Source organism: Amborella trichopoda, chromosome 8, assembly GCF_054954075.1.
Source record: "Amborella trichopoda isolate Santa Cruz 75 chromosome 8, AtrichopodaSantaCruz75HAP2 v2.0, whole genome shotgun sequence".
In the NCBI taxonomy this organism is placed as follows: Eukaryota; Viridiplantae; Streptophyta; class Magnoliopsida; order Amborellales; family Amborellaceae; genus Amborella; species Amborella trichopoda.
Genome location: NC_142343.1, coordinates 4,648,660 through 4,712,156, shown reverse-complemented (window position 1 = coordinate 4,712,156; position 63,497 = coordinate 4,648,660). Strand labels below are relative to the sequence as shown.

General features: G+C 35.9%; 4 protein-coding genes across 12 annotated transcripts; 1 reads left to right on the top strand and 3 right to left on the bottom strand.

Moving 5' to 3' along the window:
- Positions 1-4,589: 4,589 nt before the first annotated feature.
- LOC18436321 (protein RETICULATA, chloroplastic) lies at positions 4,590-20,759 on the top strand. 9 transcript variants are annotated; one of them, XM_088873426.1, is made up of 9 exons: positions 4,590-4,845; positions 5,067-5,128; positions 5,318-5,980; positions 6,474-6,572; positions 6,697-6,917; positions 8,028-8,097; positions 8,462-8,541; positions 14,525-14,589; positions 20,308-20,759. In XM_088873426.1, exons 3-9 carry the CDS (start codon positions 5,423-5,425, stop codon positions 20,499-20,501), a joined length of 1,287 nt encoding a protein of 428 aa, XP_088729552.1. In that variant the 5' UTR covers positions 4,590-4,845; positions 5,067-5,128; positions 5,318-5,422; the 3' UTR covers positions 20,502-20,759. The 9 variants fall into 9 exon arrangements, with proteins under 9 accessions (XP_088729552.1, XP_020524122.1, XP_020524124.1 ...); XM_020668463.2 differs by having other exon boundaries at positions 5,279-5,980; XM_020668465.2 differs by having other exon boundaries at positions 4,590-4,855.
- Positions 20,760-30,963: 10,204 nt separating this feature from the next.
- On the bottom strand, positions 30,964-33,080 carry LOC18436322 (uncharacterized). The gene has a single exon (XM_006846343.4). The coding sequence runs from the start codon at positions 33,046-33,048 to the stop codon at positions 31,279-31,281; it is 1,770 nt and encodes a 589-aa protein (XP_006846406.4). The 5' UTR covers positions 33,049-33,080; the 3' UTR covers positions 30,964-31,278.
- Positions 33,081-53,675: 20,595 nt separating this feature from the next.
- LOC148780727 (uncharacterized) lies at positions 53,676-54,110 on the bottom strand. The gene has a single exon (XM_088873836.1). It carries the CDS (start codon positions 54,108-54,110, stop codon positions 53,676-53,678), a length of 435 nt encoding a protein of 144 aa, XP_088729962.1.
- Positions 54,111-61,379: 7,269 nt separating this feature from the next.
- Positions 61,380-63,317, bottom strand: LOC18436323 (uncharacterized). Its single transcript, XM_020668443.2, has one exon. It carries the CDS (start codon positions 63,285-63,287, stop codon positions 61,587-61,589), a length of 1,701 nt encoding a protein of 566 aa, XP_020524102.2. The 5' UTR covers positions 63,288-63,317; the 3' UTR covers positions 61,380-61,586.
- Between the last annotated feature and the right edge of the window lie 180 nt (positions 63,318-63,497).

Here is a 63,497-nt window from a genome sequence, read left to right as displayed (position 1 = left end):
AAGGATCTTGGAGAAGCTTCATATGTGTTGGGCATCAAAATAATAAGAAACAGGAGAGAGAAGACTATCCAACTTTCTCAGGTAACCTATTGTAAGAGGATACTGGAAAAGTTTGATATGAGTATGTGTAAGCCCATGTCAACCCCAATTGACAAAAAGACGAAGCTTAGTAATAAAATGTGTCCTACCGAAGACATGAATATAAGAGCCATAGAGAGAGTGCCATACAGGAGCGCAGTTGGGTCCCTTATGTACGCCATGACGGGAACAAGGTCTGACTTATCCTTCGTCAAGAGTCTGGTGAGCCGTTTCCAAAGCAACCCAAGAGAGGAGCATTGGAAAGCACTAAAAAGAATTCTTAGATATTTAAAGGGGACCATGAACTATGCGCTCACATATAAGGGGGGAACTGAAATAACAATAGAGGGATATTCAGATGCAAGATATCTCGCGGATCCAAATGATGCGTAATCTACATATGGGTATGTGTTTATACTTGGAGGGGGTGCACTTTCTTGGAAGTCAAAGAAACAAGATATTGTAGCTTTATCCACCATGGAATCTGAGTATGTGGCATGCTGTCTAGCAGCCAAGAAGGCTGTGTGGATTAAGAAGTTTATTAATCAACTTAATTTCCATCTTGTATGTTGTGAGGCAGTGCGAATTTTCTGCGACAACACGACGACTATTTATGTCTGTAAGGAACCTCAGTTTCATAAGAATTCCAAACATATCACGCCATACTTCTATCACTTGAGAAATGAGGTGAGATTGAAAGAGATCGAGATCAGATACATATCTAGAGATTTGATGATTGCAGACCCTCTGATTAAAGGAGTTGTCCCTAACGTTTTTGTAAGACATGTGAGAGAGATGAGGATGAGAGAAAGTGAGGAAGAGAGAATGTAAGGCCCTCAAAGGCCAAGTGGGATATGTTGGGTTTATGTGGCCTTTAAACGCCTTATGAGTGTGTGATAAAAAACATTTACTATAGTGGAACATAAACTCAGTGGGAGTGTGGTCCCTCGAAGACTATACTAAGCAAATGATATTTGTGGATAACAGATTGTGCTTGACTATCTAGGCCAGTCGGTTAGAAAAATCAAGGTACTTGGGCATAAAAAATAAACCGAGAAAGGTTTTTGGGTTAGCCCTTGATGAGGTCGGAGCTTATGCTTAAATGAGTGAGCCAAGGGACTGTGTGACCCTTGTGTGTGATGGTAGCCTACCGAGACGGGGGCCAAAATCTCATCTATATTCCATCATACGGCATGCATATAGATGAATCGTTCGAGAAAGCTTGATATCCACCTTTGGGTTAAGCATATGCATGTGCGAGAGATACCCCTATGCGCCATAAAGCTGTGGTCGCATCAGGTCGTGGTGACCTTGACTTGTCGCTAGGGGAGGACCTGTAATCCACAGATTGGGATTGCGACTCCTTGGCTCATCGACCAGACTTTGGTGACTTGCTAATGAGCCCCTGTTTGGACTGTGGGTCATGAAAAATACTGGATCGGTTCGATAAAGCAAGTGTGGTCTGTAGTCCACAGTTGAAGGTGGAGTACCCCGTGATCGTTGATTAAATTCTTGAATTATATGGATCCACTTCCCATCATATTAATTTAATTGTGTTGATTTTATTATTAATTTATTTTAGATTTATTATTTGAATTTTTATAAGTCATTTGATATTTTATTTCTTATTTTTGGACTTATAAAACTGAAGTTATTAATTTACAAAGTTATAATGTTTTAAAATTTATTTTTTAAAATATTTATTAAAAAATTACATGGGGGCCCATAGTGCACATGGGCCCACTGTGACACGCCCCCACCCTTGGATACCTTATCTTGTTTTGTCTTCAAGTTTGTTAAAAATGGTAACTACATCTTATAGCATGTGGTCAAATGTTGATAAGGAAATATTGACTATATCTTATCCTGATTATTAAAAGAATATGTTGACTTGATATTATTGAAATATTCTTATGAAAAATATGAGGTGGAATATGCAATTTATGGTATGCACTATATCTTTAATGGATTTAATTTATTTAAATATATTGATGGGAAAATAGTTTAAGAAAAGGGGGATAATGGTTCATGCACCTTCCATAATGTTGATGGCCCATCTATAGAATGGATGGCTCAGATCTCTCACCCCACAAGTCACATTGATCAACGGTCTATATTCAATCTCAAGAAAGAGGCAAACTATGGAAACCCTAGACCTAAATTTTACTATAAATATGGGTGCTTTCCCCCATCTCAACACACCTCTCTCTCCCACAAACTCTCTTTCTATCTTCCCTAGCGGCCACGCCCCTCTCTCTCCTTACTCTCTCATTTTCTCTCTCTACTCTCTCTCTCTCCTAACAGGGACCCTAGGGGGCACGCACAACATAGAGACTCTCTCTCTCATGATCTAATCTAAGGGTTGTGAAAATGACCCTCTATCTTTCTCATGATCTAATCTAAGGGTTGTGAAAATTAGGGTTTAAGTCTAATTATTTTGGAGTTAGGGTTTTTGGAGAGATTTAAAGGTGGTTATCTAGTTTGGCCGAAATTAGCTTTCTAGGTTTAAGATTGAAGCTAGACCGCTGATCCCGCGCCATTGGATGTGGTGACTCGGTGTAGGGTGTAAAAAGCTCGATTTAGGCTGACATCTTTTCTTTTATTTGTTTTTTATTTTATTTTATATTCTCAAGCACAATATTAGGTTGTATGAATGGCATCAAGTATTTGAGATTTATTTTATTGATGTGTTATTTATTTTTGGAATTTTTATTATTTGTAATAAGACCACGTGTGAGTTATCTTGTTGCCAAAATTATAAAAAGTGATTATTATTAAAAAAAAAAAAAATGTATTTCCCCGGTATAAAATTACATAGGTGTTTGTTTCAGGTTGAGACATATACAAATTGGGTCTCTGAAAATGCCAGCCATTAAGGTGGGCAGCCACCTCAAAAACCCGAATTGTGATCGCCATCACGGGAAAACTTGAGATAAAATGAAAGAAACAACCTTTGTATGGTTTTTGAGGCTCCATGGCTACTCCTTGCCGAAAATTAACCTCTTTTTGACGACCTAAAGAAGAGAAGTGACGAGATTTATTCATGCGGTTTGGATTGCATGTGTATAATATGTGGTCCAAGGTTATAAAGCATGATGGATGCACCAAGACAATTGGAACTTAGGGTCCAAATATTTTTTTAATATAATTATTATTTTTAGTTTTTTAAATCGAAAAAGTTTATATAGAGCCAAAGCTCTAAACAATCAAATTTGAGCCTGTCTCAAAAATTTTATTGGAAGATGTTGTTTTGATATTTAAATATCTTCAAATTGATCATCTCAACATCAAGATGCATGGACATGAGAAAAAATTAGATTTCAAGTTTTGGAAATACTGCAAAAATTGGATGTCAAGTTTTGGAAATAGTGAATTTTATAACTTATTTTTTGACTATCAATTTTCAAGATTTTCAAGTTTTTATAGATATGTCGATCTACACGGTTTGTAAAGGTAATAAATAAGTATGAAGATATGTTTTAAGGCTATCACAAAGATTTTCAGCACTATAACCGCATTTCTCAACACTATTTTGAAACCTAAGTTCTAATTTGTACAAACTGCGCCCTTTTAAAATTTATTTATCTTTTGATATCCATAATCTATGTTAAAAATTATATATTCTCTAAAACTTAAGATCAAATTATATTTTAAAAATAAATTTATTATGGAACCCGCATTCTACCTGTACGGGCTTAGCTGCATGCTACGTACTTAAGATATTAGACAGTTACGAATACAGAAGGATATGATTTGATGCGTTCAAATGTGGTACACTGGGCATCTATTCCCCACTCAGAAAACATATACTTTGGGAGGATTTCTTTAATCGGAAAAATTTGGACTTTTGAGTTTTTTCTATACTTTGATCTTGCCTTTAAAAAATTGGACGATCTTTGTTTAATCTTGACACATTATAGTTCTAGTGCGTCACATTACAGTTCTAGCTAGTAGAAATTTTGATTTTTTAGAATATTTTTGTGAGTTTAGTCTATTGCAGTGATTTGGAAAGCATGGGGTTGGTACGAAATTGTCCATTGCAACTTGAGAATCGGTCACCTCATGCCGATTCAATTAATATATAGAAAATCATCTGGATCTAGAATAGTATTGGTTATTTGCTATAGTAAAACATCATTTTACGATAATAAAAGCATTGTTTTACTATAATAAAAATGTCGATTCATCGATCCAAACCGGTTCAATATTTTTGCATGTGTTTTTTTGTTGTTCACTATTTTTCTCGTATAGTAAATCGGTGGTCCGGACCCGTTTTTATTATGCTCGATCTTAGTTACTGATGTGCTTTTTAAATCACTGGCCTATAGATTGAAGATTTAGAGTCCTTAAATTACTCGCATATGGGGTTTTAATGGATGGAGTAAATAGACAATATACTCCCGCGAAACGTAAAATGTTATGGCCTCCCAAAACACCTTGTGCGAGAGCAAAGGTTTGCTCATGTATTCCCATGCGACTAAATTTAAAGTTTAGAGAGAGAGAGAGAGCCCATCAACGAGTAGACTAAAAGCCAGTCGTTTTTTAGAGTGAGAAACAGCGCGAACTGAGGACAAACATAGCACGTCGGCGAATCCATCGCCGTGCTGATTATTATTAGGAACTCTCGCCGCGCCGCCGCGAAGTGAGAATCTCAGTTACTGATATAAACTTTCCGATAATTTGTATATAAATGGTTCCTCTTCTGAGTTGCCCTAATCGCTCTCACGAAGTCGCCCGCGTTCCTCTAGTTCTCTCTCTCTAATTCAAGTAAGACCAGGTATCCTTGTTTCCATTTGTTCTTCTTTCACTTTTTTAGTGTTTTTTTGCAGAGATTTCAATTTGATTTTGCCATAGGTTTTTCTTGGTGCTTCATTTATCTGTTGCGCTGATTGTAATTTGGTTTTTGCTTTCGGTTTTCGTTGTGTTGCTGAAGCTTGAGTTTCTTTGAGCCCCAAAGTTATTTTTCAAACTGCACTTTTTTGTTGCAGGGGCTCTCGTTTCCTTTTGAACTAACTTCTGAATCCTGATATGTTCACCTACTCTGGAAACGGTGAATTCATTTATGCGATGTTTTTTTTTTTCTATTGATTCAGTCGTTTGTTACTGGAAGTTCAGTTTCGTAAAGTTCCTAGTTCTATGAGACAATAAGTGGTAGCAAATGGCAAGTAATGGATCAATGTGGTTTTTTTCTTATTGGTAGGCTCGTAACTGAGGGTTACTTTATTCGCCGACTTCTCAGTGCTTTTGCAGTGACTGAACTATAAATCCGCGGACTCAGTAGATTGATTTTTTGGGAATCTCCCACCAATACAATACATTTTAACAGTCTAAGATAACAGTTGATATGGCTTTCTGTTCGGTAAGATATGGATCAAGTTTGCAGTGCCATAGATTAAACTCTGAAACCTCAATCGAGAAGCGGGTGTTGCCAAATACGGCTGTTTTATTGAGAGTTGTGAAAAGCCATGATTTTGTTTTAGTCACACAACAATTTCGCTCACAGAAGAGAAGAATAATTAAGATTAGGAGTGAATTGAGGCAACAATCTGACTACATTGATGTGCCAATTCAAAACGTTGATGAGGACATTTCGGATAGTATTGTGGAGAAGAGTTCTGATAACGTAGTTGAGAAGAGCTTTTTGCATGAAACTGATCATGGGTCAGGAGGAGATTCTTTCAATGGAGGGGGTGCTAATGGAAAATATCCACCAGGAGGGGGAGGAGGTGATGATTTCGAAAGTGAGGACAAAGAAGAAGAGGAATTTGGACCAATTTTGAGATTTGATGAAGTAATGAGAGAGACAGAGGCTCGTGGTGTCGTTCTTCCTTCTGATATGTTAGAGGCAGCAAAGACCACAGGCATTCGTAAGATCCTTCTTTCTAGATACCTGGATTTGCAGGTACTTCCACTTCACATTGAATTCTAACTATAAAACAAAAGTAGTATACATATGCATCGTGATTTTGTGTTTTAACAAGAATTTTATCATGAACCCAATTGTACAAAGTTGAGATCTTGACCCCGCATTATATGAGCAAAGAGAAATTCCTGGCATCCTAAACACCCAAAATATCACATGGGTAAAGCTATCATTTTCACCCCATGCACCTAGTAACTCATTAATGTAGTCATCAATGGTTTTCTTTCCCTTGTTTGTTGAAACCTCATTGCTAGAGTCATTGGGGTGAATGACGATTTTAATGTATGGTTTTGGGTGCCAATCATATTACCTTCCTCCTTTTGGTCGCTCCATGTTTTCCACTGGGTCCTTCCTAGCAACATGCTACCAGGTCCCTCATCAATTACATTTTCATTGTCATTGTGTTATGGAAAGCATTACTGCCATAATTACATTAATTTGTCCTATTTTATTCTTTGTTTCCCTATTATAGGATGCGATATGGCCTCTAGGTGTAGCCATGCAGTCTTGTTCTTTGCTCCGCAACCGAATGCTTGCTGATCCATCATTCTTATTTAAAGTGGGGACAGAGGTTTGTTTGTTTGTTCTCTTAGTCTACAATGCCCTATATATATTGATAACTAGAAAGCTCTATATGTTCTGATCCTTTTGGTTGTTATTAAGGATGGTTGTGATTTAGTTTTCACGTGACTCAGATTGTTATAGATACTTGTTGTGCAACTTTTGCCGAGGTCCAAAAGAGAGGAAAGGACTTCTGGGCAGAGTTTGAATTGTATGTTGCGGATATGCTAGTCGGGGTGGTGGTTAATATTGCTTTGGTTGGTATGTTAGCACCTTATGCCCGTTTTGGTCAGCCAACAGCTTCCAAGGGGTTCTTTGGAAGCGTTCGTCATGCTTACAATGCTTTACCTAGCAGGTTAGTGCTACTGTTGATCATGAATGCTGTTTCTTTTCATTTTCTTTTTTCCTTTTAAGAATATAGCAACTCCTTAAATCATAAGAAATTTAAAACTATGGGATTATAGCATCTCAACTACTGGTACTGTTTGTTGCCTGCTGTCTGAAAGTGTGGCATGGATTTCATGGAATTATCAACGTTGAAGTGTATGGACTCCAATATAGACTTAGATCGATGACATTGAATGGAAGAAAAGAAACACTTGAGATATATTTTTTTGGGTGAGTCAGTGGGGAGAGGGCCCCTACCCTTGGTAGGAATTGAGCAGAGGACGTAGCGTTGCAAATCGTCAAGCGCTAACCAACTAAGCCCGGGTTCTTTTCCTACACTTAAGATACATTGATACACAAGGGGATTAATAAAATAACATGTGATTGACAAATTTCCCTATACCGTCTCTTCTGCCAAAAAACATAATGAAACAGAAAAACTTTTTAACCATTCCCTAATCGGTTTTTTATAGGGGCTAGTACTGCTTATGCTGTCTTCTCATGTGAACTGTCTATTTGCAAAGGCTTAAATTTTATTTTATTTTATTTTTTTTTCTATTTTCAATGTAAAGACATTTGTAGTGATCTTTTATGAAAGAATTGCAGCTCCTTTTCGCCCCAGCCTATGCCTTATTTGACTTGTTAAGTATGTCAATTGTTGCTCTTGTAACTCAGTTAGAGGAGCACTTTAAAGGTGTGAAGCTTCCTAAAGGGTTCCTCACCATTAGGAGTTGGACATTTAATTATTGTAGATTCACTTCAAATGATTTACTAAAATGATATCCTCAGAAGGACAAAAATTCCCAAACCATGGTAACGTGACCAGTAGAAGATTACATCAATTATGTGAAGTATGAATATTCTAATCCCATGCCATACAAAGATTTATTGCAAAGTTCCTTTTTAGTTTTGACTTTTGATTTGCATTTTCCCACTGAAGAGATGTGAATATTAGTATTAGTGGGTCTGATTTATTGTATAAATATTTATTCGTCTGCTGCCGCTACTCTCCATGTATACCAAAGGAATGCCCATGTAAACTACTTCTTGAATATCATTGTTCTCTTATATTATGTAGTGTATTTGAAGCTGAGAGACCGGGCTGCAGATTTTCAATCAAGCAGCGTATTGCTACTTACTTCTATAAGGTAGTTAAGTTTCTTCTTCCCTTTGTATGAAATCTGTGGTTTCTATAAAAAGGCAAAGTTTTGAATTTCTGCTTCAAGCATTATCTAGTTTCCTCATATCTCAAGATAATTATTGAATTTCTGCTTCAAGCATTATCTAGTTTTCCTCATCTCTCAAGATAATTATGCTCTGCGTTTTTTTATTTTTTATTTATTTTTTGGGGTTGAATGTGAACCTTGTATATAATATGCCTATCTGCCAAGCAAAGTAGCTGAACCATGTTATCAAAATTTAAACTTCCCAATTGTTTTGCTCTCTTTTTTATTATTCTATTGGCAGTTGTTGGAAAATATGCAGCTTGATTATTTGTTTCTTTTCAATTAGGGTGTGCTCTATGGATCAGTTGGATTCGCATGTGGGCTTATAGGCCAAGGAATTGCAAATTTGATCATGACAGCTAAGAGGTATGATTTTAGCAAAGCACAATATTTGTCTATGTCTTGCTGTTCGGTGGACTTCATCCTGTCCATCAGGTTTACACGTTCATAAACTTCATGACATTCAGTTTCTTATTTCTTATTTTTATGGGATCCTTCTCTTTCTTGACCAGCCATGCATCAATAGGAAAACGTAAGACAGAGAAGTCGTTGTAAATGACATCAATTATAAGCCCTGATATTTATCATAGGCTTGTGTGATTTGTAATCTTCTGATTCTTTATGTAATACGCATCAAATAGCTCTATCGATTTAAAAAAGTCCATGGAATAGTTCTATTGATAAAAGATCTAGCATATTAAATGGATACATAATGTAACTAGCTACCTTTAATAGAGCTGAATAGCGGACTAGGATTCGTGTAGCCAACCTCAATTAATTGGGAAAAGGCTATGATGATGATGATGGCAATGTAACTAGCTAGGTTTCCTCTATAGGAAAGATTATGAATTTACACCAGGCAGTATTCATAGATTCATTTTACCTAATTATAGAAATCCATTACAACTTTTTGAAGGAAAAAAAGATGCCTAGCAGGTCACCCTAGTGTTTGGAAGACTAAAAATATTTGCTCATGATCAACCCAGCTGAGTTGTGTTCGTTCTTGTATGAACAATGAAGACGCTGATGCAAAGTATACTTTTAGATGGCAATATTTCCACGGCTAAAATTGAATCTATTAAGAGATTGATTCATTGTGACATTTCTAGCGCAACACATATCCATGTAGAAAGTATATCTCTCTTCCACGCAGAAACTAAAGTAGTTATTCATTACCATGTCATTTTCATTTTTGATTTTGCATTTCTATAGCTTGATATCGATTCTGCTGCAGAGAGTGTTATCATCCTTGAGTAATGTGGTTCAGATCTTACCTATACTTTTTATTTTTATTTTTAATTTTAGTTTCGTTAATGATAATAAAATTTCATCCTGAATACAAAATGTACAACAAAACATAGCCCAAAGGACTTTTAACCTAGTGATAAACCAGTGGCTCATTCCTTTTCGTAATAGACACGACATGAAACAACTTTCGGCCTTTATTTCTAACTTGGATTCCGTGCTTTGCTGGTCCTGTTGACACTATCTGATTGACCCACTTTAGGAGCCTCTAAAGTTGTTTATTTGTTTCTTCCATCTTTCAATCACCTAGATTTGTGTTTTTTTAAATTAGTTTTTCAAACTTTAAGGTTCACCACTCCCTCGTGTTAATGCTTCTCCTAATCTCTTGGTAATAACATTCCATTTCCAGTTGAACCTCTCCAACTGTCACTGCGCTGGAATCCTTTCATTTCAAATATTATCAAAAAACTTGGCTTCTGCTTGGGAGTCAACCCCTTGCTAAGCTGAGTACCTCAGATGAGTCCAAGTGGACTCGTCTGAGTAGTGTACAAGACCAAAAAGGGCTTTAAATTGCCTTAAAAAAAAGAAAATACAATTTTTTATTTATAGGAAATCAGTCAAAAGCTAAAGAAGTACTAATCCACATTAAAAATATACAAAAAGCAGAAAAATAAATATAGAAGAGGGAATATCAAAACAATTGATTTATAGCTTGAAACAATTTAGAAAATCCATAAAATGGAAAAAGAGATAAATAGAGCCATATCACCTTCATCATCATCATCAGAGCCTTTTCCCAACTATTTGGGTTGGTTGTATGAATCCTTGTCCGCCATTCTACTATATTAAGGGCCATCCCCTCAATGAGGCCATAAGTCCTTATATCTTTTCTCACTACTTCCAACCATGTCCTTTTAGGCTTAACCTTTGTTCTTTTTGGAGCCTTTTACTTGAACTAACTCGTACCTCCTAACATGTGCTGTACTAGGTCTGCGCTGCACATGGCCAGTCCACTTAACTCTACCTTCTCTCATTTTATCGTTTATTGGAGTCACACTTGAGTTATCCAGAATGTATTTATTTCTAATTCTATCCCTTCTTGTCTTGCCACTCATCAATCCAACATCCTCATCTCAGCTACACTCATCCTATGGGTATATTATTTCTTTATCACCCAACGTTCTGCCCCATAAATCAAAGCTGGTCTCATAGTTGTCCTTCAGCTTCATTGGTATGCGACGATCACATAAAACTCTGGTTTCACATCTCCACTTCACCCACCCAACTCTAATTCTATGTGTGACATTTGCCTTAATCTTTCCATTTTCCCATGGGATGAGTGTAGCTGAGATGAAGATGTTGGATTGATGAGTGGCAAGACAAGAAGGGGTAGAATTGGAAATGAATACATTCTGCATTACTCAAGTGTGACTCCAATAAGCGATAAAATAAGAGAAAGTAGATTTAGGTGGACTGGCCATGTGCAACACAGACTTAGTACAACACATGTTAGGAGGTAAGAGTTAGTTCAAGTAGAAGGCTCCAAAAAGAACAACGGTTAAGCCTAAAAGGACATGGTTGGAAGTAGTGAGAAAAGATATGAGGACTTATGGCATCATTGAGGGGATAACCCTTAATATAGTAGAATGGTGGACAAGGATTCATACAACCAAACCAAATAGTTGGGAAAAGGCTCTGATGATGATGATGAAGGTGATATGGCTCTATTTATCTCTTGGCTGTTAGTCTTAACTACTTCCTCGTCTCTATTCTTATTATTATTAAACTTGCATTCCATATACTTTATCTTAGTCCGACTAATTTCAAAACCTTTAGATTCTAAAGCATCCATCCATAGTTCTATCTTTGTGTTGATGTCACTTCGGCTCTCATTGATCAAAATTGTGTCGTCTGCGAACAACATGCACCATGGTACCTCATCTTATCGGTGCCTAGTTAAGTTGTCCATAACTAAGACAAAGAGGTATGGGCTCAATTCTGATCCCTGTTATAGAACTATTGTCACTGAAAACTAATTTGTCTCTCCACTAGTTGTTTGCACACTAGTTAGCGCTCCTTCATACATATCTCTTCCCAAGTCGATGTAGTATTTAGAGACTCCTTTTCTAACACCCCTCAAATTAAATCTCGAGGTACTTTATCATAAACTTTCTCTAGATCAATAAAGACCTTGTGAAGGTCTTTTCCCTTCGCCTTAAACTTTTCAATCACTTGCTTAAGTAAGAAAATAGTATCAATTGTTGACCTCCCTAGTATAAAACTAAATTGATTTTCTATACACTCGTTTCATGCCTTAGTCGTTGCTCAATCACTCTCTCTCACAACTTCATAGTGTGGCTCATAAGTTTGAGCGTTCAATAGTTTGCACAATTCTGTATGTCTCCTTTGTTCTTATAAATAGATACTACAATACTTCTGTTCTATTTATCTAGCATTTTCTTTGTTCTCAACACCTGTTGAATAGCTTGGTCAACCAGTCAATGCTGGTCTCCCCCATACACTTCCAAACCTCTATTGGGATACTATATTGTCTTAAAACCTTTCCTATCTTCATTCTTTTTAAGGCTTACGTCACTTATGATATTCTAATCTTACGGATATATCCATGCCTCCGACGTTCATTTATGCCAATGTTTTCTTCTACTGCTATGTTTCCATTGTGTATGTCATTTAATAATGTTTGAAAATAAAGTTTTCACCTTTTGTTGACCTCTTCAGTCTTCACCAAAACTCACATTTTTAATGTATTTAATATGGTCTAGATTCCTACATTTTTTCTCTCTCTCGCTTTTGCTACTTTGAAAACATCTTTTCCACCTTTTCTTGTTGCCACTTTACTGTATAGATTACCATATGCCTTAAGTTTAGCCTAATTATTTTTTTAGCGTTTTTGTTAGCATTTTTATATTTTTTTAAGTTTTGATCTTATTAAATTGTCAAGTTTTTAATATAATCGTTATTTGCTAATGGCCTTCTGAACCTCATCCCTCCACTGCCAAGTTTCCTTATTGGAATTTCTTTTCCCTCTAGTCTCTCTTAAAACATCTGTTGCTACTTTCTTAATACTGTCAACCATCTTATTTTACATAATATTGACGTCATGTTCATAGTTCCCTTTTCTTTCTTTAATTAATTCATCACTAAATAAGTATATTTTCTCATTTTTTAAATTCCACCACCTAGTTCTAGGACACCTATTAATTTCAACCTCTCTCTTCCATTTCCATGCAGATGTTCATAACCATGAGCCTATGTTCCATACTCAAGCTCTCTCTCGGGGTAGCCTTACAGTCTTGACCTGATGGTCGATCTACCTTCTTAACTAGGAAGAAGACTATCTGGCTTTTATATGATCCACTTTTATAGGTTATTAAATGTTCATCTCGTTTTTTAAAATAAGTGTGTGCTATTGCTAGGTCGTAGGCTATAACAAAATCTAGAATAGCCTCACCATCTCATTTCTTCACAAAACCCATATCCCCATGTGCCCTTTCATATCCATTGCTATCCTTCCTTACATGACCATTTAAGTGCCTTCCTAAAAGGTCCTCTCTCCGTTTGGTATGTCTTAGACTAGCCCATCCAAATCCTTCTAAAATTGTCTCTTAATTCTGTCCTCGAATCTTACTTGTAGGGCTAGTGCATAAGCACTAATTATGTTAATTATCTATTCCCCTAATACAAGTTTAATTAATAGGAGCCTTTCACCTACTCTCTTGACTTTAATTATCTTTTAAATCTTTGTCTACTATTATACCTACATGATTTCTATTATCATATTTTCCCATATACCAAAGTTTATACCCATCTATTTCCTTAATGTTTTTCTCTTTCCACTTAGTTTTTGTGTTTAGTCTCATTGTATCCACTAACTCCATACTTTTACCTGTAATTGTTCCTACTTTCCATGTGGCTAGATGAATCTTATTATCTTGGGATAGCTTCTTTGGGAACCTTTATCTATCTTTCACCACAACAGGGCGGCGCTGCATTGCGGTGCGTCGCTTCTTTGGAACGCCCTAGCTAACCCTTACTCATTTCTCATTGTACCTGGTTCTGGTACAACGTGTCGCTTATGGGGAACGTCCTAGTATAAGCAGATAACGTAAATTCAGGTTTCATAGAAATTTTTGGCAAAGTTTACATTAGCTGCCTACCTAACACAACCCACCTCTTTTACCTGGGCAGGTTAATGGAAAGTTTATGGTCCTCACCCTTCTTAGACCAATAAATAGAGCCATATAGCAAGAATAATTCACAAATTGTCAACATTAAATAGAAACATATTTTTTGCATCATTAATAAGTGACTTAGTAAAAAAGAAAAAATGTATTTTTAAGACCTTTTAAATAACCTATTTTTCTTGAAGAACTCGCCTTGGAGGCCAAGTCCAAGTTGACTCATCGAGTTTTTTAACCCCGGCTTTAAAAGAGTATCTTTTGTTAACAATGACATGTCAAGCGATTTGTCCGAATCCCACCTCAATTCAACTAGGGGAAGTTGGATATGTTAGGCACCCATGCATTTTGTGCAAGTGTTACAATGCCCTTGCTAAATGACCTTTTTACCTTTTTTGTGGCATTGCAATCTCCTGGTCCCAACAATGGACATCCTCATGTTCATGTCTAGTTGCTTTAATATGTTTGGTTTCTTGACTTTCCTCTGAGGCTTAATAACCTCAGCCAAACCCCTCAACCAAAAGGATCCAATATCATGCAGGGGGCTCATTCTTAATATAGGTTTCATTCAGCTTGGCATTGAGATGAACATAATTTTTGGATAATAAAAGTGTGGACAAACCTTGACATGTTGAATGTCAATAATATGCATAATATGTTCAATAATTGAGTGCAGATTTCTTCATATGTTTGAGTTGCAGTTCTTCAGGTTGCTTCATTCATTATAGGAAGTCAATATTACTGTTACCTTCTTCTTTGTAGAGATATCTGTTGGAGTTTTCTAGCCTTTTATATCGTGTTTGCGTTTTAATGTTGATATATTTGATGACACTTAATTCATGCCAGAAAATCTGTTTTTGTTAATCTTTCCTAAACTCTCTCTGTTTTTAATTTTTTTTATTCAGGAATTTGAAGAAATCGGAAGGGGACATACCAGTGCCACCCCTTATAAAAAGTGCAGCACTTTGGGGTATGTATATATATTTGTTTTCTGCCATTCAATTGGTTTCTGAGCTTGCTATCTTATTATATTGCCACAAATATGGTCAAGATCTAATTATTATAGTAACTTGCTTTTTGGGTTACTCAATTATCTTAACATTTGTGATATCTATAAAAGTTGGTCACTGATTTGGGCTCTGCTGGTTAACTTTTCTAAAAAAAAAAAAATTGGGTTCTGCTTGTCCAGGTCTTCTTAATTTATAATTAATATTGAAGTAAAAAGTATTCATCTAGTATTCTGGTTGCGTATGCTGATGCTTAGTAGTTGGTGGTTAAGATGTTGTTGTCATAACTTCTCTACTTCCTAGTAGTAGGACCATGAGTGCCCACTGTTGCAGCCTCTTTCTTTAGTTGTTCTCCTTTTCTTTGTAGGGTTTGTATATGCTTTTTAGCAAAATTTGAAAGAGATAAGGAAATTATGTGGGTCAAAATGCTTGGTTATTTTGTTCAGAAAATGGAAATGTTAAATTGCATATTTGAGAAAGATTGATAAATTACTTCTACAATTACTATTACAAAGCTTGATGACCTATGGACTTTTTGAGGGAAGCGGACCTGTAAACTTTCTTTCCTTCTTGTGCAATGTATTCTTGTATGCCAAAGTTCTATTTAGTCAGTTGCCTCTTTAGTACTAATCTGACTTGGCATGTTTACATATGCGGTGCTCCTTGTACAAACTGAACATAACTTATGCCAAGTTTCCTCAATGATCTTCAGACTCAGCTTAGTCGACTGGGACTTGGTGGAGTTACTTGGACTAAGACACTGCCTACCCGAGTTCTTGGGTCCAAACTCGGAAATCTTAAAAAAATACAAAATATATATATTTTGTTAAATCAGTGTGTAAAATTTATACTATAAATATATTTATATATAATTTTGACTGAAAGCTTGCAACTTGGAAAGGCTATTATCTTTCTTCAGCTAGGAGAGTCACCCTAATTAAGGCTACTCTCTCTAACTTGCCAATCTACCAGATGTCCCTCTTGCTAATGCTGGCATCAGTTAGTTCCCGACTCGAGCAACTTATGAGAAACTTCTTGTGGGCCAGTGATGACTACAATCGCAAAATCCACTTGATGTCTTGGGACAAGATATGTTCACCTCGTAGTTCTGGGGCACTTGGTATCAGAGGACTCAAGAAGGCAAACTCGGCCCTTCTGGGAAGTGGTGGCGGTGATATGCTTCCCAAGAGGACCATCTCTAGTAACAGGTGATTATCCACAAATACCACCTCGACCAATCTTCCTGGTTGCCAAACTGTCGAGCCAATGGGAGGCCCTCTGGTATTTGGAAATCGCTTCTGAGCGTCCTTAACCTTTTCAGAGGCAACATCCACTATCACCCTAGAGCACACGAGTCAGGTTTTGGTTCAATCTTTGCATTGGCCAGACCCCTCTCAAAGATCTCTTCCTGCTCGCACTTGATTGTCAAGCTATGGTTGTAGAGCACTTCTGTTCCCATGGACCAGCAATAACCTGGAGTCCCACTTTTAGACATTCACCTTTTGAGTCCGGATTGCAGGATTTATTAGATCTCTGTTCCCTCCTTCATTCTATCTTCCTTCCACCCTTAGGGGTAGACAAGATCATCTGGTGCCCAGCACCATCAGGGAGCTTTTCAGTCTCCTCCTCCTATAGAAAACTCCTTGAATCCCCCTCCCTCCCTCGTGCTGCTGTTTGAATCGCTGCTAAAGCCTGGTCTTCTCTTGGCCGCCCAGGATAGAGATCTTAATTTGGATAGCTCTTGCTTAGAGAGTTCTCACTGTCAACCAATTGCAAAGAAGGGGTCTGCCTACATTCCCAAGTGTGGTGCAATTTGTCAGGCTCTGGAAGAAACAAATGCTCATTTCTTCCTTCATAGCCCTATTGCACAAGATTTGTGGGATGCCTTACTTCAACTCTTCAAATGGCAATGGGTCACCCCTCGCTCTGTCCCCTGCGTTTTCTCCTCTCTTCATCTCTACCCCTGGGCCAAACCAGGTATCTTCCTATGAGGGCCTCTATGGCAGCCTTGCTTTGGATGCTGGGTCAAATACAATAGTAGGATCTTTCGAGGAGATCTAATCTCCTTGGCGGCCTTATTCGAAAAACTCAAAGCGATGGTAATCTTCTGGGCTTCAAATCATTCCATCTTCAAAGGTTCCCCCCCGGCCTTTCATCATGATTGGCAGGCCTTGCTTCACCTCAACCAGCACCGTATCCCTCGTGCCCCTCTTTGGAGACCACCAGAGCTTGACTTAGTTAAATTCAACTTTGATGGCTGCTCTCTTGGCAATCCCGGACCCACTAGAATTGGAGGCCTCTCCCGGAACCATAAATGTGCTGTTCTGGTCTCCTTTTCAAAACACATTGGCCATGCAGACTCTTAAATAGGAGAGGCCGCCCTTGCTCTCCTTGATGGTCTTAAAACTCGTCGACCCTTTCTGGAGCCTTGGCTTGGTGATCGAAGGTCACTCACACAATGTAATCTCCTGGGTGTTTGGATCTATAGAATGCCCCTGGTACTTGATTCACTTCCTATCTTACCAGGGGTGTCTTACTCTATTGGAATCACGTTTGGCAGGAGAGCAATTCAGATGCGGATACTCTCGTCAATGCTGGGGCAATAACTGCTAGTGACTGAGTGAATTTTTTAAGACTCAGTCCTTTCTTCCCCCAGGACCTCTGCCTTCTCTCCTATTTCTATGGCTACCATTTCTTGTTTTCTCTCCATCTAAGGTGGTTTCGTACAGAGCTCCCAATTAGTGGTGAGCCAATTTTTGTTGTAAACAGGTTTCATTTTAGGAAGCCAATTTTTTTACTCCTAATCTTCATCAATACAAACAGTTAACATTCTAAAAAAAAAAGTCTATATATAATTTTGATTTTTAGATCACGATTTGTGAGTTTTCTTATTGTATGCTCTATTTTCTATTTTCCCCTTTTTTTGGATTTCTCAAAACTATTTCTAGCTATAAATCAATTTTTTCCAAATTCCATCTTTTGTATGGTTTTTTCCACCTTTTATAGACTTTTAATGCTTTTTATAGTTTCTTTTGCTTTTTACCTTTATCTTTTTCTAGCTTTTTTTTTTCCTAATTTGTTTGAGTCAGTAGCCTGAGCCGAATTTTAAACCCCTTGTCCAAAGACTGCAAACTAAGTGCAATTGGGGTCTGGAGGGGGTTTAGTGGGAGGTGGTTAAGGACTTCAGAGGGCTATCCGTTTCATGGTAAGTGATGTAGCTGTATCATATTTTGGGTCAATGTGTGGCGCCATGGTCATTCTCTTTGGGGCCAGTTTCCCTAACTTCTTGTGTACTCTTTGGATCCTGAATCTTTGTATGCCTGATTGTATTTACAAGATTCAAGGAAGTCTTCCTTGGTGTTACTTGGACACTCCAGCATGGGGCTAGTGTTGACGCATGTTGACACCTCCAGACATTAGTTTGAATAAAAAATAATAAAAAAGCTTGGCATGGAGTTTGAATGTAGGTCATTTTATTTGGAAGCCGTGGGGTCTACCAGCTCATCAAATGTTCCATGTGTAAAAGTAGGGAGAACTTTATAATATATATTATAAAAGTGTGTTATGAGAGTAGTTGAATGCACATGCTTTACACGTCTTGAACCGAACTAAGCATTGAGTGAAAAATGTGATATTAATTTAAATTTAAGAATAAAAAATTCAATAAATAAATATATGTGGAGTACATTAACAAATGCAATTCAGGATATATCCCAAATCAATAGTTTAAAGGAAATCTCCCCCTAATAATTCATTGAAGCAAAATAAATAGAAAGCATGAATTTCTGAAGTTCAATGAAAGGAGTACATACCTGAGCAAAGGAAAAAGGATTACTATTCCGATTATCATAAGGCAATGTAATAAAAAAATTTTATTTCGTAGTCTTTTAATCTAGTGTAGACCCTACCACTCTAAATCCTCTCTTCTACATAGGGCATTATATCTTAAAACTATAACAAGAAAACCAAAAAAGTAAAAAACGAAACATTAGAGCATTCCTTTATTGGTAAACACAAACATTACCTAGCTTCATACAATCATGCATGAAAGAATCTCTCTCTCTCTCTCTCTCTCAATTTTAAAGACGACCAAATTATCTTCTCTAGAGTAGGAGTCAAATTCACCTGCATAGAAATTTGGATGCCTAGCTTTTGTGAAGAATCACTAATGCAATTCAACTCTAAAATTTTCCTTATACATGTTCAATAAGATATTATCTTGTATAATGAGAATCTGGGAATCTCATCTTTCTAAATCCTATAGCATAGGTTGGTCAATAAATAGTAATCCTATGTCATCTAAACTAGTGAGAGATATACTACTAAGAAAGTTCCCCTGATGTGTCAACCCCAAATCTCTTAGCTGGTACTTGCCCTAGAATGTCGTTCTCATCGTTTCTCCCATCAGTTTAATGCCACGCGCCACACTCTTAACAGCAGCTTAATTTATACATAATAAACATACTAACGTGTCTTACCGTATTGGCATTTGTAGCCTGAGGTACTTGACAACCTAGGCATCTCTTGGACAACAGATGTTGAAAAGTCAGTGCCGGTGTCCATGTAAACTGGTCTTACTTTGTGTGGATCTCTAGGACTCAGATGTTGGGTTTACTTGATGAGATTTTTGGAGGAGGTTTATTTTACTATGAAGGAGCAATAGAATTGGACTTTGGAAAGCAATTGGGCATTAACAGTGGCATCATCCTTGTGGTTAGTCATCTTGGATGAGACCTTGATAGTAGATCACCTCAGTGATCGGGACTTCAGATCCCTAGTATGTGTGTCATGTCCTGGAAGATGTGGAAACAGCAGATCTTCTTATCCACCATGGAGTAGCTATATGTATGTGCTTGATATGTTTGGCATTGGCTGGGTGTTGTCCAATACTGCTTCATTCTCTTGGCTAGGTGGTTTTTGGTGCAAACATATTTGAGGCTCAACTTTGACTGTAGCTCACAAGGTAAGTTGGGACCAACAGGGATGATAGGTATCCTCAGCGAGGTAGGTAGGGTGCTTCTTATGGACCTCAGTACTGCCCACTTAACCTAGCTGCCCCAATTATCATAATGGATGTGAATTCATCGAACTTGACCAAATGGTTTACAGTTTGAAACACGAGTTCTACCAAGTGGTGAAGATTTTCAAAGAGGTCACAATGCATATGTGCTTGCAGCCATGTCTGGCTAGCTGATACCCTGGCAGAGGTGGTGTCGATGATGTGTGCCTTCATGTATAGGAGGGATTTGTCTCATGTGATTGAGAAGTTTCCTTAACATCTCCTTGATGGGGATTTTTGTATGGCTCTTCTGGCTCACCGTTTTATTGTAACTCATGTTTCATTTACTGGTTTTACATGCGAACTACAGAAGGTAATGCCACATTCTTGTCCTATGATGCTACATCATCCCCCTGCGGGCAGAATTAGATGCCCAAAAATTCCTCATTGATGGTCCTCTCTTGAATTTTCTATATATACGTACATATCATGTAGATGCATATTACATACATTTCCAAACACAACAGAGAGAGAGAGAGATGTGATGACCAGTAGCTATATTTTGTTTTAGAGAGAGAGAGATGTGATGACCAGTAGCTATAATTTGTTTTCTTTGATGGAGCCCTGGCTGGGCCATATGGCCACATATAATACGAGCTTATCTATTTGTGATGCACTACAGGGGTCTTTCTTGCTGTCTCCTCCAACACTCGGTACCAAATCATCAATGGCTTGGAACGTTTAGTTGAAACATCGCCTTTGGCTAAACAGGTTCCACCAGTTGCTTTGGCCTTCACTGTTGGCATACGCTTTGCGAATAACACATATGGGGGTATGCAGTTCGTGGACTGGGCTCGATGGAGTGGCGTGCAATAATTCTTCGTTTCTTTTTTTAATTTCCTTTTGTTGTTGTAATACTATAGAGAAATGTGGGCTTTTCCGCCATGAAAAAAAGTGGAATTCTCTTTGCACCTATGAACTATTGTGTAATTGTTGAACAGGCCTGTAGCATGGCGCTTGTCCATTGCACAGAGGCCATCATTTTTCTTGGCAGTTGAATTCTTACCTGATTGACCGTGTGCTCTGGATTTATATGTCCTAATGGAATGGGAAACCATAGAGGTTAAGAGATAATGAACCACATAAGACGTACAATTCCCATTTTCCAGTGGCCATAGGCTTCCATTGTTACCTTGCCATATGTAGTTCTGGTATATGCTTTGATTGCCAAAATGGAGTAAAATGACTATCAGGAAGATTTCTGGTAGTCTGATTGAAAGTCTAAATTATTGTCCTTTTGAGGCTCCAAATAAAATGCATTCCATGTCTGAATTAGATGAATGTGGCAACTAACCCTGAGCTTAGGAATGCAAGCTTGGTTATACAATAATTTACAAGTGACACAAACAATGTCGGCTGGAGTTCTTGGTGGGGTAAGATATTTTGGGTGTAAATAGCCATAACAAGGGGAGCTAGTGGCACCCGTAGCTTACGGCCAGCTCAGCCCTAAAATGGCTTGTGCCACAAATTGTGGCATGAGGGCCGGGCTCGGGTTGGGGTTAGGGCTAGTGCTGACCCGGTGCAGCGCTCTTCTTTTTCTCCTTGCCTCTTTTTTTGTTTTTGGTTTTTTTTTTGAAAATTTTTCGTTAATTTGTTTTTATCCCAGCCCGATGGAGGCAGGCCAATGCCAAGGCTGGTTTGGCCGTGCCTGTCATGTTGCCACTGTTACGATAGCTTAGCATGCGGATCGTGTATTTAATTTTGGACTTCGACAAGGCAATCTCAATGAGTGGAAGATGCTCTCTGGCTTTTTGAGAAATATGGCATTAAGAGATTTGTATTAGAAGAGTATTTGGTACAAAAATATCACAATCACCGCAACCACAGCAGCCATGGGTGGTTAGCAGTGCGTAATTGAGCCTAGGATGTAGTGTAACAAATCGTCAAGCACTAATCAATTAAGCCTGAGCTTTGCCTAAATAAAAATATGTTTCCCTCATAATTAAACTCTAAGCATATGAATCAAGCCTCGGAGCTTTAATCAAGAAAGCACCAAAGTACTACATAAATTGTGAACAACATGAAAGTGAAGGATATCATGGTTAGTGAGATATCAACGAATATATTGGGACAATATAGTTCAAGGGTAATAACTGTTTAAGCCAAAAGGTGTCCTACTCCCACTGGAGTAGAATTACCAACAACTCACTTGGGTAAAATACCACCTAGAATTAGTTATAGCAGCTGAAATTAATAAAGATTTCCTAACTATACCCCTCTATATAACATAAAAAATGAATGTTTTGAGATAGAATAGAGACATTCCAAGACGGTGAGTGTCAGAAATTTCAAATATTTTTTTTTTTGGAATAATCATCTACCAATTCTTAAGTGAGATTGAAAAAATCCTCTAAAGTAAGTCTTTTTGACCAAGGAAGTAAAAATAAACCATGTTCTCAAAGGAGCATAGTATCCGTGCTCACTGTTTAAATACATGCTCCATTGTGCATTGGATCATGAGACGACGAACCATTATGAAATGATGACATACCCCATTGTGTAATTTTTTTTTGTTTTTTGAGAATTATTCACCATTTATTCAATCATAACGAAGCCACACAGGCTAAACGGTTTTACAAAAGCACACAAGCCCCGAAACAAAACCATAAAGGCCCAAAAAGATTACAACCAAAACAGAAAAAACAAAAAAGATAACAATCAACAAAAATACTGCCAGAAAAATATACTAACAGAATCACACTTAAATTTGCTAAAGATACATCATCTTTAGCCAGTAGATCAGCCTCCATGTTAGCGTCTCTGAATACATGAACAAAATTAACTATCAAACCCCTACATTCCAAACTTACTTCTCTGAATACATGAACAAAATTAACTATCAAACCCCTACATTCCAAACTTACTTCTCTCATGAACAAAATTAACTATCAAACCCATACATTCCAAACTCACTTCTCTCACCAAACCATGTAACATCCAAGGAAATTCAGCTTCTTTACTTCTCTCATGAACAAAATTAACTATCAAACCCCTACATTCCAAACTTACTTCTCTCAACAAACCATGTAACATCCAAGGAAATTCAGCTTCTTTTTTTATCCACTTTATCACATTTAGTGAGTCACCTTCCATCACCATGGGTTTGTTAAATTGCTTAGCCAATTTAATACCTTGTAAACACGATATCATTTCTGCTTCATTCGCAGTGATTAACCCAATAGGTCCTGAATATTTCAACGTAACATTTCCTCCACAATCACGAACAATACCTCCGATCCCTGCAGGACCCAGGTTTCCCATTGAGCTTCCATCAAAATTTACTTTTATCCATCCTGATTCTGGTTTTTTCCAAATCCCAATTCCAACTTCTCTAATACTTCTTTCTTTAACCAAATTATTCAGACTATAGATTAGATCCACTTGAGGAACTCCCCACCACTCTTTTACAACAGATAACCGTTTTGCAGCAGTAACTCTAATACTTTTTTGTATATCATTAACTGATTTACTTTGATTTTTGAAACGCCTTCTATTTCTTTCCTTCCATATCTCCCAAACAGTCACAACTTTTACAACCGACCAAATATCGCCTTCTATTTCTTTCCTACCATATCTCTCAAACAGTCACAACTTTTACAACAGACCAAATATCTTTGGTACAAGGTGGTCACAATTAATCTTGACCATTAGATTGGATGTGAAATTAGGTGGTTGCATTTATTTTATTGACCAAGCTCAAACTTTAAAAGAAATTATCTAGAACTTTGTGACACACCCAAGCTATCAGATTTCACATCGGGTGGTTGTTAATAATTGCGACCTAAGGTAAATAGTCTCATTGTATAAAATCCTTTTTTTTTTTATAGAAAAAGTTTATGAAGAGCCGAGGCTCTAAACAATCAAATTCGAACCTACCTCAAAACTTTCATTAGAAGAGGTTGTGTTGATGCTCAAATATCTTCTAATTGATCATCTCGACATCAAGATACATGGACAATAAAAAAAATGGATTTCAAGTTTTAGAAATAGTGTATTTTGTAACGCATATTTAGACCGTCAAATTTAAAGATTTTTAAGTTTTCATAGATCTCTCGATATACACTATTTTTGAAGATTTAAACTTTATAAAAAAATATAAAAATATATTTGAAGGCTATCAAAAAGGTTTTCACATTAAAACCATATTCTTCGACACTATTTGAAGATAGGCTCTAATTGAATTGTTTAGAGCCTAGGCTCTATACAATCCGCACCCTTTTTTTTCCCTTAGAGATTCTATAGTTGTCTTTTACTCGTCTGAGAACTGAAAATTCCACTCCGTTGGAATCTAAGCAATGGTAACAACAAACAAGACTAATGCTTCACAACAATGCCCAGCACTGCCCTGGTACGCATTTGCATTTGATTGTGAAATAGGGTGATTTTATAGGTTTGGGCATTTCACATCGACGAAAATTCCTTTGGAGGATTATATTGGGGGCGCATCTTCATTGTCAATCTCCTCCATTATGGGGAGATTGATGTTCATATGCACTTTTGCTCTTCCTTGAACATGCCTGCTTAATCCTATGCAGAGTTTTATGACAATATTATTTTGGAACTTATTTATATAAATAAAATATTAGTGAACATGCAGTATATGAAAAATATTGCCAACTCAATTATCCATAGTCCTAGAAAGTCTAGATAATATTCCAAATATCATGTTAATAAGATTATGAAAATTCTTAGAAATATTGCAGCTAGGGTAAAATTGGTGAAGGGTCACAAATTCAGACCGATAAGCAGAGTCAAGAAAGTAGTTAAGACTTATATATTGGTGACAGCGTTTGACTACTCGGTCCGAGACCAAAGTACTTGGGCTCGCCACCTGGTGAACTCGAGTTTCCCCAAAGTTGGGTTCCGACTTGGGGATATTTGAAAACAAATTCAAAACAAGCCGTAAAAAATCCCATAAAATAAGGGATTTATTTGTCATATGTTTTTTTTTATATTTTCTATCATTTTGATAAGAAAAAAGTTTATATAAGGTTGTAACCTTAATATGTAGAACTACGGATGCACCTCAAAAATCCATCGGGAAAAGTAGTTTTAATGTTTAAAAACCCTTTGATTGATCATCTCGACATGTATGGCCATGAAAAATAAAAAGATTTTAAGTCTAAAAAATAGTGCATTTTACAACTATTATCTATACCGTCTATTTTCAAGATTTTCATATGTTTATAGATCTACTTGATTTTAACCATTTTTAAAATTTAAAATTTTATAATTAGATATAAAAATATATTTTGAGATAATCCTCAAAACATTTTACATCAAAATTATATACCATGATAAAATTTGAAGGTGCACCTTATTTCTACAGCTACGGATGCATCTGTATGCCAACTTCACCTTTTCATAAAGATTGGAGAGTTCTTTGGCCATAAATACTTATTTTTGCATATTTCCATCTTTTTTTGGATTATTTCAAATATAGCCCTAAGTTGATTTGTTTAAATCTATTTTTTAACTACTTTTTCAACTTTATTTTGATGTATTTTGCTAAATCTTACTTTTAAATATGTATTTCTTATTTTTTTTATATTTTTATAATTTGTGAGAATAATTTAATGCTTATCACTAAAATAAGGAGGCTTATTAGAGAGAGAAAATGCAGAAAATAACCACCCACTTTCCATGATTACGGGGCCACGTTTCTCAGAGTTTTAAGGAGAAAGTCGAACGTTGGGAACCACCTTTTCCATCGCTTTTCATGACCATGGAGGCACACACTATACATAGCATTCTCATTATCCTGGAAAACCTTTCACTTTGCAATCCTCAGTCTCACAACGCTGTCATAATCCTAGGAGAGGGTTTCGTCTCTTCCCACATATTCCAACAGTACTCGCCCCAGGTAGTGGTTTCAAACACTTATTGATGAAAGGAAAAGTGGAATGGTGCGATGGTCATAGAATGTGGCCGGGGTCGACTTTGAAAATGAGAAAAAAAAAGCCCTCCAACTTGCCTTCCAATGCTAATGATGGTCGCTGGCGACCAAGAGTTTAATCGGGTCTACAGTTGCCTTCTCGCAAATTCATTCGACTAAAAGGTCATGTGTTCCCAGTGGAGCATACAATTTATTCACTCCCTATCCTACATATCAGACAAGCCATTGAGGGTTCATTCCACTGGGGATATAGGGGTAGAGGCTTGAGTTTTGTCCCCCTCCTCCACGTCTCGAAGCATGGCCCGGCTTCAAGGGGGTGCTTTTAAGGTCTTTGTCTATATTGGACCACGATTAGGGGTGCCGTTAAGGTCTTCACCCCAATTTGGATCAAGGATAGGGGTGCTTTTATAGTCTTCACCCATTTCTCTTAGGTTAGGAGCTTTTTAGGTTTTCGAGATCTTAAACTAGGATTAGGAGCATTTAGGTCTTCACCATTTTGGACCAAGATTAGCAGCTTTTTAGATCTTCACCATCTTGGACTATAGGAGCTTTTTAGGTATTCAGCATTTTGGACCAAAGTCAGGATTTCTAAGGTCTTCAATATTTTGAGTCGTCACCATTTTGGACGAAGGAATTTTTTATGAACCCTAAGTCTAGATAGTCAGATCTAAATGTTGAGGCAAAATATTTTTTTACTTTTTTTTTTTTTTTTGGATATTCATCTTGGTGATTCCATAGTGGATCCCAAAACTTTAAATAAAAAGTATCCTCTTAAGTGGACGTTTTGTTAGAAGAAGTTGGTGTACAGTATGTGCTCTATTGAACGAAAAGGACTATCTTCCCTTGAACTAAGACTTTCTTTTTTAATGTTTCCCTTGAAATAAGACTTGCAGAGGCTAACGATAGTGGTGAGAAATAAAAGACGCTTGAATATTTAGTTGACTGAGATTAACGATTCTAATGATAATATTAAGCAACTAATTAGCCTTTCATCCCCGTGAAATACCGTGGTGTTTAAGCCAAAAAGACTTGTTGAGGTCTTAATTCACTTGAGTTATTATGCTTCCCAGCTCCAATTCTCACCATGTTGGATCAACGGAATTCATCTTCCAACGCCAATTACACGCAATTGTATAGTATTTCGGTAAGGAATCTTGGATCAAACAAGCTTTCAAAGTAAATCTTTCTCCATTCTTAGTCGTCGAAAGAATAGCGGTGTTTGAAAAATCGAACCGGCCTTGAAATCTTGCCAAATGGCCGATTCCGAGTTACCGGTAAACTGACAGGTTCAACCGGCTTAACCGGGCAAAGGTCCCAGCCGGTCCAAAAAGTGGTAAAAAAATAAAACAAATACTGTATATCTGCTTCTTTGGGTAGACGACCTACTAAGGAGATTTTTTGATCTCATAATTTAGGAACCACTTAACAATCACTAGATAATTATTTTCAAAAGAGGATTTGAAATTCAAGTTTTCTTACACTTAGATTTGATCCTCACAGTCTCCTATTTTGAGACATCGATTTTTTCAAGAGATTGAAATTTATAAATTTTTTAATTGCTGTTAGTCGATTGTTTGAAGAGATTACATCTATAAAATTTTAAATCCTAAAATTACGTTTAAATAGGATTTTATTTGAGTGAGTAAACAGATAATATGCTCCAAGAGCATAAAATCTTGTGGCTAAGAAGAAAAAGAAAGGCTCTTGTCAAGAAAAAAAAAAAAAAAAAAAAAAAAAAAAAAAAAAAAGGCCCTGATCAAAGGGCCGCAAACGGGCCCAACACGCTGACGTCTTAATTCACATCAGCCCAAAACTTAAGCATCGAGCTTAGAAAGGACCCATGGGTCAACAGATAACCTACTAGTGATGCCAGATATTGTTTATAGTATGTATGTAGGTTTAGTAACGGGTTTGGTGGGGTCCAACTCACTTGGATTTGGACCTGATTCGGGCCCAGGTCTAGAAATTTGAAAAACTAAAAAATATTTTATATATTGTAGTATATATAGTTTATATGTTTTATGCTGGGTTGGGTTGAACCTGGCCCGGATCCGACTTGACCGGTAAGGTCTATGTCGGAGCTAGAACCAATCCCAGACCCAACCAGAGTTGGGTCCAAGTCATTTGGAACCGTACTTGTTCGGTTAGTTCTAAAATGTGGTTGCATAAATGACCTACTGGGTTGGGTTGAGCCGGCCTAATTGCCAGTATATGTTACTAATATGGGTAGGGTATCCTTCCTAGCTGTTATGCCAAAAAGAAGAAAAAAAAAAGAGAAAAAAAATAAAAATATGTATTACTCATTACAGTATATTATTTATACCGGTTAATAAACAACATGCTCATAAAATGAGTATGAGACTATTTGACCTTTTTGAGGCTTATGTATACTAACTTAACCAGCAAAACTTATTCAACCCAAACGCGACTCGATAAGAATTTAGCCGTTAAGTTTGATCCAAGTCATGTCCCATCCGACGACAACCTGACCGGTTAAAATCGTAACCCATTTGCCAGCGGCACTTGCTTGGTTTGTTTTCTTGTTTTAAAAAAACTTATGCAAGGATCGGGAAAAAGATGCGGTATTACTACATGGTTCAAATTTTTACATTGAGGTCCAACTATTTTTTAGAAATTTTCTATTTCCATTTTGTCCTTGGTTTGAAACTGAGACTTTCACATGTAAAATTTGACCTGTTTGGGTGGTCTTTAACAACCTAAAACATATGAAAAAGACTACATAATGAACGGGTCAAAAGTCCAATACATCAAGCTTATGGTATTTTAGGTAGTTTAAAATGAACTTTTAAACCACCCAAATATATCAATTTTTCATGTTTTGGTTGGTTCCAATGTTAAAAATAAAACTCAAAGAAAGAGACGTCAACATAAATTTGGCTTGATCCAGACCAAGCCGTAATATAGCATCTTTTCCTCAATTTTTGTTTGTTTGTTTATGTTTTGGGTGGATCAGTGGGGATATCGAGCCCCTATCTATTTTATTAAGAAACTAAAATATGTTACGTGAACATATTTTGTACAATCTTTGCCAAGGGGACATTAACAACAACAGATAAAATGAAAGGCATTACAAATTCTGGGAGACGAGCACGCCATACTGTTGCTTCATTCATAGAAACCGTTGCTTTGGCCAGAGAGTCTCCCTATAAGCATGTTGAATGTTCTATTGTTGATCCGCAAAAAATGTAAGCTTGGATTTACAATTTCATACATAAAGTTCTCTATATGAAAATGGACCGATCACTCATAAGATCAGCTTGTGCACCAAGAGACAAGCTTCCATCTAGTTTGTACTTTATGTCATTTTTTTTCTTTTAACGGGCATACTGAATTCATTTTGAAAAAGCTTTCTATGTTCTCTCTACAACATAAAAGTTCTATCCTCCCCTTATTATCCAGCTGTCCATTTTTTATCAAGAGAGCCACTCACCTTTTGATTATAGATCCGACATCTTAAAGTACATTATTTTTAGCTTTTTTAATACATTTTTTCTGAATATGAAATTTGGCATGTGCCATCTTCTCATTGGGGCGCACTTATAAAAAATATTAACATAGTTTTTTGATAAAAATAATGATCAGAATACCCCTTGAAATTTTCAGGGGTATTTTGATCATTTTATTTTATTGAAAATATTTTTTTTTATATTTTTCATTACTGCGAGTTTAATGGAGGAATGGACATCTAAAATTTGGTGTAAAAAAAGTTTATAAAAAAAATTAAAAAAAAAATAGTATAGAGATGTGATATTGTAATTGGGGCAATCTTAGCCCTCCATTAAAAAAAAGATAGTTGGATAAGAGGGAGAATAGAACTTTTAATTGAAGTTTTCTTTTTCTTTTTGAGTATGTGGGGAGAGGGCCCTACCTTTGATAGAAATTGAGCCTAGGACGCAGTATTCAAGTGCAAACCAATTATGCCCGAGCTCGTTTCCTAACCTTTTAATTGAAGTTTGTGCTGAATACAAACCAAACTAGCCCATTCCTTTTTCTAAGTGCTACTTTATTTCATTTGACTAAAAGGGGGTAAATTTCAGCTTGATTTGGTGCAATGATAACACCTTTTGAAAATATTTTTCTTTGGTAGGTTAAAAGGTGTAGGCAGCCCTCCAAGTTGAACCCTCTATCAACAATCATGAAAATAAGCACTTTTAGTTATTGGTAGAACCCCCCAATTAGGAACAATCATGAAAATAAGCACTTTTAGTTATTGGTAGAACCCCCCAATTAGCAGTATTTTTTTTCTGGAAAATTTATTAGAATATCCATTTTTCAACAATTTAACAAATTACTTTTTTTTTTAATTGTTCCAAATCATAGTCATGTTTATTTTGATGGATAAATTAAAAATAGTTGAGATCTTATATATATTTTGACAAGTTTCCTTTCTTTTTTTTTTTCTTCTTTTAAAAGTTAACAACAGCTACAAACAAGGAGGCTCCAACCCAATTCATTTATAGAAGGGGTTCATGTAATGGATGAGGTTTGTATAAAGTGCTGGCCTTATGCTGTACTAACCTTATACCATAGAAGTAGGGTGTTGTTTCTATAAGGTTTCAACCTTAAACAATCAATTAAGGTGCACTTCCAAATTTTATCATAATATATAATTTTGGTGTAAAAACTTATTAGAATTATCTGAAAATCTATTTTCATATCTATTTATAAAATTTTAAAGTCCAAAAAATGTCCAAAATCAAGTGGATCTATAAACATATGAAAAGCTTGAAAATAGAGGATCTATATAATGTGGTGCAATATGCACTACTTTTGGAACTTAATATATATATATATATATATATATATATATATATATATATATATATATATATATATATATATATATATATATATATATATATATAGTTTCATATTCATTGATCTCAATATCGAGATGATCGATTAGAGGGTTTTTCAACATTAAAACAATATTTTTCGATAGATTTTGGAGGCGCATATGTAATTCTACATTTTAAGGTTGCAACCTTATATAAACTTTTTCCGTAAAAGTAAGGTGCACCTCTTAATTTTAGCTGAAGACAGTTTCGGTGCTGGAAACCTTATAATGACTTGAAATCTATTTTCATCTCTAGTTATGAAATTTAAAATTCCAGAAATGGTACAGATCAAATTGATAATCATTTGAAAGTCTTGAAAATAGATAGTTAAATGTGACTTTCACGCAGGAAGAACAAATTTCCAGGGATTTTGCTTCTAACTGTCAGTGCACGCATCTACCATATCTCATTCATAAAGTTCGTAGACACAATGAGCACCAAAATGTCTGTATTTACAAGCACAATAATTGAGTACCATGAAAATGCAGCCAAAAAGATAGGACATTACCGTGAGAACCCTCTCAATCTGTAACTGCCGGCCTTTTATTCCTCATCAAATAACAAAAACTCAAGAATAAAAAAAAAAGAAGAAAAACAAATCCACACCAAAAAACAAATCCACACCAATTATCACTAATAAAGTAGTAATTCTTGATAAATTTCTGATACAATAAGAGAGACTAGTCGAAATTCAAAACACTCATTATTTTGAGTTTTTTTTGGGGTAAATATATTATTTTGAGTTGATGGCTTCTACTTCATTTTCAAAGATAAGAATCACTGAATCTAGGGCTGCACCTTAGTGGGAGGTGGCTTTTTGTAAGGTGGTGGCTTATATTTAAGGGAGTGGTTTTCTGACTGGTGGTGGCCTATAAGTTGGGGGTTTATGAATTGGAGGCAGTTTTCTACCTGGGTTTGGGCTATAGGTTGGGGGAGATCTATGACCTGGATGTGGTTTATGCTCCTTTGGTGGCCTGTAAATTGGAGGTGGTCTGTAGGTTACTGGTGGTCTATAAATACGAGGCGGTTTGTGAACCGGATGAGGTTTTCGTATTGGTGGTGGCCTGTGAGTAGGTGTGGGCTTATTAACGGGAGGTGGTTTTCGAAGTGGTGGAGGCCTATAAGTACGAGGAGGTTTTCGCATTGGCGGTGGCCTGTAAGTACGAGGAGGTCGTTGAGGAGGGGTTGGATTTCTCTTCGGTGGTGGTGTGTAAGTAGGTGGCGGTTTTTTCGTAGGTGGGGGCCTATAAGTACGAGGTGGGCTTTGAACTGGAGGTGATTTCTGCCTAGGAGGTGGAGCATTAGTAGGTGGTGGTTTTGGAACTGCGGGCGGTTTTTGCATAGGTGGGGGGCCATAAGTAGGTGGTGGTGTTTGAACTGGAGGTGGTTGTTGCATTGGAGGTGGTGCATAAGTAGGTGGTGGTTTTCCAGCTGGAGGTGGTTGTTGACCAGGTGCGGGACTATGAGCAGGTGGTGGTTTTTGCTTAGGTGGGGGTGCATAATTAGGAGGTGATTTATTAGATGGAGGCTGGTTTTGAACTGGTGGGGGTGCATGAGTAGGTGCTGGTCTTTGCGTCGGTGGGGGTGCATGAGTAGGAGGTGGTTTTGGAGCGGGAGTTGGTCTTTGCATAGGTGAGGGTGCATGAGTAGAGGGCGGTTTTGGAGCGGGAGATGGCCTTTGCATAGGTGGGGGTGCAAAAGTAGGAGGCAGTTTTGCAGGCGGAGATGGTTTTTGCGTAGGTGGGGGGCTACTAATAGGTGGTGGTTTTTGTGCAGGAGCAGGGCTATGTGTGGGTGGTGGTTTTTGAACCGGAGGAGGTTTTGCTGCAGGAGCAGGGCCATGAGTGGGTGGTGGTTTTTGAACTGGAGGTGCATTTTGCATAGGTGGGGGTGCATAAATAGGTGGTGATGCCTGAACAGGAGGCGGTTTTGGCATCGATGGGGGGGTGTAAACAGGTGGCTGGCTTTGCAGTGGTGGGGTTCTGTGCGTAGGTGGCGGTGCTTGAACGGTAGGCGGTTTTTGCAGTAACTGTGGAAGAGGGGCATAACCAGGTGGCTGAACCAAAGGTGGCTTTTGCTCTGGTGCAGGGCTATCAGCAGGCAATGACACCCGAATAGGAAGTGGTTTTTGCACAGGTGGGGGTGCAAAAGTAGGGGTTGGTGCCTTAACTCCAGGTGGTCTTTGCAAAGGCTGGGGCGCATAAGTGGGCGGCGGGTTTTGCAAAGGAGCGAGGGCATGAATAGGGTCTGGTTTTTGAACAGCAGGTGGGTTTTGCACCAGTGGTGGAGGATGAGAGGTAGGTGACAGCATTTGAAAAGGAGGCGGTTTTTGCCGGAGTAATGGAGGTCTATGAGAAAGAGGTGGTTTTTCAGTTGGTGGAAGACTGTAACTTGGTCGTTCCAATGGAGGTGGTTGTTGCATCAATGGAGGAGGGTGAAAAGGGGCCAGGTCTTGAAATGGTGGGACTGTTTGCTCTATGGGAAGGCCATGAGCCGGTGAAAGAGCATAAGAAGAAGGTGGGTTTTGGAGCCATTGTAAGGCATCTGTCAAAGTAGAGGCAACAAAACACAGTGCAATGAGAACAAGAAATCCCATTTGAGAGCCCATTTTTGGCCCTTAGCCTCTTGATGCAAGACCAAAGATGCATGAGGCTTTTTATGGTGAAATTTTGGCAGCCCTCACTTCCCGACTTGTGTTGAGTCTTTCCCCTAGTCTTCCACTACTATGAGGAAATTAAGCACTCACCCTTTCTTTATTTTTCTCTTTTGACCCACTAAAAATTAAGGAATTTTCATTCTTTTTTAGAATGACCTTAGGATGGTGTCATATTTAGGATAAGGATTTAGGCTTAAAGAGGTAAGACACTAATTTAATATATTTTTTAATTTCTAGAGCATGAGCAGGATTTTTAAGCTCTTTTACTGAGGAGGTTGGAGAAATTTTATAAAAGAATAAGAAAATGAATAGTTAAATGGAAGGATGCTTCTTAATTGACTTCAAACCAAAAACATCTCTGACCAATTGGTCCTCCACGATGCTTCTAGTTTAACCATATTGCACAATTTGTTATGGCTTAGTAGCAATTATTTTATTGGGTATTATCCTTAGGGAGTTTAATGTGGATAATATCATTCTCTTTTATTGGGAAATTTTTGGATAATTATTGCGATTCTAATATTCTTTATTGTAGATTGATCTTTTAGTAGAATAAGTTAATACGAATTTAAACTATAAATAGTCTGGGACACAAATACATTTAAAATTTCTGAAAGATAAAGTTGAGCAAAATATATAAAAAATTAAATTATAAAAATTACTACCTATCCTATAAAAAATCAAAATATAAAAATTGCTTTCCTATAAAAGCATGGGAAATCTTTCTATACTTCCCCTAATGTATTGAAGTTATATACTTCTACCTATCCAGCCGTTTGATCTGAATAAATAGCTAAAATGGACTCAATCACAATGTCACATCTCTACACTACTTTATTTTTTATTTTTCTTCTACTAAATATTTTGACACCAAATTTGGGTGTCCACTCCTCTCTTAAACCGCACATGCAAATAATATAAAAAAATATTTCTGATGAAATAAGATAACCAAACTACCCCTAAAAGAAATTATTTAATATATATATATATATATATATATATTTTGGTGAGCAAGATGATGGCACGTATCAAATTTCTTATTCATATAGATTATTGAAAAATTATAAATTAAATACTTTGAGACATCGGATCTCAGATCAAATGGTCAGTGGCTCACTTCACCTAAATTGGAGGGCTCGATGGGAGGGGGGAGTTTATAATTTCTATAAAGGGGAAGTTTATAGGAAGTAGAAAATTGTAGGATGAAATTTGGATTTCCCCAAAGAAATTTAAATATAAAAAATTATTATCTATTTATTATCTTCAATTTACATACCCATTACCAATTTCTTGCAAATGTCTCCCCTTTTGCTTTATCGGTATTTGACAACTGTTTTTTAGTTGAGTAATGTGTTTCTTTTCAAATTCAAATTACTAATGGACAAGCTTTCTATGCTTCCTCTACAACATAAAACTTACATACTTCCCCTTATCTAACCGTCCATTCTGAATGGAGGGCTAAGATTGCCCTAATCACAATGTCACGTCTCCATACTATTTTATTTTTAATTTTTTTTCTATGAACTATTTTGGCACCAAATTTTGGACGTCCATTCCTCTATTGACCTCGCACTAGTGAAAAATATATAAAAAAATATTTTCAATAAAATAAAATGATCAAAATACCCTTGAAATTTTCAATAGGTATTTTGATCATTATATTTTATCGAAAAATTATTTTTAATATTTTTTATAGTTGCGCCTCAATGAGAAGTTGGCATATACCGAATTCCATATTTATATAATTTGTATAAAAAAACTAAAAATAAAATACTTTGAGACGTCGGATCTAAGATCAAATGGTGAGTGGCTCTCTTGATCAAAATTGGATGGCTGGATGGTAGGGAGAGGATAAAACTTCTATACTGTAATGGAAGTATAGAAACATTTTCCATTACTAATTTGGCATTCAAATTCCATATATGCTATTATCATAGAGTATCTTCTCATGATAACGTCATGGAGTACTAAAATATAAGATAAATTGATTATATAATTGATTTTACAGGAATATTATCATAATTATTTTATGGGTGTGGTTTCCATAAGGTTGCAACCTTGAACAATCCAATTAAGGCGCACCTCCAAATTTTTTCATAACATGTAATTTTGTTGTAAAAAATTCTTAGGATTATCTTAAAATCTATTTTCATATCTTATTAGAAAATTTTAAACTCCAAAAATAGTTCAAATCAAGGAGATCTATAACATATGAAAATCTTTAAGATGGACAACCTAGATAATGTGTTGCAAGATGAAGATGGACAACCTAGATAATGTGTTGCAAGATGCACTATTTCTGAAACTTAAGAACACTTTTCTGTTATATTCATACATCTCAATGTTGAAATGATCAAATAGAGGGTTTTTCAACATTAAAACAACCTTTTCGATATATTTTTGAGGTGTATCTGTAATTCTACATTTTAAGGTTGCAACCTTATATAAACTTTTCCCTTATTTTATTATGGGTGCAGTTTGTATAGAGCCTGGACTCTAAACAATTAAATTAGAGCCTACATTCAAATAGTCTCGACAAATGGAGTTTCAATATTGGAAATCTTTGTGATAGCCTTAAAATATATTTTCATATTTATTTATAAAGTTTAAAGCTTAAAAAATAATATAGATTGACTGATCTATAAAAACTTGAAAATCTTGAAAAATAACGGTAAAAAAATGCATTTCAAAATATACTATTTCCAAAACTTGAAATCCATTTTTTTCTTATGTCCATGCATCTTGATGTCGAGATGATCAATTTGAGGATATTTGAGCATCAAAACAACCGCTTCTAGTGAAATTTTGGAGGTAGGCTCTAATTTGATTGTTTAGAGCCTAGGCTCTATTTAAACTTTTCCCTTTTATTATTGCGATCAAATAGAGATAACTGTCAATAAGTAGAAGGCCTGTTTTGTTTTCTTTCTATTATGCTTTGTCTTAGCCAACAATAGAAAGAAATAAAAAGTTGAATCAATATGAGACTAGTGACCATCTTCTTTTGTTGCTCCTATGTTTTCTTTGGTGTGTTTTGGGCTCTTTGGCTTTCTACGCCCTCTTTAATCTTTGTTAGCCGAATTCAAGAGATTATAATAGATATTTTTTTAGGGAAAATATCTTCATACCTTTTATTTTTAGGTTTCATTTCACAACAGACCTAAAGTTTTAAAAGATATATTGGGGTATAAAAATTGTAAATTTTATTTCTTTTAATTTCTTGACTTAATTTAAACCTGTTTTTTTATGTTAAATAAACTAAAAAGACAAACATTTTCTAAAAGTCATCCTCTAAAATTTCTAGAGAGATAGAAGAGCTTCATGAAGGTGAGAGGTTATCGGGAGGAGAGAGAAAGATGTTTGGAAAAATATGGGAGGAGAGAGAGAGAGTGAGAGACACATGAAGAGGGAGAAAGGGAGAAGTTTGGGGTATATAAGTGAAGATAAAGAAATGATTGGGTTTAGAAAGAGTATGTCTTTCTCACATTTGTTTAGGTTAAAAACTAGGTTTATTTGAGACTTTGGGCTCAAGGGTGGGCTACACCATCATCCTTGGTGGAGTTTGAGAATCTCCTTGATGGCTTGTCAAATGGTTTATTTTGAGTAGTGAGGGAGATAATCCCATCATAATTAAAAGCTAGGCATGGTTTCTTTTTTAGAAAATTACTTTAAGAGGGAGCGTTAAAATTGTTAAAATATCTTTTTAAAAAATTATATTAGTTTTTATATTATTTTTTATTTTGAGTGATGTAGTAACACTATATTTGTAATTATGGGTAGTAAGAAGTTATGGAACTACTAGGTGGCTAATAGTTATTGTTGTAAGTGGGTAGTAATTGTAGTAAATATGGTTGTAAGAACCTCTATTTAAGATGGATATGTGATGGGAAAATTGGGTCACACGCATCAAGTTTGTAATACTTTTGTGTACCTCATTTTTCATCTTTGAATGAAAGTTTTTTTCTTTCATCTCATCTTGATTGTTCTTTTTCTATCTCTTTGGTTGTGTCTTGTGCTAGTGTGACATTGTTACACTAATTGAGAAGTGAATTGCTCCGGTAATGTGACATCTGTTTTTCTCTGACATTTTAATGAGGCTGGAACTATAATTTTCAGTGAATTTTGAGGTGAGGCCTTATTTTTTTCCCATAAAGCGTTCGCCTTATTCTAACCTTATAGTAACATAATAAAATAATTTTCAAAAACCATGTTAGCACCATTTGTTTGACCACATTTTTTAATATACTCTCCTTTCGTTGTAATTAACTATCACATAAAGGAAAATTTTGAACACACCTTAGAAAGTGTTTTTTGAGTGCAATTAATATAGGATGTCCATTTTAGTGAGATGCTTAGATCTAAACCTAGGAGGATTGTTTTCTTTTCCAAAAATTTTGAGATAGAGTTATTATCATTAGATTAATAATTTTCGTAAAGGCCTGGATATTGAAATTCATCAAACGGATGGTCTAAATTCATTGTTGGAGGGGATTCATTTTTACCATATTGAGAGTGCAAATTGAATTTGATCTTATTGCGGTTGATTATTGAATTGAATATAAATTGTATGCAAATTATGGGGTTATACAAATGGAAACATGGTTTTCAAAAAATGTGATTTCATTATATTGCCATTATACGGTGACATGAAATCACACAGACATGTATATATATATATATATATATATGTATATATATATAATCCTAGCATTTCTTAATAGCATCTGAAGCTAATAGGACTCCTTTTAGGCAGACCCTCATCTACTCTCTAATAACAATGGAATGCAAATGCTAATAGGAGTCCTAATTATCCCACAATTCTAGTTACCCTGATACTACACCCTTTTCACTTGAAATCCTAACTTGGAAATGCTATTTTTAACACTCCTCTTCATTGCCATGTCGGACATTCTTAGTACTATATTCAAAATCTCAAATTCTTCTTGCTTTAAAATTTTGGCGAGATTATTAGGTAGTTGTTCTTTGCTTGGGATATACTTCGGATCAACTTTCTTGATCAATACTTTCTCATGAATGCATGTAATCTTTGCATATGGGTTAAATGTCTCTTTGTAATCTTCCCCATAAGTTTGAAAAAACCCTTTAGCCTCCAAATGTGCCTTATACACTCAATTTAATCATTGGATTTATGCTTTGTTTTGTAAATCCACTTGCAGGAAATTTCTCTCGTACATTTTAGAAGAGCAACCAAAATCCATATTGGTATATTGGTTAGCATGTAGCCAATTCGAATTACTTGCTGCTTCTAAGTTTTTTCGTTAATGCTTATCTATGACTTGTATCGTGTGTGCATAGTGCTATCATACACATGACAATCAGTTAACCTTTTAACTGGATACTTGTATGGATATCACTTGATTTTGTCCAGAGTCTGGGAGATTGTTGGAGTGATTTCCTTCTCCCTTGATGATGTGGGAGTAGCCCACTTTAAAGCGAACTTTTAATCTGCATTGGATGGTGAAGACTCAACTTCTTATAAAGCTTGATGCCATTATGCGTGTTCATCGAACTTTACATCTCTAGTTTCATAAGTGCGGTAGGTTACTGGATATATGTATTGATATGTTTTTCTTTCTGATGAATACGCCAGGAATATAAACTTTTATAGATTTTTCATTGAGTTTAATGATCCTCAACATTGTACTTCACATAGGCTAAATTGAAAGAAAGATTTATGTGATCTTTTATTGGGGAATACAATTTTTTTTTTTTCTTCATCCTTTTCCTTTGGCAAAAGATCACTTACATGTAGTTTCAACTGGCTTATTACACCTCACACCGAGTCACCACCATCTGATGGCGCGGGATCAACGGTCTAGCTTCAATCTAACCGGGAAAGCAAATTTCGGCCAAACCACACCAATGGAACATGAACCCCTTTGATTACAAATTCAAACTCTAGGTGAATTCTCTTAGCAACCTAGTTTGAGAGAGATGAATTCTCTTTATGCTAAACCCTAAAACCCTTAGCCATAAATCTATATTTGAGATATAGGAGAGAAGAACTTAATAACCTAAACCTTTAGGTTTTTTCACAGTGTGGAAGAGATAGATTAAACTTGAGAGAGATAAAAACTATAATCATTTCAATAATAAAATGAACACAATTAAATTAATATGATGGGAAGAGGATACATATGGTTTTAGGAATCCAATCTGTAATAACGGGGTACTCTACCTTCAACTGTGGATTATGGACCATACTAGCTTTATCGAACTGACCCAGTGTTTCCCATGACCCACAGTCCAAGCAGGGGCTCATTAGCAGGCCACTAAAGTCAGGTCGATGAATCAAGGGGTCACAATCCCAGTCTGTAGATTACAGGTCATCCCCTAGAGACGAGTTAAGGTCACCACGACTTGATGCGACCAGAGCTCTATGGCACATAGGGGTATCTCTCGCACATACATACGCTTCACCCAAAGGTAGATATCTGGCTTTCCCGAATGATCTATCAATATGCATGCTGTGTGATGAAACATAGATGAGGTTTTAGCCCCCATCTCAGTAGGCTACTATCACACACAAGGGTCACACAGTCCCTCAACTCACTCATCCGGGCATGTTCTCTGACCTCATCAAGGGCTAACCCATAAACCTTCATTGGTTTATTCTTCATGCCCAGGTAACATGGGTTTTTCCCAACCGACTAACCTAGATTGTCAAACACCGTCTGGTATTTGTAAACATCGTTTGCTTTGAATGGTCCATGAGGGACCACACTCCCACTGAGTTCATGTTCTACTATATCTTTTCATTTTACAAACACTCATAAGATCTTTAAAGGCCACATAAACCCAACATAAATACCCAAGAACATGTAGATATGTTATTTTTGGTTTCTTGTTATGGAGTAGCTGATATGACACCTCCATTCCATTTCTTAACGGCATAAGATTGATGAAATACACTATAGTGTATATTGCTTTGGCCCAATACATTTTAGGCAGATTTTTTTATTATTCATCATTGCATGAGTAGCTTCCATTACGTTTTCATCTAGCTAGCTTTGTTGAAGTGCCCAAATACATGTCAGCAGCCTCCTAATCCTATTCTTTTTCAAAAAGTCATCAACTTCCTCTTACATGTATTTTCCGTGATTTTTTGTACCAAGTGTTTTGATTCTTGCATTGAACTCATTTTCTACAAGCGTTTTGAATTTTTTGAAGCATTTATATACTTCAGATTTGTTTTATAGAAAACAAATCCATATGTCCCTTCAATAATCATCAATAAAAATGACATAATACCTCATTTGCATGTGGTATTCAGCTAAACTTTGACCACATACCTCACTACGGATGATCCCCAAAGAGTATCTTGCTATGTTAATGATTGAATGAAGGGATGCCTTGTAGCCTTTGCAAATGCACATGCTTTACAAATATGATTCCCATCAAATTTTATCTTAGGCATCCAATAATTAGCTTCTTCCCTAACGTATCTTTTAGCCTACTCAAGATTATAGGTTCCCATTCTCGTGTAAAAAATCTGCAACATCAATATAGGAACTCCTCTTCCTTGATGGAAAATCCAACTTATAGCAAATAAATAACCAACTTTCTTTCCACGGGCAACAATCCTCCCATCTTCTTTAGATATGATTTGACAATATCTTTTGACAAAAATTTACATGAAGGCCTCTGTCTACCAATCGTCCTACAGAAAATGAGATTTTTCTTGAGTTTTATAGCATGCAAGACACTGAAAAGGTGCTTGATATTTCTATTTGGAACTTGTAGTGTAATGTTTCCTTTGCCTTAAACTTCTAGAGTTGTGCCATCCCTCATCAATACTCTTGTCATATTAGGCTCAATGGTGAAGAGATCGCCTCTTGGGGCAATATGGTTTGAATATGCTAAATATAATCATTGACATAAAGTGCCTCTTCAATTTTCTTAACAATATTTGGCATAATATGGTAACATGTAATCTCCTGAGTTATGTAACACTATTTTGCGTGATGTCTAACTTTCCCACAAGTGTAGCAAGAATCTTTTTTTGATCTAGGGGCTTTACAAGACTCACCTTGGCCATTATTATGCAGTTGCAGTTATTACTTTTTATCATTTTGGGGCCTTCTATACCATGATAACTTCCTCTACCATGGGACATCTCATGGGAGTTTAGTAAACAAGGCCTCATTGTGATCTTCTACTTTCTTAGAACTATTATTTAACTCCAATTTCCTTCTCTTAAGGAGTGCCATAGGCGTATAGCCTCTGCCATGAGTGGCTTGGATTTCTGAATCAAGGCGGTTGTGGCATCAAACTGGGTCCCTAGATATTTTGAGATCATTACAACTCGAGTGTCATTCTCCTTCATAATGCCAATTCTTTTTAATTTCACCGCAAAGATCTTTAACTCTTTGAGAAAACTTTGCGATGCAGTCATTGCCTTGTCTACATGTTAGTAGGTCTACTTCCAAGAGTACTTTTCTCGCACCACTCGTCTGTTCATGTATAATGGTTAATTGATCCAAAGCCACTTTCGTTGTTTCTACATTCCTTCCAAGAGTACTTTTCTATTATGCATTGTTTATGCCACAACTCTAGCTGCAGTTGGTCTATGTTCAGTCCCATGCACTACATCCCCATGGACCTTGCCTTTATCAAGTCGCTTTTCAACCAAACGTTCCAACGTCATAATTCTTATCTATTAGAGCATCAAGAACTATGGAATTTGATGTTCATATGGTAGAGTTTCTCTACTCCTTTGAATGAATAAAAAATTTTCTTTTTGAAATAAATAGGTTAGGAAGCAAGAATTTACCTCCAATTGACAAATCTTGATCTCATCAGAATAGCTTGGCAATGATACTGTTGGATTTGGTGTTATCCAAAATCACCCACATATGGAATTCTTATATTTTGTGGGATTGAGATTGATATTGATAAATTTCCTAAAAGAAATAGAAATCCAAAAGGATTAGGACTCTTTGATATATCTCTTTGGTTTGAGATATATGTAATATCTTAAGGAAGTTTCCTATTTGTGTAGATTCTTTATATATATGGGATGAAAGTGCAGATGCTTTGTGTGCCCTATTTGGGTCACCGGATAGAAAGGTGAATTCCTCTAGAGAGAGAGGGGGGCAAGGCCTCATCTACATAAAATGCAAGGTTTTCTCTTAAAGAGAAGAGAGCTTCATGTAGAGAAAATCAATAAGGTTTCCTCTTAGAAAGAAGAGATGTTTCATCTTAGAAAGAAGATAGCTTCCTATAGAGAGAATAAATAAGGTTTCCTCTTAGAAAGAAAATAGCTTCTTATAGAGAGAAACATTGATGGTGCTTCTTATAGATTCTTCAAAATTGAGGGGCTGGTTTCTTATAGAGAAGTGGGCTTGTTTCTTATAGAGAAGTGGGCTTGTTTCTTGTAAAGAAGCGGTTCTCATAAAGATTTTGAGTTGTTTCTCTTTTAGTTAGAGAAAAAATCAGTTTTTCGTTGCTCTTGCGTCTTTATCTGGTGTTGTCGGTGATGGTTGTCAGGTTTCTCTCACATCTCTATTTGGTGTTGTCTGTAATAGTTGCCAGAAATAAAGAGAAGGAAAAGAAAGTTGTTTAAAAGGGTTGCTCGACTATATTTTTGTCGATGTTTGTTCCAAAATCTATAATGTAACTTTAATTGGTATAGTAGATTTCTGTTTGCCATGCACGTAAATGTAGCCCTTTTGAGGTGAATCACATAATCTATATATTTTTATAATGTGTGTTTTATACTTTATTTCTCATATTTTATTTATAAAAAATCAGCTCAGGTTTAAAGCTTTCGCGCATAACAAATACCACATTAAAAGTATATGCAGAAGATTTATTCATTGATTGGCGTAATGTATCACACGCACCAAAATTAAAGTGGAAAGATAACTTTTCATTTCAATAATTGCATCTTTCTTCCTCCATGGCACGTGGGCCTTACTCTATTTCTCACTCTCTCTAAGGCTCGGTCCTTCTCTCTTCTTTTCTAAATCTCTTACTCCCCAATCAAATGACTCGGGTTGCCCTCGTTGCTTTTCCGCTCTTTTTAGGAAAACGCAACTCATACCAACCGGTTCGGTCCAGTACGCGTAAAGTGGCTATTTCTCATTTGTAAAAGGGGAAGTTATTAAAAATACTTATAAGATACAAATTATTTAATATTAAAAAAGGTTTACATAACTCTAAACAACCAAATTCGAACGCCCACCTCAAGAGTTTTACTAAAAGAGGTTGTTTTGATCCTCAAATATCTTCAAATTGATCATCTCCACATCAAGAGGCATGGACATGAGAAAAAAATGGATTTCAAGTTTTGAAAATAGTACATCTTGTAATGTATTTTTGGACCATCAATTTTCAAGATTATCAAGTTTTCATACATCTACTCGATCTACACTATGTTTGAAGCTTTAAGTTTTACAATTACAGATAAAAATATATTTTATGGCTATCACAAAGATTTTCAGTATTGAAACCACATTTCTCGATACTATTTGAAGGTGGGCTCTATTTTCATTGTTTAGAGCTTCGACTCTAAACAAACTGCACCCTTTAATCTATTACCAATTTATAAAATTTCAAAACAAATTTTTTTTATGGGGCATTTTGAAATTAAATTTAAAAATATGGGTAAAGTGTTAATTGTTCATCTCCTACAGATAATTTGATGAATTTCCTTTATAAAATGACCACTCTAAATTTGTGGCTTGCCTATGATACTTTGGATCTATTTTTATTTAGAAAATAATCCTGAAAATGGAAAATAATAGAGCCATTACAATCAAAATATTGTAAATGAATAAAATTATAGTAATAATATAAGGATATTTTTTGAAAGTTTAAAATGTTATATCTTGAAAAGGGTGTGGTTTCTATAAAGTTGCAATCTTAAACAATCCAATTAAGGCGTGCTTCCAAATTTTATCATAACAAGTAATTTTGGTGTAAAAAATTCTTAGGAGTACCTGAAAAATCTATTTTCATATGTAATTATAAAATTTTAAACTAAAAAAATGTTAAAAATCAACTAGATATGTAAACATATAGAAATCTTGAAAATAGACGGTTAAGCTAATGTGCTTCAAGATGCACTATTTCTTAGATGAAAAATATTTTTCTTTTTTTCATATTCATACATCTTAATGTCAAGAAAATCAATTAAAGAGTTTTTCAATTATAAAGCAACTTTTTCCTATTAATTTTTTAGGTATATATGTAATTCTACGTTTTAAGGTTGCAACCGTCTAGAAACTTTTTCTTCTTGCAAAAGGTTGAAACATTCCTAACCTTCGCATGCTTCTCTTTTGCACGAGCCCAAATCATCATTTACCAAAACCGTGTTCTTGTTGACCGTACAAGTGTGTTACTGACTAGAATTGAATGTGATGGAAAGGAAATCAAGCTTTTATTTTGAAAAGTATTTGTACGATACTATACATGCACCTGGAAAGAGAGTATTTCGATAATGGAGGACCCTTTAATTGATCATCAAGACCTCCAAATGTATAAAAATAAAAAAAAATAATTTTAAATCTTAAAAATAATATAACAATAAATTATATGTATAATTTATTTTTCAATATATTTAAGTGTTTGTAGATTTGTTCAATCTATAGAGATAAAAATATTTTTTCAAGCCATTATAAAGTTTTCGACACAAGAGTTATATCTCTAAGCAAATTTCAAATATGCGCCTTACTTCTGTTAGCTTTGATGTTATCTAAAATCACCCGCATAAGGAAATATCATATTATGTGGGATTGATATATTGATATTTCATAAGTTTCCTAAATGATATAAAAATCCAAAAAAGATTAGGATTTTTGGATATAACTTTTGGGCTTAATATATATATATATATATATATATATATATATATATATATATGAGATGAAAGTACAAAAAATTTGTGTCTTATTTGGATCACTATATGAGAATGGTGGTTCCTCTAGATAGAGGAGGTATGGCTCCCAGTGGATAAGATGCGAAGTTTCCTCTTAGAGAGAAGAGAGTTCCTATAGAGAGAAACATTGTGATTGTGTAGAGAAGCGGTTCACATAGAGATTTTTAGTAATTTCTTTTTTTTATTAGAAAGAAAGTCAGTTTCTCGTTGCTCTCATATCTCTATTTGGTGTTCGCGGTAATGGTTGCTAGAAATAAAGAGAAGGAATAGAGAATGATTTAAAAGGGTTTGCTAGACTGGGTTTTGTCGAGGATTAGAGATGTAACTCTATATCCCAAAATCTATGATGTAATTTTCATTGGTATAGTGGATTTCAATTTGCGGTGCTCGTGGATATATCCCTTTGGGGTGAACCACCTAAATCTTTGTGTTATTGTGGTGTGTGTTTCATGTTTTATTTTTTTTACTTTATTTACAAAAATCAACCTGTCGGGTTTAAAGCTTCCCCGCACAACAACTTCTATGGTATAAGAGCCTTATACAAAAGCCCGTTAATTTTAAGAGTATAGATCAGTGTGATCATATTGGGTTAGCCACTAGTGAAGGGTATTATTATTATTATTATTATTATTATTATTATTATTATTATTATTATTATTATTATTATTATTATTATTATTATTATTATTATTATTATTATTATTATTATTATTATTATTATTATTATTATTATTATTATTATTATTATTATTATTATTATTATTATTATTATTATTATTATTATTATTATTATTATTATTATTATTATTATTATTATTATTATTATTATTATTATTATTATTATTATTATTATTATTATTATTATTATTATTATTATTATTATTATTATTATTATTATTATTATTATTATTATTATTATTATTATTATTATTATTATTATTATTATTATTATTATTATTATTATTATTATTATTATTATTATTATTATTATTATTATTATTATTATTATTATTATTATTATTATTATTATTATTATTATTATTATTATTATTATTATTATTATTATTATTATTATTATTATTATTATTATTATTATTATTATTATTATTATTATTATTATTATTATTATTATTATTATTATTATTATTATTATTATTATTATTATTATTATTATTATTATTATTATTATTATTATTATTATTATTATTATTATTATTATTATTATTATTATTATTATTATTATTATTATTATTATTATTATTATTATTTTGAATGTCAACTGAAAACATGATTCGACAATCTTTATTTGTCTCGTCAAAAGCAATGCAAGTATTTAATCTTAAAAAATAGTTAAAAGAAAATAAAATATTTTTGAAAAATTAAAAGAAAATAAAATATTACAATTATATTCACTTTTATTTAACTGATCTAACTGGTAAAAAACAATTGGCCCTACTTTTGCATTAGTTAAATGTGAGTTTTATGAATTCGGTTAAAACGCTTTGGACTATATCCGCCAAGCCACTAATTGGTAGTCAAAAAAATCAAACCAGCCGTTCATTTGGTTTTGACAATTAGGAGTTCAACTAATTTAGTAGCTTATTTACAATACTTTCTAACAAATGGGTTTAAAGGACCACATTGCGGAAAAATTACAAAATTATTTTGTTCAAAAAAATATACTTAAACTCATTGATTGATCTTACTAAACAGGCCCCAGAACTTAATGGCAACGCTTTTGCATTACTTGCATATTAGAGGAGTAGAAGCGGGTAAACAGAGGAGAGTGATTAAAGAGTGCGCACACTATGATCCCCTGTGAGCATGCTGGTCATTTTTTCCCTCAGACAAAAGATGTAATTGGGAAAAGTTTTTGAATCTAAAGTTTTGGGAACTACCTAAGCATCACTAGATGATTATTTTCAAAAGAAAAAATTTAAATTTTAAGTTTCAAACACTTAGATCTCACCCTCAAAAAATTGTATTGTTTATGTTCAGTCTTAAACATTATTCTTTTCAAGTGCCTAGAGTTTTTTTTTTTTTTTTGTGAGGTTAGTTTATGGGTTAAAAGGGTTACGTCCCCAAAATTTGGGATCCTAAAATTACTTCGAATTTTTTTTTAATTTTATCCAAGGGAGTAAAGGGATAGTTTGTTCATGTAGGAGCATGGAATCTTTGTGTGATAAGAAATGCCCTATGATCCTCAGAGATTGAGTCCATATTTATAATGCGGAGAAGTACAATTAGTATGGTCATATGCTCATCAATGTCCTCTCAACGGGTTTAATGGCGATGGATGAGAGTAGTCCGTACTAGTGAGACCCACCCTGTAACTATCACCGTTCAAACCAATGGTGCGACCGCTTATGGACCCTGTAGTCCTATTATTTTCCCTATGTGAAAACTTGACGTTATTAATGATTTCCTTTTATTATATGCCCTTTACTTCGGCCAAATAGAAGTAGTGAAGTGAATGCATTCGTTATGTTTTAAAAAGCCAAAAGATTTCATGCTTGTGGGGGAACATACTGTCTATTTGATCCTTCGGACAAAATTCAATTTAGGAGCATTTTAAGGACCTCTAAAATTTGGGGATATAACCTCTTCAACCAATATACTATATTCAATAAATTTTTTTTTCTTTCCAAATTGCATTCTCTACGGGCTTGAAATTTGGTGGCTAGAAGTCCGGAATTTTTCTATACAATAATTATTTTTTTAAACAATAATTAATTTGTTGAAGATAAGAAGAGATCAAGTCAATTTACTTGGTCAACAAGTTAGTTTGTTGATAAGGCTTTCTACTATTTACCTCTATCTCTAAGAACCATACTATATTTGTCTCATTGTCCTTTATATATAGAGGTACTTATTGATATAAAAATTTATCCAAAGTCAATGAAGATGTAGCCTATTAGAGCTTTGAATCCGTCGACATACGGCTTCGGCCTCAACCACATAAATGTTGTGTTCTCTATTTTCTCTCCCCATTCAATATCTATGCATGTATGCTCTTATGAATCTTAACATGGTATCAGAGCACGATTTCAATCTACTAGTTTGATCTTGCTCGGTTAGACAAAGTAAATAAACATGGTATCAGAGCATTGGTTCGATCTACTAGTTTGATCTTGCTCGATTAGACAAAGTAAATGAACATGGTATAAGAGCATGGTTTCGATCTACTAGTTTGATCTTGCTTGGTTAGACAAAGCAACATTTGCTTTGGAAGGAGTCTTTTGATCCGAGCTTGTTTGTTTTCTGACCGTCTAGTATGAATCCGGCTGGCTGCTGCAAACAATTTTTCGGACAATATATATTTCAGGCTTCTTCCATTGTTTTCAGGACCACTTCAACCATCTCTATCATCTCTGCGGCATCCCAAAACCGCTGCAAAATTCCACTAAGAGCTACGTTGCATCTATTTTTCAGATCTGCACCAAACCAAGTAAGCAAATATCAATCTCTCCCTCTCTACTCTTGCTTCTTGTCCTTTTCAGCCTCCCTAGTCTACTGTATTTTTCTCTCGTACCACTCTCTACTACTATTTATTTAAGTCATTTTCATATCTTATTTTTTGTACCCTCCTTGCTCCACTGTTCTTTTGCACCATCAAGAAGTTAAAAACCGTTAATCATTGCTTCTCCTATCATTTTGGACCTTCTTTAAACCTCTTCATGGAAAATCGAAACCCTCGTCTATCTTCCATTCTTGGCTTCTCTAGTCTGCAATTTAGTCCAAGAGGTACGAGAGATTGGATCTGAGATGCCTCTGATCTGAGAATGTCTTCTGTGAATGTCCCCAAGTTCATACTTTCTCTCACCACTTTATCTTTGGTTTTGATTTTTTTTTTACCCTCCTTCTTTGCTGTTCTCATAATCCCCTTCGACTTTCTTTATCTCTCTCTATGAGGGCAAATGTTACCGTTTCTTCTCTCACTAGAACCAGGCAGGAGGAATCATCCTTTAGACTTTCTCCCTTCTCTCTCTAGAAGCTCTTTTAGCAATAAAGAGTCCAAAAATAAAAAATAAAAAATAAAAAATAAAAAAAATGAAGAAATAGAAAAGAAAAGAAAAATGAGTGGTTTTTTTTAAGATGTAGGATATTGTTTAGAAACCCAATTTCATTAGCATTTTTTTTTTGATATCATTGTACTAAAAAATAAAAAATTGTATTTTGCAAGTTGGATGTTTCTTCGCATCCACAGTAGAGTATAGGGTACCCAACTTGAGGGTAGAGTATAGGGTATATGGAGATGAAATGAGTAGAGATGAAGTCAACATCTCTAATGCAACCGCTATGTAGACAAGATCATTTTTGCTGGTATTCGTGCATTTTTCAGTTATCTCGCGTGTTATTTGGTCCTAGCATCTCGCCATATAGCAGAAGACTTCATCATACCATTGTGGTAGTGAGATGCTACCACAATCTTTAGTATTAGAGGATTTTTCACCAATCTTTAGTATTAGTTGCCACTTTATTTGTCGCAGAGTCATCTTTGTTGTGCCTTTGTAGCACTTTTAGTGGTATTTAGAGCAAGTTTGGTGATTACATGTCCCGGATCACATCTCTTTACTCTTGCAGACTATTCGTGTCTCGAATCACATCTCTTTGCTCTTGCAGACTATTCAAGCACGCCAGTCAGTGAGAGCAGCTCTCACAGATTATTCAAGCGAATGTTTTTTTGGCAACTTTTTGGTTTCAAGACTCCATCCAGTTTCAGTGTCATGGATCACATCTCTTTGCTCTTGCAGACAATTCAAGCACGGCAGCAGCTCTTGCAGACTATTCAAGCATGTCAGTGAGAGCAATGCAAGTTTACGCTAGTGAGAGCAGTGCGAGTAGCTCTTGCAGACTATTCAAGCACGCCAGTGAGAGCAGTGCAAGTTTTTTTGGTAACTTTTTAGTTTCAAGACTCCATTCAGTTCCAGTTTCAGTTGGGCACTTCCGTGCCTGAACTTGAGGGAGAGTCTTGAAGATAAAAAGAGACTAAGTCACTTAAGTGATAAAGCCTCCTACTATTTACCTCTATCTCTAACAATCATGTCATATTTGTCCTGATACTTATTGATGTGAACATTTATCCAAAATCAGTGAAGATGTAACCCGTTGGAGCTTTGGATCCGTGGACGTAACCACGTAAAAGTTTTATTCTTTCTTCTTCTCTCCCCATTCAGCTTGAATACAACATAAATGTTGTGTTCTCTCTACTTCTCTCCCCATTCAATATCTGTGCATGTATGCTCTAATCTTAACATCACCGAAGTAGAATGCTTATTTACTCCCTAGGGTAAAACCCCACCGAGAGTTAATTTTAGTAGCTGAAATTTTGTGGATTTAATGCTTTCAACCCATAGATTAACCTCAACAAAGATTCCCTAACTGTACCGTTTATATACTACAAAAAATTAATGCTTCGAGATAGAATAGAGACAATCCAATTTCAAGAGACCATCCAATTTTAAGATGGAGAGATCTAAATGTTAGAAAACTCAAATTTCGTTTTTTTGTGTGGAATAATTATCTACTAATTCTTAAGTGGTTCCAAAAATCTCATATTGAAAAGATCCTCCAAAGTAGGTATTTTCACCATGGAAGTAAAAAACTATGTTCCCAAAAGGAGTATGCTCAATGTTTAAATACATGCTCCATTGTGCCCTGGACCATGAGATGATGAACCGTTGTGAAATGATGACATGCCCCATTGTATATTTTTTGAGGAATTGTTTAGTGTAAGGCCATTTGTTTTTTATACAAGAAGGTTAAAATCACCTATAGGCTTTTAGATATGCAATCTAACAATTAGTGATAAAATTTGAAAAATTTTCTTTTAAACATTAAACCTAGTCAATAGAACACTCCTTAGACATTTAATGATAAATGTTGATTGTGACATCTTTATACAAAAAGTAAATAGATTTACCGTGTATTTTTGATTACCTCAAAAATTCCATATTTGCCTTTTACTCATTTCATTCGCGAATCGAAAATTCAAGTCCATGGAATCTAGAGCAATGGTAACAACCAACGGGACTAATGCTCTTAACAAAATTCGATTAGAGGAATGAACAATTGGCCCATATACGATGTCAAGGTCAAGGTCAAGGTGAATTTCCTCTATTACAGGGATTGATGCTGATATGCTTTACTCCCTTTTGTATTTATTGACGTTTATATGGGCCTTACTATTTAGTTTTGAGTAATTTATGTAGGAATACAAAATAATTATATAAAATACAAATTGGGTCCATTTTGGGTGAAAATTATATAGAAGGTCGGTCAGCCAGTGTGTTTTTTTTTTTTTTTAAAAAAAATTACCCCTCAGTCTGAGGATGGCATCCTCGGACTGCTTTTAATTTTTTTAAAATGGCGACCTCAAACCACTCTCTAGAATGATCAGAGGACTGCTTTTTAATTTTTTTAAAACATTTTTCAAAATAGGGTGGTCCGAAGATGGGGACCTCGGACCGCTCTCTAGAATGATCAGAGCTCAGTTTTTGAGCAGTCCGAGCTTCCGGTCATCAAACCAACTATGCTCACATTTAGGCCTCAAGAAAAATGGGCCGTCCGAGGATAGACTAAGCAAAGCTCAGTTCTAGGGCTGTCGGAGGTTCCCGACCATATCTTTCAAAAAAAAAAAACTGATAATTCTGCCCTATTTTAATATTTAAAAAAGAAAAAAGCGGTATGGGGATGACATCTTTGGACCGAGAGATAATTTTGAAAAAAATAAGACATGGTTGACTGACCCTCCGGCATAATTTTTTCCCAAAATAGACTCATGTTGTATTTTATGTAATTATTTTGTGTTCAGTATGTAAATTACTCTTTAGTTTTTCTATTCCTTCAATTAGTTTGGAACTTATTTTTATACATAAATATTAGTAAAGATGCAGAATATTAAGAATATTGACAACTAAATTATACATTGTCCTAAAAATTATGGATAATGATCCAAATGTCATGTTAAGAAGATTATGATCCAAATGTCATGTTAAGAAGAATATGAAAATCCTTATAAAGAATGCAGCTAGGGTGCAATTGACACAGGGTCACAAATTCATAGCAATGAGCAAAGAGTCACAAAAGTGGTTGGATATTGGTGAAAGGAAAAGTAGAATAGTGCGATAAGGAATCGATTTTGAAAACAAGAAAACGCAGTCTTTGCAGTGGCTCCTCCTCGCAACGTCATTTCAACCAAAATGTCATGTGCTCCCGCTGGAGCAAATAATTTCTTCACTCCCTCTCGTAAAACTCAATGTAGAGGTATTTTTAGGACGCCAAAGTTTGGGTTATAACCTCCTCAACTTAGCGAGAAATCTCAAAAAAACAAAAGAATAAAAAAGAAAAAATAATTATCTTCACTTGTATAAATTTTGGAAAAAAATTGCCCTAAGATTAGATAGTCATTTTTGAAATGGGGTTGGAGCATCGATGGTTGGGGGGCGGATGCCTCAACATAACGTTCCACCCTCCATTCCCACCGGTAGTATATCATAAAAAAAAATAACAATAATAATAATTAATTTTTAGTAGATCGCAGTGTTTATGCGAAATCTTTTTTGATCGTGTATGCTATGCTCTCTCAGGAGTATACTATATATTTGCACCCTCAGGCAAAACACTTATTTGCGATAATTTTTTAGATTTAAAATTTTAGGATCCATATAATTATAATTAGATGATTATTTTCAAAGAAATGTTTTTTTGAATTTTGAGTTCTTGAACATCTAGATCATTCCCTCCAAAAATTGGATGGTTCCAGTGCAGACTTGGGATGCAAATTTTTTTAGTCACACAGAGAGTAAGAGATTCATTTTTATTTTTCATTGACAATGGTTGTTAGGTTTTAAAGATCAATCCCCAAAAGTTGGGATCCAAAAGATAACTTAAGTTTTGCCCTAGGAAGTAGATGGGATAGAATACTCGCGTGGGAGGAGGAAATCTTTTAGGGTCTCTTTTTTTTATTTTTTTATTTTTTTATTTTAGCTCTTTTTGATATGAATCTTGATGATTATATCATATATCCAAAAGTTCAAATAAAAAAAATCCTCTTAAGTAGACCTTTTGTCTCAAGGAGTAAGTGTTTAGTGTTATAGGCTCGACTTGCTGAGCGAGTTTGACGTTGTTGTTCATTTAAAGTGTTTACGTCAAAATCTCAGGCTAGATATCTCAACTCGTGAGACATCCCTTTGTTATTACTTTTACCTATTTTGGAAGGAATATTTTACCCAAGTTAGAGTATAAGAAGAGATAAACTGGAGAGACAATTAGTAGTTTCTTTGAGGGAAAGTAAACCTCTTGAAGTGCTGGGCACAAGATATTGATAATTAACTACTTTCTCCCCATCACATCGAGATATTTATAGTCTCTTACTAACCCTCTACCAGCTCCTTGATTATTCTACCCACAATCCTTATATAATAGGAATGTGACCCGTTACAACAACTACCCAGACCTGTCACGGAGACCCCATCAGAAACAGTCTACCACAACTCCTAACATTAAGCATCAGACTCTTAAATACAAGCAAACAGTACCACCTAAACAATAACTGCTCGTGCTAAGCACGAGACTTTATTGAAGAATAAACTAAGAAACCTGGGAATGTAACATTTCCTTCCTCTAAAAATCCCCCTTGTCCTCAAGGGTGTTTCAAGAAACCTTAACTTAAGTGCCTTCAGATTCTCCCACGTGGCTTCAGATTCTCCCACGTGGCTTCAGAAGGTGCGAGACCCTTCCAGTGCATCAGGACTTCCTCTTGATGCTTCCGAATGCGACGGTCGAGAATGGCTTGTGGCTGAGGTACCATGCCCTCTCCTCCTTCCTGAACAATTGGCAAATCTTTTTGAACCACTGTTGTTGTTCCAACCTTCTCTTTAAGGCAAGACACATGAAATACACGATGGATTTTTGAACCATTGGGCAACAAGAGTTTGTAGGTCACCTGCCCTATCTTTTGGATCACTTCAAACAGTCCATAGTATCGTGGTGAGAACTTGAGATTTCTCCGAAGGGCGATCAAAACTTGGCGATATGGCTGAAGGCGTAGATTCATTAAATCCCCCACATTGAAGCTCTTCTCAGTTCGGTGAATATTGTAGACTTTCTTCATTCGGTTCTGGGACAGTTGCAACTGTTTGCATAGTTGCTTGAGAACTTGGTCCTAATTTCGGAGTTCCTGATCAATTAACTCCACTCGAGTTGTACCAGAAATGTAAGACAATAACGTGGGTGGAGCACGCCCATTAGACCACCTCGTAGGGAGTATTATTTGTGGTGGTGTGCAGGCTGGTGTTGTAGCAGTACTCAATCCACCAATCCAATGGGCCCACTTCTTGGGTCTGTCACTTAAAAAGCTCGTGAGATACATTTCGATTGTACAATTCACCACCTCCGTCTGACCATCAGTCTGGGGGTGATAGGCTGATGAGTACTTGAAAGCGGTGCCCTGCATGTTAAAAAGTTCTTTTCAAAAAACACTTGTAAACACTGGATCTCTATCACAAACAATGGACTTAAGCATTCCATGCAATTTAAAAACATGATTAAAAAAGATATGAGCCACATATGTTGTTGTATAGGGATGGCAGATTGGAATGAAATGGGAGGGCTTTGGATAGACGGTCTACAACTACGAAAATAGTCGTTTTACCATTTAAGTTAGGAAGGCCATCAATGAAGTCCCTGGACAAATCAGTCCATACCTGTTGGGGAATTGGGAGTGGTTGGAGGAGCCCCACCGGTGACGTGTTTTCCCATTTCTGACGCTGGCATGTATCACATTGCCGAATATGATCACGGATTTCCCTTATTCCACTTCAGTAAAGCATGGATTTTATTCGATATAGAGTTTTGTGGAACCCCTCATGTGTACTGGAATGGAACTCTTCCATAATTGTAGGGATTAAAGGAGATCTGGCCAGTAATAAAATTCTACTTTTAAAGAATAAAACTCCTTCTTTGTGGCTCCATAGACCCAACGCCTCTCCTTGTTGCACCCGTGTCACTATTTCCGACGGCCACGGCTATACTTTTCGTTGCAATTGAAGCAAAGTCCCTTTGCAAGCCGTTCGCTGAGTTCTACTGGAGACAACCTTTTAATTGGCATGAAAGACCCACTCGAGCTGGACTGATTGGTGCCGATTTTCCTTGGTTCGTTAGGCACTACTTCCTTGGTGTTTAGATGGCGATGCTCATAAATGAGGGCGAGTCTTATCGCCGCAGTCAAAGCTACCGATTGATAAGTCTGGACATCCATCTTAATGCTTTCTTTGAGCTCGCTTATAAAACACCCCACTTGTTGTAATGGGGTTAATCGTCCTGCCCATATCAATAGACGCTCAAATTGAGTCTGAGACTCTTGTACAGACCCAGTTTGCTGCAACTTTGTGAGATCACCAAAAAAATCATGGAATTGGGTTGGGCCGTAACGTGTGTGGAGGCTACTTTTGAAGTCATCCCAAGAGGCAATCCCGTCCTCTTCCTTCATCAGCTGGTACAACAGCTGAGCATCACCTTCTAAGTTGACTGAGGCAAGGGGAACTCGGTCCTCTTCCGGTGAATGATGAAATTCAAAGAACTTGTCAACTCTACATTCCCAACTAGTGGGGTCTTTTTCCCCATTGAACTTGGGAAAGTCCAACTTGACCATTCACGGAAGGTAGGTCCCAACGAACCCCGAACTGCCATTCGAAAATGGTCGCATATGCGTCTTTCCTGTGTGGAAAGATTCACCATTTTCGCGGTTGTTCCTCGCTTGATTAAGGCAGGTATTGATTACAGCGAACATCTGCTGCATGGAGTCCATCATGTCCTTGATGCTTCGCTCTTGATCTGCCTTCAAGCTCCTTATCTTGGACTCCAAACGTTCAATGCGTTGATCTGCCATGCCGGGCTCTGATACCAAATTGTTATGGGCTCGACTTATTTAGCGAGTTTGACATTGTTGTTTGTTTCAAGTGTTTACGTCAAAATCCAGGGCTAGATATTTCAACTCACGAGACACCTCTTTGTTCTTACTTTTACCCAAGATAGAGTATAAGAAGAGATAACCGGGAGAGGCAATTAGTAGTTTCTTCGAGGAAAACTAAACCTCCTAAAGTGCTGGACACAAGATATTGATAATTAACTACTTTCTCCCCATTACAATGAGATATTTATAGCCCCTTACTAACCCTCTACCAGCTCCCTGATTATTCTACCCACAATCCCTATATAATAGGAATGTGGCCCGTTACAAGCGAACAATACCACCTAAACAACAAATGCTCATGGTAAGCAAGATACTTTATTGAAAAAAAAACTAAGAAACCTGGGAACGTGACATTTAGTATATGGTCTGTAAGGGAAAAAGACTTTCTTTCCGTGAAGTGAAGACTTGCATAGACTAATGATAACCATAAGAAAGAAAGGGCGCTTGAATACTTAGTTTACTGAAATTAACGATTCTAACAAAGATATTACGCAATTAACAGCCTTAAACCTACGTGAATTACCGTGCCCTTTAAGCCAAAAAGACTTGTTCAGGTCTTAATTGACTTGACCTATTAGTGCCTTACCAACTGCTTGTCTCACAATGTTGGATCATTTCATCATCTTCGGACACCAATTGCACGTAATTGTAAATTATTTGGGTGGGGGCCAAAAAAGCTTTCAAAGTAAAATTTTCAGCATTGTTAATCTTTCAAAGAATTCTATCAGCTTCAAAAGCATTCCGTTGAAAAACATTTGTTTTTTTTATATTATTTCAATCAAATTAAAATAGTGGAATAAGATTCATGTGGCTGACACCAAATATTTGAGATAAGACTCACATGACCATAATGATATTATTTTTTTAAAATCTCTCGATACCATGCAAGCTTACAATTAGAAGCTTTTATTCCAATATTACGCTTGATTGTGAATGAGTAGTAATCATCCCAAATAATCTTTTTTTTTGTTATCTCAGTAAATGAGTGTAAGAAGAAGAACACATATATTGTGCTCACATAGGAGCATACTATGTATCTACTCCCTCAGGCAGATGACCTTGTTAGAGGATTTTTTTTCGATCTTATATTTTAGGAACCACCAAAGAATCACTAGATGATTGTTTTCAAAAGAGAAAAAATTAAAAACCATGTTTTCTGACACTTAGACCTTAAAAAAATTGGACAACCACCATTCAATCTTGAGACATCAATCTTTTTCAAGTGCATAGAAAATGGCATTTATAACCTTTTATTTTTATTTTTATTTTTTATTTTTTTATTTTTATTGATGTTAGACTATGGATTGGAGTTGTTACATCCACAAAATTTTAGGTCCTAAAATTGCTCCTAGATTGGGTTTTACTTGGGTGAGTAAATAAATAATATTCTTCGGCAAGAGCATAAAATCCGGGCTAAAAAGAAAACAAGTCCCACCTCGTAATGTTGCGAGAGATGATATATAGTCTGTATTACAGCATGCATTATATAGTCCATGGTAATCTTCAGCATCTTTCTGTGACTGACTTGGGGGAGTCGAGAGCCATGCGAATCCGGATCAAGAAATCCCCGAATTGCCAAAAGTTTTATGATTTCTTGTAGTGCTGAAATTTTTTTAAGTGTCGTGTATTGTGTTACATAGACATGAACACATGTTTATTTATGATACGGATACTAGTGTCAGAAATCTGCAACCCCAAAAGTAACCTCTATATACGACACATTCATACAATATACAAATATATATATATATATATATATATATATATATATATATATATATATATATATATATATATATATATATATATATATATATATATATATATATATATATATATGTGTGTGTGTGTGTGTGTAGTTATCTATATTTACATATACAACAACTCATACAACAATAGTGAAATATCTAAAACATAAAAAAAATTAAATTAATAATCCAAGATGAGACCAATGTTCATAAAACCAGGCGATCTAACTACTAACTGTCTTGTTAGATCGGAACTGGCCGTTTTCAGTGGTTTTGGTGATCAATGGGTATTTTAAAAAAAAATAAAAAAAATGTATATAAATTCTCAAAAATAAGGAATTTGATTTGTAATGTATTTTTTAATAGTATTTTCATTATGGTAAAGATTAAAATTTTTTTTGGTCATTAATACTCACTTTTATATTTTCCCATAATTTTCAAAATGTTTTAAAAATACGCCTAGGCCCAAATTGATTAGTTAAAATCCATTTTTTCATTATTTTTCAGCTTCATTTGAATGTATTTTGTTTTAATCATTCTTTTTATGATTTTCATATTTTAGTAGAATATTTTTGTATCTTTTTAAACACTTTTTTGACTGCCTAGGACTTGCCCGGTTAGAGTGGTTGAATCGACCGATTTAACGGTTAGGCCAGTTAAACCGCTTCTGAACCCATGTCCAATTAATTGTTCCAGTTCAATTTTGTGAACACTGGTTGAGACAAAGATAAGTTTTACACTTTGTATGACAAAAGTACAACAAGGTTTAAATTCTATCAAATATTAGTACAACACGTTCTATGACAAGAATATTACAAAATTTAAAGAATATCAAATATTAGTACAAGCTTTCAAAATTATGAAAAGTCAATTACTAGGACAAAGCTACGTACAATACAATTCATGCTATTAATAATAAGAAAAATAGAACAATAATGATCATACATAGCACAAGGCACAATGAGAATAGAAGAGAGAAAAATTGAAGAAGAGAGATGAAGATCCAGTGGTCCATAGCTTAGAGAGGGAGAAACCATTGGTCCACATGGCTTAGAGAGGGAGAAACCAATGATCCATAGGCTGCAAAGCGAGAAACTGATTAGGGAGGGAGAAACCCTAGAAAGATCATGGTAGTTGAAATAAATCATATTTTTTATTTCCAATAACAATGCCTATAGAAACCCTAATTTAACAAATATTTTTTTTAAATTTTTTTATTCTAAACTACTTATTTTATTCTAAAATATTAGTTAATTTTAAAATAAAATACTCTTCAATGAAGAATAATGTTTCTCAAAAAGGAGATCTCACTTCAAAAAAATAAACGTGTTTAAAAAAAGGCATGGAAGTGGACACTTAATAGATGTGTCGTATGCGTATCCACGGGTCCACCATGTATCAACACATGGTCAAACCCTAAATCATGCATGTCTATGTTTCATAGGCCCTATGCAACTCAGACTTGCCGAATCAAGTTGCAGCTACTCGGCCCAAGTGAGCTAGAACTCCAACATAACGAGTTATTTTATAAAAAAGCCAAGGATATCCCTTATGGCATGATGTTTATAAATTTAAACGAAAAGTATATAGTGAGTCAGCCAACTCATTAAATAACATGCATCCTCCCTCCAAAATTCTATCTTATGGTGGATTCCGTATTCAGAATTCTCAACAATGATGATGATCATGAATCGTGATTTTTTGCTTGAAACCATCTATCTTTTTTGCTGGAAACCATCCATATTTGGCGTTCATCTTAGAGATGGATGTTTGATGCGTGAGGAGATACATAACCAAAACCGGATCCAAATTTAAAACTATTTTGATGTAATTTCTATTCTTTTGAAAACTATTAACTATTTCTAACTTTTTTTTTAGGTTTTTTTTTTTGGGGGAGGTGGGATTTTGAACATTTCCACACTGGACCTCAGTCGTCAACATTTGAATGATCTCTATACAATCTTGGAATGTTAGTTTCTTTAGGCACATAAAGAATTTTTTTTTTTTAAATTTAGTAGTTAGGTTGAAAATATTACATCTCCAAAATTTGGGGTGCTGAAAAGATCATTGATTAAATTGTACCAGAGGGAATAAATAAGCCATGTGCTCTTGCAATAACAAGAAATTTATTAGCTTAAAGAATTTAGAGACCCTACTTGACCTATTTGGAGCGTATATATATTGACTCGACAAGCGAAGCTTCTCGACCTAAACCCGAGTCAGTAGGAATCTAGTCGAGATAGATCTGATCCAAATCAAATTCCACCTAATGACCTGTTGGGTTAATCTCACTGGTTGATATTCCAGAAAACCAAATGGGAAAGTTTTATTGTGAAAGAGGAATTTACGTAAGGATGGGGAAAAACATGCAGTATTACTTTATGGTTCAATTTTTTTGATATATTACATTAAGGTCCAACTTTTTTTAGAGTTTTTCCATTTTTATTTTTTGTCTGCACTTTCAGACCGTCCAATGCACATAAATTTTAAAAGAACCGGGGCTTAATTGGTTAGCACTTGGCGATTTGCAAAGCCGCGTCCTAGGCTTGATTCCTACCAACCACTAACTCACCCTCACCCACAACACTACGTCCTAGGCTCGATTCCTACTAACTTCTAACTCATCCAAAAAAAAAATTGCCATGAGATGTCCATTCCCAAAATATCTTGTTTCTTGTCTCAAATTGAAGTTCGATTTGTACTACTGAACGGAAAAGAAAAAAAGAAAAAGAAACAAATAGAAAGACATTGAATCGGCTTGGCTAGGTTCGAATCACCAATTCACTGCATCAGCATCGACTAAAAGACTTTGTCTTGGGCCGAGGTGAGTTACTCGGTTGATTCCACATGATTCAGCCAACAAGGCAAAGAAAGCAAATAAAAAATTGAAGAAAAATTTAAATTTTCTTGTAAAACTAAAGTAAAATTCAAATAAACTTTAAAGAGTTAAAATAAAGTTAAAAATATAAAAAATAAATTAAAAAAATGATTTACAATTTAAGGCATTTAAATAATCCAAAAAATAAAAATACAGATTATGGTAGAAAAAATATCACTCATCTTTAACAAAAACATCTAAATTACATAAAAACATTATAAAGCCAGCTCGCTGTATTTTTTCCTTTTTTATATATATTTTTTATTTTTATATCCTGAATTGTATACACAACAAGGGGAAAGTCAGCCCAGGTACTCCGTGAGTCCACACGAGTCCGAGTGGACCAGGGCAAGTTACAACATATTGCACTAGATTCATTTTTTTTTCTCTTTTTTTTTCAAATTATTTGTTATTTGACTCTTGCTGAATTGGCTAAGCCGATTTTGGATTACAGATCCAATACGGTATTGCAAGGATTTTGTCCAAACCGGATTGGAGCCTCGGATCCTATTCGGTAGAGTGGGGAACGAATGTCAGGGCAATTTCTATTTTTGAAACGATAATTATTATCAACCGCTTTCACTAACATTCAATCTTCAAAGTTGATGTACCGTAATATGTATCATCATAACAAATTAAAAAAAAGAACATTTTATCTATTATGACGTAATATCAGTTTTCATGCATAAGTGTCTTGCTTCTCTTATCACTAGCATGCACGTCTCTCTCTCTCTCTCTCTCTCTCTCTCTCTCTCTCTCATCTTCAAGAAGGAGAAAAACATGTACATTGCAAATTAACTTTATTAATAAACAAATATAGACACAAGGAAGGCAGCATGTGCCCCTTTATTCCTCAAACATAGGATAATAAGAGGAAAATACAGTTTATATAAGGTCACAGTATCCCATGCCATGATGAGAGAGAGATAGTTATGTGACACATTCAGTTATGTACCCTGATATCAATTTTATGAAGCCTCAACAACTCAACTAAGGCTCGATATAAGCAGGAGATGGCTTCTTGTAAGGTGGTGGTGGCTTCTTATAAGGCGGTGGCTTTTGCACTGGCGGTGGTTTTTGGATAGGAGGAGGCTTTTGCACTGGTGGTGGTTTTTGGATAGGAGGTGGTTTTTGGATAGGTGGTGGCTTTTGCACTGGTGGCGGCTTTTGGATAGGAGGCGGCTTTTCCACAGGTGGTGGGCGGTAAATTGGTAGTGGCTTTTCCACTGGTGGAGGGCCGTAAATTGGTGGTGGTTTTTGGATAGGAGGAGGCATTTCAACTGGTGGGGGCCCGTAAATTGGTGGTGGTTTTTGAATGGGAGGAGGCTTTTCAACTGGTGGGGGGCCGTAAATTGGTGGTGGTTTTTGGATCGGAGGAGGCTTTTGCACTGGTGGGGGATGGTAAATTGGAGGTGGTTTTTGGATAGGAGGAGGCTTTTGCACTGGCGGGGGCTGGTAAATTGGTGGTGGCTTTTGGATAGGAGGAGGCTTTTCAACTGGTGGGGGCTGGTAAATTGGTGGTGGTTTTTGGATAGGAGGAGGCTTTTCAACTGGTGGGGGCTGGTAAATTGGTGGAGGTTTTTGGATAGGAGGAGGCTTTTCAACTGGTGGGGGATGGTAAATTGGTGGAGGTTTTTGGATCGGAGGAGGCTTTTCAACTGGTGGGGGCTGGTAAATTGGTGGTGGTTTTTGGATAGGAGGAGGCTTTTCAACTGGTGGGGGCTGGTAAATTGGTGGAGGTTTTTGGATAGGAGGAGGCTTTTCAACTGGTGGGGGCTGGTAAATTGGTGGAGGTTTTTGGATAGGAGGAGGCTTTTCAACTGGTGGGGGCTGGTAAATTGGTGGAGGTTTTTGGATAGGAGGAGGCTTTTCAACTGGTGGGGGATGGTAAATTGGTGGAGGTTTTTGGATCGGAGGAGGCTTTTCAACTGGTGGGGGCTGGTAAATTGGTGGTGGTTTTTGAATAGGAGGGGGCTTTTGCACTGGTGGGGGCTGGTAAATTGGTGGTGGTTTTTGGATAGGAGGAGGCTTTTGCACTGGTGGGGGCTGGTAAATTGGTGGTGGTTTTTGGATAGGAGGAGGCTTTTGTACTGGTGGGGGCTGGTAAATTGGTGGTGGTTTTTGGATAGGAGGAGGCTTTTGTACTGGTGGGGGCTGGTAAATTGGTGGTGGTTTTTGGATAGGAGGAGGCTTTTGCACTGGTGGGGGCTGGTAAATTGGTGGAGGTTTCTGGATAGGAGGAGGCTTTTGCACTGGTGGGGGCTGGTAAATTGGTGGTGGTTTTTGGATTGGAGGTGGTTTTTGCACTGGTGGGGGGTGGTATATTGGTGGTGGCTTTTGCACAGGTGGGGGTTGATATATTGGTGGTGGTTTTTGGACAGGAGGTGGCTTTTGTACCGGAGGGGGGTGGTAAATTGGTGGTGGTATTTGGATTGGAGGTGGCTTTTGCACAGGTGGGGGGCGGTAAATTGGTGGTGGCTTTTCCACAGGTGGTGGTTTTTCCACTGGTGGTGCATAGGTTGGAGGAGGCGTTTGAACAGGTGGTGGTTCTTCCACGGGTGGTCCATAGGTGGGAGGTGGTTCTTGCACAGGTGGTGTATAAGTTGGAGGATAGTAGCCTTGTGTATCGGCCAGAGCAATGGCTAAAAGAGAAAAAGCCATGAAAATTTGGACCTTCATTTTAGAGCCCATTTTTGTGAGTGGCTCTTCACTGAAACCTATGAAGTGAAGAGTGGGGTTTCATGGGGTTTATATAGGCTCGTTTGGGTAGGCCATACACGCTTGAATTTTGTTGTCACGTGAGAAAGCATTTAAAGTCTTATTGTCTCTTATAGTATACACGCGTTTAGAGTGATAGAAAGTGGCAGGCATTTGAAGAGGACATGTAGAAATATTTGGTCA

Excerpts from the sequence above, each read along its gene's own strand:
- LOC18436321 (XM_020668467.2), top strand. The coding sequence starts at position 5,423 with ATGGCTTTCTGTTCGGTAAGATATGGATCAAGTTTGCAGTGCCATAGA. Across the intron at positions 5,981-6,473 it reads CTAGATACCTGGATTTGCAG|GATGCGATATGGCCTCTAGG; the intron begins GTACTTCCACTT and ends TCCCTATTATAG. Across the intron at positions 14,590-20,307 it reads AAAAAGTGCAGCACTTTGGG|GGGTCTTTCTTGCTGTCTCC; the intron begins GTATGTATATAT and ends GATGCACTACAG.
- LOC18436322 (XM_006846343.4), bottom strand. The coding sequence starts at position 33,048 with ATGGGCTCTCAAATGGGATTTCTTGTTCTCATTGCACTGTGTTTTGTT.
- LOC18436323 (XM_020668443.2), bottom strand. The coding sequence starts at position 63,287 with ATGGGCTCTAAAATGAAGGTCCAAATTTTCATGGCTTTTTCTCTTTTA.
- LOC148780727 (XM_088873836.1), bottom strand. The coding sequence starts at position 54,110 with ATGAAGAAAGTCTACAATATTCACCGAACTGAGAAGAGCTTCAATGTG.